Source organism: Pinus tabuliformis, chromosome 1_2 (assembly GCF_031772625.1).
Source record: "Pinus tabuliformis cultivar Carrire ecotype Pingquan chromosome 1_2, CPIR1, whole genome shotgun sequence".
Taxonomy (NCBI): Eukaryota; Viridiplantae; Streptophyta; class Pinopsida; order Pinales; family Pinaceae; genus Pinus; species Pinus tabuliformis.
This window is the reverse complement of record NC_142298.1, coordinates 133,523,604-133,595,692: the sequence shown is the minus strand read 5'-3', so window position 1 is coordinate 133,595,692 and position 72,089 is coordinate 133,523,604. Positions and strand designations below refer to the sequence as shown.

The window sequence follows — 72,089 nt, the reverse complement described above, 5'->3', positions numbered from 1 at the left end:
ATCTACAGCAAGACTAGCATCTGTCAATCATCAATCATCATAATCAATCATCATTCAGACCAGCGACCATGCTCTTCCGCATGCACCTATTCCACCTGAAATTAAAACAACTGTGAATGTAAACCAAGATCTTCTAAGATAATGCCAACAATGCATTATTAGAAGAGTATATGCTCCCCCTGAACATGTGCCAAATGGTCTCTGCCAGACCTATATCAGACTCTTTTCATCCTGAAGCTAGCCCACTGTTTTTCTTTAAATCAACATATACACGACTGTATCTTCATAAACCGGCGTATGTACGCGGATCCTCCTCATGAAACTCGCGTACAACCACTTTTCTCTGAAACAGACATGATTCAGCAGCAAGATGATGCATCAACTACGCCCAGCTTCTATCTGAGGTATTCAAATGTCTCCCTGGGCAGTGGTTTGGTGAGTATGTCAACAACTTGTTCCTTAGAGGGAACATAATCCAATTTAACCTTTTGTTCAAGCACTTGTTCCCGGAGAAAATGATACTTGATAGGTATGTGCTTGGTCTTTGAATGCATGACGGGATTCTTCGAAATACTGATTGCACTTGTATTATCACAAAAAATGGATATAGGTGGAGTACAAGAGATTTGCATGTCTTGCAATGTTTGCATCATCCAAAGGAGTTGTGTGTAGCAAGATGCAGCAGCTACATATTCTACTTCAGCTGTAGATAATGCAATTGAACTCTGTTTCTTGCTGAACCAAGACACTAATCTAGGACCCATGAAGAATGCACCACCACTAGTGCTTTTTCTGTCATCCACGCTTCCTGCCCAATCTGCATCTGTATATGCATGAAGTGTGAGATCTGTACCTCTAGGATACCATAAACCATAGTTTTGAGTTCCTTGAAGATACTTGAAAATTCTCTTAACTGCCTGAAGATGAGTTTCCTTTGGATTTGCTTGAAACCTTCCAACTATTCCCACTGCATGCATAATGTCTGGTCGGGTACCTGTTAGATAGAGCAGACTACCAATCATGGATCTATAGGTTGGTTGATGCACTGCTACTGATTCATCATTTGCGCTGAGGCTGCATCCTGTTACCATAGGGGTACATACTGGTTTCGAATCCTCCATCCCATATTTCTTCAAGATCTGCTTGAGATACTTGGTTTGTGATAGAAAAATACCATCTTTGTTTTGTTGGACTTGTAAACCAAGAAAATATGTGAGCTCACCAAGCAGGGACATTTCAAATTCTTTTTGCATCACCAAGGCAAAGTTTTGACTCATGTCTTCTTCATTGCTACCAAAGATGATATCATCAACATATACAACAAGTATTAGCAACTTATCATTGTCAATTTTTATATATAGATTGTTGTCTGTTGATCCTTTTGTAAAACCTTGTTGATGGAGGTACTTATCCAACTGATAATACCAAGCCCTTGGAGCTTGTTTAAGGCCATAGAGAGCCTTTTTGAGTCTGCATACAAGTTTAGGATCATTTCCAAGAATAAACCCATCTGGTTGCTCAATATACACTTCTTCATCCAAGTCTCCATTCAGAAAGGCAGACTTCACATCCATTTGAAATACTTTGAACTTCTGAAAGCTAGAAAGAGCAAGGAACATTCTTATGGCCTCAAGTCTAGCAACTAGAGCAAAAGTTTCTTCAAAATCTATGCCTTCTTGTTGAGCATACCCTTTACAAACAAGTCTAGCCTTGTTTCTAATAACATCTCCATTTTCATTCAGCTTGTTTTTGAATATCCATTTTGTTCCTATGACATTCTTATCTTTTGGTCTAGGAACCAACTCCCAAGTGTTATTCTTTTCAATCTGCTCAAGTTCTTCCTCCATGGCCTTGACCCAACATTCATCTTTGCATGCCTCTCTTACATTTTGTGGTTCAGTGGAGGAGAGTAATGCTAGATAGCTTGAAGCTTCTGAAATGGTTCTCCTTGTTTGTACACCTGCTTCTTTCTGTCCCAAAATTTGAGTTTCTGGATGATTCTTTTGAACGTACCTAGATGGAGTATTTTCTTCTATCCTTATCTGTTCTTCTGGTGCCTCATGGGCTTCTTCTTCATCATGAATCTGATTTGATGTTGAAGGATAGTCCTCATCATCTTCCAAGTCTTCAGATTTTATTTGTCTAGGAATGTTTCCTTCTTCATCAACCACTACATCAATGCTTTCAACAATTTTTCCAAGTCTTTTATTGTAACACTTATATGCTTTGCTGTGGGGAGAGTAACCACGGAGAATACCTTCATCTGCTCTAGGTTCAAACTTGCCAAGGTTTTCATCAGTCTTTTTGATGTAGCATTTGCTTCCAAAATTTTTGAAGTATTTTACCGTGGGAGTCTTACCATACCAAAGTTCATGAGGAGTCTGAGTGTTGTTTACCCGGACGTTTGTCTTGTTGAGAATAGTAACTGCAGCAAATGCGGCTTCACCCCAGAAGGTTGTGGGAGTTCCAGACTCATCAAGCATAGCATGAGCCATTTGTTGAATTGTTCTGTTCATCCTTTCAACTACTCCATTTTGCTGAGGAGTCCTTGCAGTAGAGAATTCCCTTCTTATTCCATGTTCTTCACAAAAATCGAAAAAATCATCCGAGGTAAATTCCCCACCTCTATCAGACCTGAGGCATTTGATTCTGCGATCTTATTCATTTTCAACCAAGGCTTTGAATGCTTTGAACTTTTCGAAAGCTTCGTCTTTATGCTTCATAAGTCCTAACCAACACATCCTGGAAAAGTCGTCAATGAACAATATAAAGTATTCTTTTCCTCGAGGTGACCTTTTCCTAGATGGACCACATACATCATTATCGAAAAGTTCAAGTGGCCTGCTAGCTGATCCTTCCTTCTCAGGGAAATTAGTTCTGGTTTGCTTACCAAACTAACATGATTTGCATATTGTATTGTCTGGAATTCTGATGTCTGGGAGATCACTAACCGCCTGATATTTACATGCTTTCCTTATATGAGAGAAGCTTAGATGCCCCAATCTTCTGTGCCATAGCCAATGTTCATCATTCTTGCTAAGATAGCATTGCTGTTGTCCTCCCTTGAGTATGTATAAATTATTTGGAGTTCTTATGCCTTTGATCACTGTTTCTCCTGTATCAAGCTCACGAACAATACATCCATTTGATCGAAATATTACCTCATTTCCTTGATCACACATTTGACTAACACTTAATAGATTATGCTTTAAGCCATCAACATACATAACATTCCCAGCTTTGACCTTTTCTTTCAAAAGCACAAAACCTTTACCTTTTATGAATGCAGGGGTGTCATTTCCAAATAAGACCTTCTTTTCCTTTTCTAAGGCGTTATATGATTGAAGTTTTTCTTTATCACCTGTCATATGTTTAGAGCATCCACTATCGATGTACCACTGATTTTCCTACCCTTCCACATATAAGGCTATGCCACATCTTTCTGGTTGCGGTTCTTTCTTCCCCCAAGTTTTGGGCTCAATGAAACTTGCTCCTTCTGAGTTGTTTGCCGAAACCTACTCTTGCATTTAGAATATTCATGACCAAAGTTGTTACAGATAGAACATTCTATTTCATTTTCAAGAGCAGAAAAGTTCTTGTAGGTTCTTTTCATGATTCCAGTCACACTCCTTTGATTTCGTGCTTCTCTGGTCATGATGGTCCTGTAGGCGACACATTGAGCTGCTTTATGTCCAAAGTTATGATAGGAAAAACATTGGCCATTGAAGAAGTTCCTGCGATCATCAAACCTTCCATTGTAATAGCCATTCATTCTTGAGGTAAATTGAGAATGATTTACCTGTGGTTGGTTGTAGCTTATGTTCATCCTTGAAGTAGATTGCCCTCGATTTACTTGGTGATTTCTGTTCATTCTTGAAGTAAATTGTCCCTAATTTACCTGGTGATCTTCATTGTGCCTTTGCTGTCGATTATCAACCTGTTCACTTCTCCTTGCAGCTTCAAGATAACTTTTGGAGGTAGATGGCTTCTGTGCTTGAGATGTTTCTTTAGTATACCCAAGACCTGTCTTGATTAGAGGAGAATGCTGCACTTTGATAATCTCATCTAAAGTTTCAGATCCTTTAGCAAATCTAAGATTAAGAGCTTTCGTTTTCTCAATGTCCTTTCTAAGTCCCACAATTTCACATTCTAACTTTTCATTGTGTTTCTCCATTTCAGCAAGTTGGAATGTCAGAGTATCTATAATCATATTTTTCTCTGTAGAAATTTTGAATAATTTAACACATATTCAACAGAGATTATCCTGATCATGTACTATTGCGGAATACATACACAATACATAAGCTCCTCTATGTTGATCATCAATATAGCAGCATCAATAACAATAAAACATCAAGAGCATTCACACATTAACACAATATGTAACCCGGGGAAAGCATCTCGCTAAAAACCCCACACTATCTGTATATTAATGATTGAGACCATGTAACATTACAAAGTACAATGCTTATCACAAGCAATCCAGTACCAGCTCCACCTGTTACACACAATACAACTCAGATCTGATCTCCAAATCTATTCCACTGCTTGCCTGCCTCTCCAGCTCAATACCTGCTCAAGAACTGATGAGAATGGTTTACCAAACTCGTATTTCACCTGCAAAGAATCACTCACACTATGTTGGACGTGAGCACAAGCTACAATTCTTGATATTGGCCAATTCATTGGCATACTCAATCCCTCTGATTGTGCAAATCATCATGCACAACTATAGTCACAACTGATAGCAATCTGATCCTCTAACACCTGTCCCTGCTGAACCGAACATGCACTAACATGCAACTGAGTTAACTGATGTATTCTATAGTTGCATTATGAGTTAATAACTTATGAATTAATTAATAACTAATTCACCCAACTCATCTCTAGTCTATTTGCCAGTTAGACTAAATACAACCAGTTTAACAAAGCTAAACTGAACACAACTCCATCAACTGCACCTCCAGTCCACTAAACTCAACTCACTTGAGTTCTAACTGAAGTCTTGCATGCAAATATTAGTCATACCATAGGTAACCACGTATTTCCTTCTGGGATCTGCATGTACCACATCCGTAGCTCATCCTGAAGTGCTCCAAGAGAATAAGATCAAGTTTATAGTCCAAATATTATTATGAGACAATAATATTTGACTTTTCTATTTTTGACAGCCAGTCTAAAAATAGACTTTGATCACACATACTGTGATCACTCATACCGTGGTCACCCACACTATGATCATCCCTGCTGGGATCAAAAATAGAACTTGCGCCATAATTTGCCTGCGGGCCCACTTAGTGAAGGCGACTCTTTTCACTAAGCTCCATCATCTTGTTGCAATCTCAACACTCCCTCTCGACAAGATATGGATTATCAGCAACCCCTATCCTGCCTCGGTGGTACTCGAATTTGCTCCTGGTGAGAGCCTTCGTTAGAATATCAGCATCCTGATCCTCCGTTGGAATGTATGAAAGCAACATGATCCTCCGCTGCACACAATCTCTGATATGATGGTACCTGATGTCAATATGCTTAGATCTATCATGAAATACAGGATTAGCTGAGAGTTTAATGCAACTCTGGTTATCACAGTAAATCGCAGTAGGATCCAAATGAGAACCGAACAAACCAACCAGGATCTTCCTCATCCATATAGCCTCGCATGCAGCCAAATTTGTTGCCATATACTCAGCCTCCGCTGAACTGAGTGCCACGGATCTCTGCTTCCTGTTGTACCAAGAAACTGCTGTCGATCCAATACTGAAGACCCCTCCTGATGTGCTCTTTCTGTCCGTTGGGCTCCCTGCCCAATCTGCATCCGTGAAGCCACATAGCTTCACCTCATCCTCCTGTCTGTACCATAAACCATATCCCGATGTGCCTCTCAAGTAGCGCAATACATGCTTGCCCGCCTTCCAGAAGTGCTTGGTAGGCTTAACCATAGCTTGTGAAAGCTGGTTAACTGCATAGCATATATCAGGTCGTGTATTGACCAAATACATCAGCGACCCCACCAACTGTCAATAAACAGTGGCATCCACTTCTTCTCTCGAAGTGGCATCCTCCTTCCTCCAACCTCCAGGAAGAGGGGTATCAACAGGCTTGCAGCCATGCATGTTGAACTTCTCCAGTATCTCCCGAGCATACTTGCCTTGAGAAACAAACAGTCCACCACTGCGCTGCCATATTTCCAATCCTAGGAAATAGTGAAGGAGGCCCAAATCCTTCATCTTAAACTCTGTAGCAAGATCCTTCTTGCATGACAGTATCAACAGATCATCACTCGTTAGAATCAAATCATCAACATACAGTACAATGATAAGCAACTTACCCTCCACCACAATCTGGTATAGGTTAGGATCCGCCTCGCTCTTGGAGAATCCAAGTCCTGTGAAATAACTGTCTATCCGTGTGTACCAAGCACGTGGTGCTTGCTTCAACCCATACAACGCTCTCTTGAGCCTGCACACATGCGACTCGCTGCTGAAGACCTCAAAGCCTTCGGGTTGCTCAATGTACACCTCCTCCTCAATGACTCCATTGAGGAACGCAGTCTTCACATCCATCTGATGAATGTGCCATCCCATCTGCGCTGAGAGAGCAAGAATCGTCCGTATGGAAGAATACCTTGCGACAGGTGCAAAGGTCTCCTCATAATCGATCCCCTCTATCTGTGAAAAGCCTCGGGCAACAAATCTTGCCTTTTACTTCTCCATACTCCCGTCAGCTGCTTGCTTAACTTTGTAGATCCATCTCGAACCCACCACTGATTTCCCTTCCGGTCTAGGAACAATCTCCCATGCACTGTTTCTGACAATAGAATCATACTCTTCCACCATGGCGTCTACCCATGCGGGATCCTCCACAGCTTCCTCGAAAGGGGATGGCTCAGTCACAACACACTTGCTCATAAGAGCCATGTATCCAGTGTATCGATCAGGTGACTGTCTCTGCCTGCGTTGGGTTGTAGGTGGTCCTACAACTTTCTCTGCATCTTGAGCCAGTCGCTCAGCTTCTGTCAAGCGCTTTCGCCCTCTGATGGTTGGTGCTGCATGAGTGGTCTCTTCCACTCCATGAACCTCATCCCGTGGCTGATCCACGTCCTGAAGCTCATCCTTAGGAACTAATAGCTCCTCATCTGCATGCAAGTGTAGCTCCCTCTCAAGCGAACACCTCATGGCTTTCTCCTCCTGAAATTTTATATCTCGTCGCACGACAGTTTTACCACTGTCTGGAAAATACACACGATAGTTGTGGGGCGTATCAGTGTACCCCACAAATATCCCAACCTTTGCGGTCGGCTCCAACTTCTTCCTGGCATCCTTCGTCACATGCATGTAAACGTTAGCACCAAAAATCCTCAAATGAGAAAGATCAGGCTTCTTACCAGAATAAGCCTCCTCGGGTGTATTCATGCCAAGTATCCTATGAGGACAACGGTTCTGCACATAAACTGTTGTATTGCATGCTTCCACCCACAAGTGAAGGGGTAGGCCCTGATCATGCAACATTTCCCGTGTAGCACCCACAATCGTTCTGTTCTTTCACTCAGCTACCCCGTTCTACTGTGGGTTATGGGGAGCTATGAGCTCTCTTCGAATCCCTTCTGCCTTGCAGAAATCCTTGAACTCGTCTAAGATGTATTCACCACCATTATCGCTCCTAAGAGCCTTCACCTTCTTCCCCGACTCCTTCTCGACCAGTGCTTTGAATTCATAGAACTTTGAATATGTCTCGCTCTTCTTCTGCATGAAGAAGATCCAGCACTTACGAGAGAAATCATCAACAAAAATCACATAATACCTGTGTTTTGTTGTCGAAGCAACTAAGAAAGGTCCACACACGTCTGTGTGAATTCTCTCAAGGATCGTCGTGGCGCGACTATCCTTCTCGTGAAAGGTGGCTTTCACAAACTTCCCCAAAGTACACCCCTTGCATTGATTTGACTGCGCAAGTGTGCCTTTAGGAAGCCCTGTAGTGATCTGTTGCAGTATCTTCAAGGCTCCATGGTGAAGGTGACCCAATCTCCTGTGCCACAACTCGCCATCATCCCGGCTCACCAATCCTTCTGCCTTGCCCGCCATTGCTGCGCATCCATCTACATGCAACTGATAAAGGTTCCTCACTCGAACCCCTATCTTCCGGGTCTCACCAGTTGTCTTGCTGCGCAGGAAAGCCTTTCCCTCACTGAAAACAACATCATACCCCTTGTCTTCTAACATCGCCACTGAGATAAGATTCTTCTTCAATCCTGGAACATGCATGACTTCATTCAACACGAAGGGTTTACCAGACTCCCTCTCAAAGGAAATGGTACCGATACCGGTCGCACTGTATCTACCATCATCGCCCATCTCGATGTGCACTCCAAGATCTTTGTCCTCCAGATCAGAGAACAAATCTCTATCTCCCGTCATGTGAACAGACGCACCACTGTCCAAGAACCACACTGATCCCATCACAGTTGAAACCAAGCATGCGATCAATGAAAAATCAAGCTCAAATTGTGAGGCTAGAGCCTCTCCTGCTGAAGAACCAGCAGCCTACTTGTTCTTCTTCTTCTGCGGACAATTAGTGGCATAGTGTCCGTGCTGGTGACAGTGAAAACACTTCACCTTGGACATATCCTGCTTCTTGCCTTTCGCACCAGACTGAGAAGCTTTCTTGCTCTTCCCTTTCTTTGCTTTGGTAGCCAAAGCACAATTCTCTTCATCAGCTCCCTTTGACGAAGATCCGTCCCTGGTACTCCCCTTGATCTCCTCCTGCACAAGATCTGACCATAGTCTTTCCCATCCTGGCAATTTCTCCCGACCATTGACAGAGTCCTAATAGGAATGCCAACTCTTCGGAAGACCAAGGAGAGCCAAGCTCACCAAGTCCTCATCATCGACAGTAAGCCCCACACTTCCCAGCTCATCTCGACACTGAGTGAACTTCGTGAGATACTTGGGAATACTGTCACCCTTCTCGCATTTGATGTTTTTGATTTTATCTTTGAGCGCCAGCTTCCTCTGATCGCTCTTGCTTTGGAATAATTCTGTTAATGATTTCCACATCAAATATGGAGTAGCCTTTCCATGGAGGCTGGACACAATGTGATCCTTCACGCCCTCCAACAGAATCCTTCGACATTTTGCGGTCTTCTTTTGCCAAACTTCCGCCTCAGCAGCATCAGTAGGCTTTGGGATATCCGTATCTATGAACTCCTTCAGCCCGTTATCATCCAATACTGCCTCCATCCTGTCCTTCCATGCAATATAGTTTGAGCTGCCCTAAGAGCATACTCCAATCGCAATCCGTTGAAAGACATTGTTGCGTTGTCACCAAGAAAACATTGCTGCAAATTCGAATTCCACCAGCAACCAACTCAACCACCTCGGATCTAAGATTCGTGAGAACACAATATTTCTCGTACAAAGATTGACTGTATGGGCATTCACCGGATATCTCACCTTCCAAAGGAAGGATGAATCCAGAGGCTACCTGGCCCGATTACAGACTCTACCTGAAGAAATAGAATGTAAACACTTCCTGAATAGTAGATCTGATGATCAACAGCTCTGATACCATGTAGAAATTTTGAATAATTTAACACATATTCAACAGAGATTATCCTGATCATGTACTATTGCGGAATACATACACAATACATAAGCTCCTCTATGTTGATCATCAATATAGCAGCATCAATAACAATAAAACATCAAGAGCATTCACACATTAACACAGTATGTAACCCGGGGAAAGCATCTCGCTAAAAACCCCACACTATATATATATTAATGATTGAGACCATGTAACATTACACAGTACAATGCTTATCACAAGAAATCCAGTACCAGCTCCACCTGTTACACACAATACAGCTCAGATCTGATCTCCAAATCTATTCCACTGCTTGCCTGCCTCTCCAGCTCAATACCTGCTCAAGAACTGATGAGAATGGTTTACCAAACTCGTATTTCACCTGCAAAGAATCACTCACACTATGTTGGACGTGAGCACATGCTACAATTCTTGATATTGGCCAATTCATTGGCATACTCAATCCCTCTGATTGTGCAAATCATCATGCACAACTATAGTCACAACTGATAGCAATTTGATCCTCTAACACCTGTCCCTGCTGAACTGAACATGCACTGACATGCAACTGAGTTAACTGATGTATTCTATAGTTGCATTATGAGTTAATAACTTGTGAATCAATTAATAACTAATTCACCCAACTCATCTCTAGTCTATTTGCCAGTTAGACTAAATACAACCAGTTTAACAAAGCTAAACTGAACACAACTCCATCAACTGCACCTCCAGTCCACTAAACTCAACTCACTTGAGTTCTAACTGAAGTCCTGCATGCAAATATTAGTCATCCCATAGGTAACCACGTATTTTCTTCTGGGATCTGCATGTACCACATCCGTATCTCATCTTGAAGTGCTCAAAGAGAATAAAATCAAGTTTATAGTCCAAATATTATTATGAGACAATAATATTTGACTTTTCTATTTTTGACAGCCAGTCTAAAAATAGACTTTGATCACTCATCTTGTGATCACTCATACCGTGGTCACCCACACTGTGATCATCCCTGCTAGGATAAAAAATAGAACTTGCGCCATAATTTGCCTGCGGGCCCACTTAGTGAAGGCGACTCTTTTCACTAAGCTCCATCATCTTGTTGCAATCTCAACATTATCTTCTAAGCAAATTCTGAGTTTAGAAATTTCTTCATAAAAACCTTCTTCATCTATAGCAGCCAAAAAATCATCATCTTCAAAAGCCATCAAAAGTCTATAATCATTACCTTGTTCATCTTCATCATTGTTTGAAAGTCCATCACTGTCTTCATGTGTGTAATAGCTCTTCTTACTTACATTCTGTTTTATGTTCCATCTAACTGGTTCCTTACCTTTGTCAAGCTTATCTTTATGAGGACATTTGGCTGCATAGTGACTGATTCTTCCACAAGAAAAACATTTGAAAGGTAGCTTACCTCTGAATCTTCCAGAACCCCGTTGAAGGTTCTTGACAAAATTTGATTCTTCCTCTTCTTCCAACATATGTCCTGAGTCATTGTAATCTCCTTTTCCTGAGGCTTTGAATGCGGCTTCTCTCTTATTTGATGGTCCCCCTTTTCTCATTTCGTAAGCGGTTAGGATTCCATGTAGCTGTGACATGGTAAGGCTTTGTAGATTCTGTTTTTCTTCTATGGCAGAAACTTTTGATTCAAACTTAGAAGACAAAGATCTTAGAACCTTTTCAACCAAAACAACTTCTTTTATTTCTTCACCCAAATTTTTCATACAATTAACAATCTCATCTATACGTAGGAAATAGTTAGCCACACTTTCATCATTGTACATTCTGAGATTTTCATATTGAATTTTGAGAGTTTGTAGTTTTGCTCGTTTTACCTGATCATCTCCTTCATAGCTCAGAACGATCTTGTCCCATATTTCTTTTGCAGTTTTGAGCTGCATAACCTTGACGAATTGACTCCCTAATAGAGTATTGACAACCTTTGCATTTGTTTCATACTGCTTCTTACCAGCCGTATCTGTAGGGGTTGCTGATGGAAATGTGTATCCTGTTTCCACGATATCCCAGACTTCTGTACCAAGAGATTGAAGATATGTTGTGATTCTTACCTTCCAATAGACAAAATTGCTCCCATCAAAAATTGGTGGCTTGATTGATGCCTCTTTCTCGTAATTGCTCATGATGATGGATCTTCCTTCAAGCGATCAAGCTTCTTCTGAAGGACCTGCTCTGATACCAATTGTTGGAAATAATACTGAGGAGGGGGGGGGGTGAATCAATATTATCAGGTCAATTATTTTTCATTTCACAATCAGATTTGTATACGCTACTTCAGTTAGTAAATACCGCGTATGTACGCAACTTCAGTTAAGGAAACAAGCGTATATGAGCAGACTTGTAATTTAAATTATTCTTCAGATGTTGATCATTAATCTGTGCATCAAACCATATGAACAGTAACCAGGAACAGTAAAACAGAATAGGCAATCACACATAAGAACACAAGATATAAGGTGGAAACCCAATGTGGGTGAAAACCACCTGTTGCAATTCGTCTCTATCTTCTTTCAATTAGAAACTTCTTTTTACAATGTTTCTGTACTGGTGCAGTCTTATACCAGTACGCAAGCTGCTACCTGCAGAAGGCTACAACCTTCTCTCGTTCTCCAGCTTCTCCTGGAAGGGAGCTACAACCCCCTTAGCTCTTGTACTAGCTGAGGTACTAGTACATAGGTGCTGACCTACAGAAGGCTACAACCTTCTCTTTTCTTCCAGGGACCATGTTTCATAAATTTTCAGACAGTAACCAAACACCAATTCTGAACCCAGAACACTGCAGCAATAAACAGAAGCAGCTAAAACATATTTCATGAGATATACGCTACTTCAATATGTGGAACCTGCGTGCATACGCTTCTATATCAAGGCCATCCTGCGTATACGTTGTTTTAAGTTAGTGAACCAGCATGTATACACGCGTCTGCTGCGCTGAACCTGCGTACAGATCTATAAAAGATAATTTATCCTTTTTACTTATTCAGACATTAGCTATACCTAGATTATCATATTTATAGATCACGTCATGCGCCAAATATAACAGATCAAAAATTACACAAAGATACTTCTCTTCAAACCGCCTTAAGATCTTGACCCATCAATAGAACTTATCATTCTCCTTGCGCTCAGGTTCCTCCTTGATTAAGATCTAGTTATGCACCATAACCCAATGACAGTATTCTAGATCTTGCTCTTCATAAGATATTCAATGCTTTAGTTGATACCTTGCCAAATGATCTCCTTCCCTTTTTATAGACTTAGGCCTTACTCAAACCATGGTCCAAAACCATAGAGATCCAATACTAGGGACTCAATAACTGGGTTCAACACTTTAGATGCAATACCAAGGACCAAAACCATAGGTTCAAATATGTCGGACTAAATACCATGGACCAACCATAAGTTTTCCCACATGTACGCGCTTTTCTTTGCATAAAAGTGCGTGCATACGTATATGCGCCTTTTGATCGGTACACCCGCATGTATACGCGATTTTGTTAAGAGGAACTTGCGTGTACCTCATTTTCTTCCATTCTGAGAGCCTGAACTGTGATCTGCCCTTTGAGTGAGTTTCCATCAAGGACAACACCTGTGCCATAGTGCCAAACTTGTGTCATAATGCCAACAGCAGGTTACAACAATGCGAGAGGCACAGGTGTGTTGCACCAGTGCAGGATGGCACAGAGAGGTGTGCAATGGTGCGAGATGTAGGGAGTTGTTGCAGCAGCAAAGAGATCAGAGTGGGAGCACTTGTTAGCGGCAGAGGGAGCTTCAGCATCAGAGGGTGTTTCTAGCCCAACAGGGAGGCCAGTTAGGAGATCAGTTATTTACTTCTCAGTAACTGAGTTGCAGTGCAGCAATGGGCAGCACGATGCACATGATGAGAGGAGGTGCAATGCAGATGTAGTGCTGGGAGATAGGCCCAGCAACAACACGGATGCAGCAGAAGGAATCAGTGTGATTGATGCAGTCAAAGATAAAAGTGACAAAGGCTAGAGCAATCAGATACTGAAGAGCACAGAGGTGCAGAGTTTTCAGTTGACAGAGGCAATAACAATCAAAGACTTTGATGACAGAGGAATCATTCTGATTCGGGTTGGATATTTTTTGTTTCTGGAGTTGCTGGAGCAACAACACTTGAGAGAAGTGTTGCATGCAAAATATTTCAAAGGTTTAGGATCGGGTTCGAGTTGAATGCCTTTCTTGTTGAGAGGGAGTGTTGAAAATGGAAACAAGAAATGCTAAAAATAACATTGCTATAAAATAACATTTCAGCATATACTCCAACTTTGTTGGAAATAGAAAAAAATAGAAATGCTAAAAATAACATTGCTATAAATAGAATTTCGGGATAGATTCCAATTTTAATTAGTCTCTAAATTAAAATTGAGAATTGAAATTCAAATTTAGTCTCAGCAGTTGTTTGAAAAATAATTAATTAATTCATCTTGAGTTAATTAGTTGGAGAAAATCAAACATGAAGTCTATGTGAAGACCTGCAACAATTATCCCTTTGATTGAGGAAATTATCCCTTAATTAAGGAGATAAGGATGAGTTGTATTTGAGTTGTAATTAGTTAGCTCAGTTAACTAAGTTAAGTCCAGTTAAATTAGTTCCAAACTGTTGGAGGAACTAATTATGAGTTCAGCCAGTTAATGCATGCATACATGCAACTAACGTTCTCCAGATAACTGAATATTCTCTCATAAATAACTCATGCATGTCAGTGCAGAGAAAGACCCAGTTGAGATTAAAGGAAGGGACATTGTACTATCAGTTGGGGGATTTTTCCTATATATAGGAAACTCATCCATGCAGAAGGAATTATCTCCTTTAGGATTGCGCAGTTATTTCAAAGGTCAGTGTTGTGTGTGAGGTGATTATCACACAGGTTGCAGCTGGAGGACCCAGGAGAAACTGCACAAGGAAATAGGAGGCTTGGAGGACTGAAGGAAGGCATATGTGTTGCCTATTCCGTCTATGAGCAACATTGTTGGATTGTAATGAGAGCATGATAGCTTGTGAGCTAATGCTTTGTGTAATCTGAACATATTTCCACTTGTATGATAATACAGGTAGCAAGGTTTTTAGCTGAGGCTTTCCCTAGAGTATCATTCTGTGTTCATGTGTGATTGCTTTCTCATTCTCGGTTATATGTGTCCTATTTGATCTTGCTCAAAAGCGATTAAGCTTCCACAAGTTTGTTGTAGAAGTGGATCTTGTATTTTGCTTTAGTATATTGCATGATCTGTTGATCTACAGTGGGAATTTCTACAACTTTGTGTCAAAGTTTCTCTTTAAATATAGGTGAGTTCTAGTCTATATATTGTGAGCCCCTCTGTAATTTTCATATTTTGTCATGCAAGCTCCTATCTTTGTCCTAATGCATCGAATCTAAGATTGTATTCTTGTAGATCATGCTCTCTCTATGTATCTAAATTCTATGATCCAGTATCATTTAGAATCCAAACTTAGGTGGAGTTTTATGATGGCTCACATGATCCCATATGTCATCGTGTCCTCTAAAGTATATGAATTTTCTTTGTGGTACCCTTGTACAAATTTTCACTATGTGATCATATCTCTTGGTGAGGCCGAGAATCATTGATGTGATCCTATCAAGCCAAGCTTCAGTAATATTGTTTTATAAAGGAGACTGAATCTAATAAATGTGTCCAAATCTTGTTAATCTCGTCTCTGTGGAAAAAGGATCAAATAGTTTGTGCCTTTTGTATATATATATATTTTTAAATGCCAAGGCATCTAAGCTTAAGAAGGTCTAAGATCATCTCTACGCAATCAAAGGTTCAAGCTCATTATTGTGTCACAAGCTCAAGGAAAATTCAGATCATGATGTGTCAGTGACTCCTTTAGAAGACTCTATTTTATGAAGAAATGATAGAAACCGAAGTCCAAACATATGTTATCTTGTGAAGAAAAGGGAAAAATCTAATATTACTATATCCCTTAAGCAAAATCTGAATTTGTATTGAAAGATTGATCTTTCGTTGATGAGTGATGTGCTCCTCTCTATACATATAAGCCCTAGTCAATATGCACTACAAAGAGATTGACCAAAAGCCGACATTTATAAGTTCCAGACTGGAGAATCTATTATATAGCCATGCTCCTCTATAATTCTTCAATTTTGTGATCAAGATTATTATAAGTTTGTCAATGATCTTACTTTTTTCGTTTCACCCTATGAGCAGTCAACAATGATGGGTGACTAAGTATCTCAAGTTGCAAGCCTACAAAAATAGCAACAAGACATTGCTTTGGATGCTACTCTTGATGATCTTCTAAAATTTTGGCATAAATATTTATTACAAATGCAATGAGATCTAAAGTATGTAGCTTTAGTCATAGGATATTAATGCAGGATATCAAGGTTATTCCTTTTACTAAGCATGGTTTCTTTCTAAGCTTGAAGACTAAGCAAAATGAATTTGAAATTCCTGGGGTTCGATGGCTGAATGTTTGTCCAATCTCTTGAAACATTTTTAGGTTTGCAATACTCTTGTAAGGGTTTGTTCAAGTGAGCCCTAGGGTGTGTAAAACCCCATGATGTTGAAGATGACGAAGTGCAATTCCCTTAAGTCTAATATATGAAGATAAGCGTTGGGGTTTGAAAACCCTAGCCATTAGGGTTTCGAGTTAAAACCCTATCAAGACAAAAGACATTGGAAATGAATGTTCAGGGACTATGGCTTAATTGCTTCCACCTTATGAAGAAACCCGAGTTCTTAAAGGATTTGACATATCAATGATGAGGCTGATTTGTAGGTTGAATACATAAAGGCCAAAGATTAAGAGGGAGTTGAAAAGATAAGTATATTGTGCTTTTGTTTTTTTCGTTATTAATGATGTTGACTTCTTGATGATGGTAATGTCCGCTAATAATAATAAAAAATAATAATAATAAATAGTATAATATAATATTAAAATATAAGTAAATAAATGATAAGCAATAAATAAAAAATAATAATGGTAAATAAATAATAAAAAAGCTTAAAGAAAATATAATAATATTAAATAAATAATAATTAATGAAGAGAATATATCAATAATAAATAAATAAAATAGTAAATAATAATACTCGAGTTTTAAATAAATATATATAAAAGTAAACTATAAAAATAGTAAAAATAAGTAAAGTTAACAAAAAGTAAAGAGAAATAAAGTAATAAATATTAAATTAAGTAACACTTAAAATAAATAAATAAAAGTTGCATGTTACATGGAATGTGTGGCCCTTTCCATTTTTTGGTCTATTTAATGGACGATGAAGAAAATGAGATTAATTATTCCTTCATCCATTTTCTTGGGAGAAAAGTGTTGTGAGACAAAGGATTCTCTGATAGTAGTACATTGATTAAGGACTTGGGGGTGACCAACGATAGAAATATTATGTGCCACTGAGCCTGCGGTTGGGTGGAGTGTTGTCCCCAAAACTTTGTTGCGGTTAACAGAATTCAAATAGCGTTCAACTCCAAAATCACAAGTAAAGAATATCATCACTACAGATAAGTTGTCTTTGCTCATATATTTTCCGAAATTCTATGCTAATTAGTTGAATAGTTATGTGTTGATTATAAATCACAAAATTGATCTAATTAGTTGCATATTTTAATTTTTGGATTGTTGCATATGGTATCAAAACAAATTTTTACAATCCTTGAGGCCTATAAATCTTAGCACACATGTTTGATTTTAATTTTAAAAAAAATCTATATGTAAAATGAATTTTTAATCTAATTAAACATATCTATGATATTATCTAATTAATTAAAAAAATAACATGATATATTGTTTTATCTGGAGAAGAACAATATTTAATAAAAGTAATTTCAATTATTTAAAAAAATTTAAGAATGTTTGTTTGTTTTGTTTTTTTTTACAATATTAAAATAAAATAATAAAGATATTAAGCAAATTTTTTCAGTAGAAATGACATAAAGAAAAATTTTTGACCGACACGTTTCGAACCAACAAATGTGGTTCACCATCAAAACCAGATAATTCATCATAGATCACAAAAACTTGAATACAGAAAATAAAAATATTATTAATAAAACAAATTAAATAAAAAATGCATCTATGTGTAATTAGGCCAATAGGCCTTCCTTTGAATGAGTTTAGTCGTCTACCTTTTGATTCTCTGATTGACATCTGGCCTCCAACTAGCATCTGGGTTAATTGACATCTGGTATATGTTCTCGAACTATTCCTCCCTCAACAAAACTGCTTTCCGATTTATGCTCTTCCTGCTTTCCGCTTTCTACTCTTCCACGACCTGTTGCAATAACTCGTCTGCTAATCTTACAGGAAATTTTGTGTTTTTTGTTTATAAAAGTGATGTGTTTTGTTGTGGTTTTTTTGTTTATAAAAGTGATGTGTTTTGTTGTGGGTTCGACCTCGGTGATTTCTTTGAGAGAGCGAACTTTGGTATCCATGAGACCTCGGATTTTTCAGTGAGTTTCAAGCATGTTCATAATGGTTTGAGGGATAGTTTAATGAGTTTTCACAGGAGAAGGGGCAACTGGGTTGAATTTGAGAAGAATTCTGCCAAACTGAATGGTGAGAAATCTAGAAGAAACATAGAAGCATGGTGTAGAAGCCAAGATTCTGTAGCTAAACGCTGCGATGTTATTGACAACAACAAGAGATTTTCAGAATGGCCCAAGAGGATTATCTGTGTCTGACAGGCACTCTAGCAGTAGCAGTAGTAACTACAATTCCCCCAATTTTAAATGCAATGTCCAGTTCCATGACAAGATTCTGTCTAAAACACTCTTACCAGTTTAGCAGTTGTGCCGTCCCATGCGCCTTCAAAATCTCCAAGGTGGATAGCATTTTTGAGTGATTTAGAATAAGAGAGGTCCAATTCTTCTCTCCACATCATTCCTGAGACATCCTTTTCTTATTTTAAAACAGAGGTTGGTTTTGATTTTTAGGTCGATAGGCTTTTTTTTGAATGAGTTTAGTCGTCTACCTTTTGATTCTCTGATTGACATTTGGCGTCCAACTGGCATCTGGTTTAATTGACATCTGGCTTATGTTCTCGAACTATTCCTCCCTCACCAAAACTGCTTTCTGATTTCTACTCCTCTTGCTGCTCTTCCACGACCTGCTGCAATAACTCGTCTGCTAATCTTACAGGAAATCTTGTGTTTTTTTGTTTATAAGAGCGATGTCTTTTGTTGTGGGCTTGACCACGGTGATTTCTTTGAGAGAGCGAACTTTGGTATCCATGAGACCTCGGATTTTCCCGTGAGTTTCAAGCATGTTCAGGATGGTTTGAGGGATAGTTTAATGAGTTTTCACAGAAGAAGGGGCAACTGGGTTGAATTTGAGAAGAATTCTGCCAAACTGAATGGTGAGAAATCTAGAAGAAACATAGAAGCATGGTGTAGAAGCCAAGATTCTGTAGCTAAACGCTGCGATGTTATTGACAACAACAAGAGATTTTCAGAATGGCCCAGGAAGATTATCTGTGTCTGACAGGCACTCTAGCAGTAGTAACTACAATTCCCACAATTTTAATTGCAATGTCCAGTTCCATGACAAGATTCTGTCTGAAAAAACTCTTACCAGTTCAGCAGTTGTGCCCTCCCATGCGCCTTCAAAATCTCCAAGGTGGATAGCATTTTGGAGTGATTTAGCATAAGAGAGGTCCAATTCTTCTCTCCACATCATTCTTGAGACATCCTTTTCTTATTTTAAAACAGAGGCTGGTTTTGATTTAGATTTAGCCAAGGAATGGGAATGCGATAATGGTCGTTGTGATTCTAATTTCCGCATGCCAAGATGGTTGATTGACTACTTGGAGGAGGAGGCAAATCTGCTCAAAAATGGACGCTGGAAGGAACAAGACATCAATGCCATGATTCAGGGATCATCCTCTCCTTCCTCGAACACTGAAGATATATATTTGGATAGGAGGACAATTTTGGAAGGCCTGCTATGGAAAGCAGATTTGATGTCAAATTCTATGAGAAAAGAAGGATGGAGTTCTCAAGATATTGCAGAGATTTTCGAAATCGATTATCCCACTCAAAATCCCACCAAGAAAATCTCGCCAGAACTGGCCGAAAGGATTGGAAACTTGCAGAGTATGTTGCTGGAACATGATTTTTTCCTTTTAACTGTGAATGCAAAAGGAGGTGAGCTTGAACAGTCAAAATTTCTTCAGCATCGTTATATCCTTTTTTAGTTAGAAAAATTGTCTACTGTTTTTCATCAACAATATAATGCGAAAAGCAAACATTTAATAACAGGATTTGCTTAATTAGAAGTTTAAGAAACTAGGCCGTGCCGTTTAGATTTGAAGCGATTTGAAGCTTGAACGCTTCAAAGACTGGAATCATTCATCCAGGAGCATGAAATCGCGAGACTCGAATAAAAAATAAGTTCATATATGAAATCCCTCAAATAGAAGGAAGGCACATTAAAGTCAAAACCAATCTGCATTAGAAAATGCCAAAAACAACAAAAACCAAAGACAAGTGAAAAGCAAGCTACAAAAACGAGAGACAAGTGAAAAGCAAGCTTTAAGCTTAGCAAAGCAAGTGATGAAGACGAAGCATATTGGAAGCTTACATCCAGAGTCTCAGCATTACAGATAATAATAACATGAAATATTTTCACAACAAAGAAAAATGCATGTACAGCTCTCACTCGACAAGATGCATTCACAATGTTGCAGTGTATGTTGTAATTGGAAAACATAATGTAGAATGCATGCTCTCACTCGACAAGATGCATTCACAATGTTGCAGTATATATGTTGTAATTAGAAAACATAAAGCAGAATGCATGCTCTCAGTCTACAAGATGCATTCACAATGTTGCAGTGTATATGTTGTAATTGGAAAAGCATAAAGCAGTTGAGTATGTTGTAATTGGAAAACATAAAAGCTAGACCTTAAGGACCCTCGAATATGTTGTAATTGGAAAACATAAAACGAGGCCATAAGGACCCTAGAATGCTCGAAAACAGTGCATCATTACATCTTATTTTAATTGGAGGATGCTTTGAACTAATTATTTCCTTTGGGAACTGCTTTTGTGCTATTTATGCTTTGAAGTGTGTACCTATCCCCTATCTATGAACATAGAAATATTTTCAAGGCAAGGAATATGCATACAGACCTTTCTTTTAACAAAATGGATGCAAAATCTTGCCACTGGAAACAACCAGAGGCCTTAAAATCATTAAAATATTTTGAAGAACTATGCATTTTACAATGAAACTTATCAGCACCCAGAACATTACATTTTTTTGAAATTCAAATGCACGGCAGAGAGCTTTGACTGATAATTTCCTTGAACTGCTAAGTTCAACATGGAACTACATTTGTATGATTTACGCCCATTCCCTGTTTCATTTAACGCCTAGAACAACAGCGAGAAAAAAGAACATGCAGCGCGTAGTAAAAGAAAAACACGGTGCTGTATAATAATTTCTCTTTAAACCACTCCATTGGAAACAATAAAATCAATGAGAATGCAGTGTCATTTGTTCAAAGATCAGAGCCTTAGGTTGAACCAAATATGGGCGGCACTCTGACCCATAAAGATGGTAAAAAGCGCTTAAAAGAATGGAACGCTAAAAAAATCCCAGATTCTGGAAAAACAGCAGGGGGCTTCCAATTATCGTTGAGTTTATCACACTGTCTCCATCAGTGTGGCAGGCTAATGAAAGATGAGGTGCAATGCGCTATTTAGGGGCACAACAATTTTAACCGGAAGAAACCCAGGGTGCTTTGTCATTGAACAATATGGACGTTGGTGGGCAACGTTTAAATGTTGAGATGACAAAAGTAGTGCCTCCAAAGATGGTAACATCTGCTTCTAATGCAAGTAGAAATACTACTCAAACAGGCTCTTTGCCGGTGATGATGCAGCAAGCAGTTGCCATGCAGCAATTGCAGTTTCAGCAAGCATTGATGATGCAACAGGCATTGGCATCACAGCAGGCTGCCAGCAGGGCAGCAACAGTAAAATCTGCTACTGAGGCAGCTGCTCTCCGAGCTGCAGAAATAAGCAAAAGGCTCAAAGGAGAATTTGTTAACAAAGAGGAGAAGGAACCTAGGAAAACGAGAAGGCAGGTTTTTACTCTTATGTTTCTTTATTTTCACTTTGGTCTGCACTTGTGCTGTTTATGCTGTTCTTCTTAAAATAATTAGTAACTTCTTTTAATTTTTATTTGGGTTTCTTCACTTTGGCTCATGTTTCATGTTTTGTTCATGTTATTATTTATAAAATATATAGTAAGTTATTTTGAATATCTGTTTTTTCAGGTCAAGGTCGCTGTTAGACATCATCAATATATTTGTCATTTTTCATTAAATTGTCATGTCTGAAGTATTGATCTTCTTCAACTGTCTTCCTCTGTAGCATTGCTGGTGAAAAACACACAAAAGCAAGTGAAATATTTAGAAGTATTCAAGTGAAATGCAACAGTCATGTTTATAAATGTTCAGTTGAAAAAGTTTCACTTGCTTTATTCCATCTTTTATGCAACAAAGAACTAGCATTTTTATAAAGTTACTAGACTTTATTTGGCTTGGGACATGTTTTGGTTCACGAGTTAAACTTGACTCAAAACTCGGCAAAGATTTGCCAATCAACCTGGAAATGACTCGGCATATAGAAAACTAGAAAAATTATAGATTTTCATGAAAAATAACTTTTTTGCTTTCAATTTAGAATTTATTAGCCCCTAGTTGAATCAAACTGGTCCAATGGGTAGGTCAAATGGGTCTTGGCCAGGTCATCCCAGTCAAACTTGGGTTTGGGTGGTTCGGAACTGACCTGACCTGGTTTGGGTGGTAGGTTGGGTAGAAGTGCCAGTTCCAAGTTGACTTGGCAGGGTCTGGTAACTATAAATCATGTATAAAGATTTATCAGATAATGTTAAAGTTTTAAATACAGCTTTAGTTACACTCTTAGAATTCAATCATTGTATAGTGCACGGAAAAAAGATTGTTTTTTCTATCTATAGTTTGCCTTAACACAACATTATTGTTTTGTTCTGGTGGCCCAATATCTACCAATTATTATGTTTACGCTTTAGTTCTTTTTATCAGTGGAGTTATAGTGTGTAGGTTTGCTAAGTGTTTGATCTTCACTTTTTGTGTTTATTGTATCCTTTATTATACCCATTCATCTCAAAACCAGTGGTTGTTGGCTTGGTATCACTTATAACTATATACTCCAAACTGCCTTGTACATTTCCAGTACATACCCTATTCAGAAGAGCTTGATGAGGCTGCCATGATGTCTGAGCGACAAGCTCTATTTGCATGCCTTTTACTCTCCAAAAAAATGCCTGGCATATGGTGATTAACTGAAAGGATTCAATTCAACTTCTTTGTTAGGTGTTTGCATGCAAAGTAAGTTGAAGTCTTCATCAACAGATCTAACTCAAGCAGATGCTCAAATGAACTCCAGGCTTTATGCCTTCTATATATTTCAAAATTATAAAACTTTATTGTGTTCAGTAGCACAGATCAAGCTTACCTTCTATGGTTGGTGTTTGCAACTTTGCATGCATTCATGTTGAATGTGACGTCTTAATAGAAAAAATTCTCTTGTGCAGTTGTCCAGTTCAACTCCTTCTGCTTGCATGCATGTGTATATTCTGACCTTAAACATGCTTAAGCTAAGGCAGTGAAAAAATACACTCCAGTGGTTAGATTGGAACTATATTTTTCTTTTCTTGCACAAGAGCATAGTATTTGCTTGCTTTATGCCTTATCTTCTTAAGTTTTTTATGAACTTCGAAAATGCAAATTGCAATGGAATCATTGCCAGCGGTTCTTTTGAACAGATTGTTTGTCTGAGGCTCCACAATAACTTTTCTCCTATTACAATACATTTATAGTGGATGTTGAAGACAACCAGTTGCTATATCTACATACTATAAATATTTTGAAGATACTTTTACATGGTAACTTCATTTTGTATGCCTTTTCTTTCTGGTCCGAGCCTTCGTTGCTTGACTTTTCTTGTTTTGAAATTAGAGTTTTTTGTTGGAAGAACAATGATTATAAATAGGTGCACTGATGAGTATAAATATACAATGAAACCAGCTATTCATATGATCAAAACATTCTGAAATGGTCTATTTGTCATTCCCAGTATAGCAACTAACAAGAAAAATGTGCTGCCTGGTTAACGTGTTAGGATAAATTATCAATGGTTAATTGAAGCATGTCTGGGTAAGTCAAGACATTTGCTTATTAATACTTAATGCTGATTTTGGTATTCAAGATCGTTTATTGATCACAGTCACATTTTGAGACGCTGAAATCTCTTAAAGCACAAATACATCTTTGAGCATTTTCCTTGGCAACTGAACGAACTGCTTGTAGGCTGCAATGTCAGTCATATATTCTACCCTCCCAAGAGTTCATCTATCTTGACCATCTTTACCAGTGGGGAGCCACTGTAAGCTACAAGCTTGTGGTATTGGCCGAGTTGGTTTAAGTAGGCAAACTACAAAGTTTCCACACAATTGAGTATATTTGTTGTTGCATATTTAGTATTTAGATTTCATGTCCCCCCTTTGAGCAGGTGGCTACCCAGGAACTCACTTCTTTCCAAAACAAAACAGTTGTATAGCTGTGTAAGTGCAAAAGCTTTTTCTGATTGGTGCTATCCCAGAAGAAGAAATTTAGAAATGCTGATGCATATGCTTTAGTCAGATAACCCAGTGTGCTTGCTTGCATACTCATAAATATTTTGTTTAAGGTGAAGTCACCATAAGCAAGTTGATGCATCAACTTGTGGCATCTTATTAGCTAATGAACTATTTATGTCAAGGCTACAAGGGTGCTAGAAAATCATCCTTATCTGTTTCTGTATGAGTGTCTCTGCCATCCTTTTTTTTATTGAACCTTGTGCAAGGTATGAGCTGATGTCAGTGACTAAACTGGTTTGTGGTTGCAAAAATTCTACATTAGTCTTTAGAAAAATATAAGTATTAGGCTATTTTTGGGATTTAAGTCTCAACAGTCTTGCCTATTTAAGGGTGCTCCTGACTGAGCAGTAAACCCCTTTTTGTTAAATAGAAGGGTCTATGCTGATGCTTCATCTCTGCAGAAACCTTGTTTGTATGGGTACACTAGTCTGGAAATTATTACAATTAGGGGTTACCTTTACTCAATGAAGGTTCAGATGTTTCACTTCTAGCTTCCTCAGGAGGCATGCATTTATGGATGGATATACATGAGTACTTTGCCAACTTTAAACGCTGGAGACTAAGCTTAAACAGATTTGAGATTATTTCTTGCAATTATCTGACACCAACATTTCATTACTTCATCATTTTTTTCTTAATTTGGTGTTCTCGCAGTAGCTGGTTGCAGTGGCTAATTTGTTCCTCTTATTATTTTTCTTGTATGCCAATTAAACAATTGTTTTATCCAATTGGCCGGTAGTGTACGTGACTCACACCTGGTCATTCAAGTGTTTTCTCCATGCAAATTGAACAACTGTTCTGTTTATTTGAGAAGGAATAGAATAGCTTTTAAATAACCTGAGCAAAAGCATTGAATAGCTTTTGAAAAATACGGTAATGTTACTGGGAAATATAACTAGTGTACCAAAACATTGAAAAGCAATCTAAGATGGAATTGCAAAAAAGTTCGCTTTCGAAAAATATCCTAATGTTACTAGGCAATATTAGTACCAAAACATTGGAAAGCAATCTAGGATGAAATTACTAGAATGGAATTACAAAGAAGTTCGCTTCAATTAGACAACAACAGAGTTTCATGGTGTGTGAACTTAGATAACAACGGAGTTTCAAGGTGTGTGAACTTTTATAATGAACAACACTTCTAAAAACAAGTGTGAATTTTTATAATTAGGCCGATAGGCCTTTCCTATTGAAACAGACTTTCGTCGTCCTTTTCAATATCAGGTTGACACCTGGCATGCATATTCGGCGGGCTTCTGTTTATTCTCAGTGCCGAGAACTTCCGGGTTTCCGTCCGTTTGGTAGCATCTGTCGTGATTTCTGTTTATTCGCGCCGAGAACTTCACCGCCTCCTCCAGCTGTTGGAGGCTTCCATTACGACAATCTCGCAGCATTTACATTCACCGCCTCCTCCAACTGTTGGAGGCTTCCATTACGATAATCTCGTAGCATTTACAAACTTTGTTGCGGCTCCTTCAACTGACAGTGGCAATGAGACCACAAATAACCAACACAGGACTCGATGTGAATTTTAATGCAGGTACAACTCTCTGTTTCCCAGGTTCTCAGAATTCCTCTGTTCTGTTTAAATTGCAGGTTAGTGCTCTCGAAAAGGGCCGTTTGGATAGATCCCGTGACAACAGTATCCCTCCTGTACTGCCAATGCGGCCGACTTCGAAAGCCAGGCCTCCTTCTACAGTCAGAACAAGAAAAATTACCGAGTCACGGTTTAATCAGAGCAATGATCAAGTCCCTAGGGACGTTCAAGCTGAGATTCCACCGGTTGATGTTCAAGGTATCTGTATGAACAAGCAGAGTGAAAATATGACAAATGTTGATCAGTTTGAAGGGGATCCATTGGCCGATGGTAGCGATAACGGAGCTGCTGAGGTTAATGCTAAGCGCAATAAGGGTTCAAAAGTGGCAAGCAAACACCTTTTCGTCGTGATGCCCAACATTGATTCGGATATGGCTGGGGGTGCTTTAAAGGATAAACAGGGCTTTAACAGAAGGAATAATCGAAGTCCGGTTGAATCACCTTACAAGAAGCCGGCGGGAACATTCTTCCACCTCTGGCCTGAAAACGACAGATTGAATAGTAAGGGCTTGTTTAGAAAGCTCATTTTCCTTCATATTCAATTCCTTATGTGATGAAAATAAAACTCGGAAATTTTCATTCAGCTCTTTAATTAGGGAAATTTTCATTCAGCTCTTTAATTCTTTCTATTAGTGTTGATAGGGTCAAAATCTGCATATTGTTTTTTATCATTTACCCAGTTGATGACTAGCTCTGAATCTCCCAGTGTCTGGATTTGAGCAGTACCTTTCTTAATTGTTAAATTTTCCAGTATCGAAAATGCACTTAACTCTGCCCAGTAGTTGGTACCTTCTGCCAATGCAGCATTGAAACAGAAACTATGGTTTTCCTTCAGAAATAACACACGTCCAGCACCACAAATCCCTGGAATTTATGGGAATTTTATGTCTCATGCATTTCATATTCATATTTGCAATTAAAATAGTAGATGAGGATAGTTCTTGACAGTAGAGGTGTTTTCTTTATAATGAACTATTTCTTTTATTCTGGGCTCTTCACATGCTTGGTGATGCATGTTAGAGTGCCAAGTATTGTGAGTTCAGTTATTTTAGTTTCATATTGTCTAGATATGGCTCTTGGGCCTTTACTCCTTGGAAATTAGAAGTGCTATCATTTTCATTTTGGAGGACAGGTTTGTTCAGTTGACATTCTTTACTGTAGATTACAGCTGCTGGCTTATAATGTGGATAAGTTTAGGTCCTGTTCATCTTTTTGAAAGGTAAATGAAATGGTGTCATTGGTTGCCATCTGAAAGTTTTTGGTGCCTGGAGAACAATTTTTTTGACTTATAGCTTTATCAGTGAGAAAGGTTTCATATCAAATTTCCTCGTGGTTTAATTGCATCAGCTGCTTCCTTAACTGTATTATTTTAATAGCTCAATGGAGACCGCATTCGTAAATGTTAATCTGAAAGCAGTCATAAGCAAAACGATTTGTTGTTCTTGTCTAATTTTGTGAAATCATATTAGGCTTGCTTACACCTGCATAAAAATTGAAAAATCTCCATTACCTGCATAAAAATTGCAAAACCTCCGTTAACTGTTGCAAAACTGAACTCTTATATATTTTGTTGCACCTATCATAGAATTCACACGAGACCTATAGACATTTGGGTTCAAGATGCTTAGAGATGGTTTTCTGTAATTACGTGATCTCACCTAAAGTATTACTATTATGGATTAACCCTTCAGAATTAGTGTTGGTACGTGGCATGTGATAGTTTTTGGTTCAGGATGATTTTGCTATGTTGCAATTGTTTCTGGTAGATATAGATTACTATGGATCATTCAAACTTTTGTGAGCCAAGTGTGTACATGTGTCATGAAACAAGAAGACTTAATTCTGTCAGAAAGTTGGGGATTACGGTGAGTGCTTTTCACAAATAAGATAGATCCCTTGTTTTCTCTACTATGGAAGATGCTCCAGACACTCACAATGGGTTGCACACTGCTATTAATCTGTATTCTATTACAAATGGGAGGCAGGAGGAATGTAACTGTGATGGCCTCTGTTGCTTTTCCTGGGATGAAAGAGCAGTATGAGACGCTGAGATTGAGCCCTGGGGCTTCTGAAAAAGATGTGAAGAGAGCCTACCGTCGCCTTGCGTTGCAAGTATGCAAGTATCCATTTGAAGCTATGTCTCTTACTTTCAAGATCAGATATTTTCAATAAATCTTCCATTTCTGAAGCAAATAGAAAAAGAGATACAGGTTTGAAATAGAAATTAAAAATGTCAGACTTCACACATTCTTGAGAATTTTTAAGAAAATTTGTCTGGCAATATCCCTGGTCATATATAATGTCAGAAAACATTAATATTGCACTCATATGTTGATATAATCTGCTTACAGTATCATCCGGATGTTTGCAAAGGAGATGTGCGTGGGGTTCAATTTCACAAGATCAATCAGGCTTATGAGGTAAATTGCCTGCCTAAGAGTAATCTTTATCTATATGCATTTTCATTCTGTAATATGGGACTCTTATGCAGGCCCACGGTTTTCTGATTGTTGTTACTTTTGTGATAATGAGCAGACGTTAATGTCCAGTTTAGCAAAGGCAAAGCAACAAAGCTATTCTGCTGATTACTCTGTCGAGGGCATGATGGGAATCAATAACGCTTATTGGGACGAGTGGGAAGAATGGATGGGATGGGAAGGAGCTGGAACCCTTGATTATTCCTCTCATATTAACATTTATGCTTGATGAAATTTTATCATAGACTGTGTAGGTGTCTATTGTCCGACCTTGCAAACAGTTATGGCCTCTCCATTACCGATCCCATGTTGACTGTTATGGGCTATCTATAAAGTTCCTGCTATTGGCAGAAAAACAACTGTTTTAGAAAGCCCATAAAGCTTCTTCATTCATCTCCTGGAAATACAATATGTTCTTCTAACTGTATAGTTGATTTTATTTATCTTCCGTTGGTTTTTTCTGAGTTGTCTCTCTTTTAGTGAGTCATTTGATTTGGTCATGGGTCCTGATTATTAGACTACCTGTACATATGTTTTGTTCATTTATACTCTCAACTACTTGCGGGATATCTCTCTGGACCATGTGATTATTATGGGGATCTGCTCTTCATTAAAGAGCTCCTAACTATTCTTCCTGCAATTTGTAATGACATTCATTTAATGGAAACCATTATTTTGATTAAGAGATCTTTGATCATTGAGATGAAATGCTGCCGTTTCATTACATAATGCAAAATTTCTACATATTTGATCCTTGAGACATAATGAAACCGTTTCATTCCATAATGAATTTTTCTATTGTATATCATCCTGAACAAGGCATTATTCTTGGCTGTAACTATAGGCAATCCCTGCCTGTATTTGCAGGATTCAAATGTTGTTAAGTTTTACCATTAATGTTAATTTTATATGTTTCATCTGGGACTGAGATATATTCAATCAATTAGTTTTGAGTATTTGCTTTCTAGATTGTTACCGTGACAAATCTAGGGTAATCCCTGACAAATTATGCTTGGGGCTATAATTGTGGAGCCATTGAGTGCAAAATTGATGCGTAGATCCTGCTAATTTTTTTGAGTCTGCTCTTTCTTCTTTTTAAACCCCTTAAAGGTGGGGTGGGGATGTAAGATATATATTTTATTTGTAGAAATTCAGACAAGTAAATAGAACATTTAAAATATTTGCGGAATAATCGAAGTCCGGTTGAATCACCTTACAAGAAGCCGACGGGAACATTCTTCCACCTCTGGCCTGAAAACGACAGATTGAATAGTAAGGGCTTGTTTAGAAAGCTCATTTTCCTTGATATTCAATTCCTTATGTGATGAAAATAAAACTCGGAAATTTTCATTCAGCTCTTTAATTAGGGAAATTTTCATTCAGCTCTTTAATTCTTTCTATTAGTGTTGATAGGGTCAAAATCTGCATATTGTTTTTTATCATTTGCCCAGTTGATGACTAGCTCTAAATCTCCCAGTATCTGGATTTGAGCAGTACCTTTCTTAATTGTTAAATTTTCCAGTATCGAAAATGCACTTAACTCTGCCAAGTAGTTGGTACCTTCTGCCAATGCAGCATTGAAACAGAAACTATGGTTTTCCTTCAGAAATAACACACGTCCAGCACCACAAATCCCTGGAATTTATGGGAATTTTATGTCTCATGCATTTCATATTCATATTTTCAATTAAAATAGTAGATGAGGATAGTTCTTGACAGTAGAGGTGTTTTCTTTATAATGAACTATTTCTTTTATTCTGGGCTCTTCACATGCTTGGTGATGCATGTTAGAGTGCCAAGTATTGTGAGTTCAGTTATTTTAGTTTCATATTGTCTAGATATGGCTCTTGGGCCTTTACTCCTTGGAAATTAGAAGTGCTATCATTTTCATTTTGGAGGACAGGTTTGTTCAGTTGACATTCTTTACTGTAGATTACAGCTGCTGGCTTATAATGTGGATAAGTTTAGGTCTTGTTCATCTTTTTGAAAGGTAAATGAAATGGTGTCATTGGTTGCCATCTGAAAGTTTTTGGTGCCTGGAGAACAATTTTTTTGACTTATAGCTTTATCAGTGAGAAAGGTTTCATATCAAATTTCCTCGTGGTTTAATTGCATCAGCTGCTTCCTTAACTGTATTATTTTAATAGCTCAATGGAGACCGCATTCGTAAATGTTAATCTGAAAGCAGTCATAAGCAAAACGATTTGTTGTTCTTGTCTAATTTTGTGAAATCATATTAGGCTTGCTTACACCTGCATAAAAATTGCAAAATCTCCATTACCTGCATAAAAATTGCAAAACCTCCGTTAACTGTTGCAAAACTGAACTCTTATATATTTTGTTGCACCTATCATAGAATTCACACGAGACCTATAGACATTTGGGTTCAAGATGCTTAGAGATGGTTTTCTGTAATTACGCGATCTCACCTAAAGTATTACTATTAGGATTAACCCTTCAGAATTAGTGTTGGTACGTGGCATGTGATAGTTTTTGGTTCAGGATGATTTTGCTATGTTGCAATTGTTTCTGGTAGATATAGATTACTATGGATCATTCAAACTTTTGTGAGCCAAGTGTGTACATGTGTCATGAAACAAGAAGACTTAATTCTGTCAGAAAGTTGGGGATTATGGTGAGTGCTTTTCACAAATAAGATAGATCCCTTGTTTTCTCTACTATGGAAGATGCTCCAGACACTCACAATGGGTTGCACACTGCTATTAATCTGTATTCTATTACAAATGGGAGGTAGGAGGAATGTAACTGTGATGGCCTCTGTTGCTTTTCCTGGGATGAAAGAGCAGTATGAGACGCTGAGATTGAGCCCTGGGGCTTCTGAAAAAGATGTGAAGAGAGCCTACCGTCGCCTTGCGTTGCAGGTATGCAAGTATCCATCTGAAGCTATGTCTCTTACTTTCAAGATCAGATATTTTCAATAAATCTTCCATTTCTGAAGCAAATAGAAAAAGAGATACAGGTTTGAAATAGAAATTAAAAATGTCAGACTTCACACATTCTTGAGAATTTTTAAGAAAATTTGTCTGGCAATATACCTGGTCATATATAATGTCAGAAAACATTAATATTGCACTCATACGTTGATATAATCTGCTTACAGTATCATCCGGATGTTTGCAAAGGAGATGTGCGTGGGGTTCAATTTCACAAGATCAATCAGGCTTATGAGGTAAATTGCCTGCCTAAGAGTAATCTTTATCTATATGCATTTTCTTTCTGTAATATGGGACTCTTATGCAGGCCCACGATTTTTTGATTGTTGTTACTTTTGTGATAATGAGCAGACGTTAATGTCCAGTTTAGCAAAGGCAAAGCAGCAAAGCTATTCTGCTGATTACTCTGTCGAGGGCATGATGGGAATCAATAACGCTTATTGGGACGAGTGGGAAGAATGGATGGGATGGGAAGGAGCTGGAACCCTTGATTATTCCTCTCATATTAACATTTATGCCTGATGAAATTTTATCATAGACTGTGTAGGTGTCTATTGTCCGGCCTTGCAAACAGTTATGGCCTCTCCATTACCGATCCCATGTTGACTGTTATGGGCTATCTATAAAGTTCCTGCTATTGGCAGAAAAACAACTGTTTTAGAAAGCCCATAAAGCTTCTTCATTCATCTCCTGGAAATACAATATGTTCTTCTAACTGTATAGTTGATTTTATTTATCTTCCGTTGGTTTCCATAACACAAAGGACTTACTGATCCAGATGAAGCAACAACTTTCTGAGTTGTCTCTGTTTTAGTGAGTCATTTGATTTGGTCATGGGTCCTGATTATTAGACTACCTGTACATATGTTCTGTTCATTTATACTCTCAACTACTTGCGGGATATCTCTCTGGACCATGTGATTATTATGGGGATCTGCTCTTCATTAAAGAGCTCCTAACTATTCTTCCTGCAATTTGTAATGACATTCATTTAATGGAAACCATTATTTTGATTAAGAGACCTTTGATCATTGAGATGAAATGCTGCCGTTTCATTACATAATGCAAAATTTCTACATATTTGATCCTTGAGACATAATGAAACCGTTTCATTCCATAATGAATTTTTCTATTGTATATCATCCTGAACAAGGCATTATTCTTGGCTGTAACTATAGGCAATCCCTGCCTGTATTTGCAGGATTCAAATGTTGTTAAGTTTTACCATTAATGTTAATTTTATATGTTTCATCTGGGACTGAGATATATTCAATCAATTAGTTTTGAGTATTTGCTTTCTAGATTGTTACCGTGACAAATCTAGGGTAATCCCTGACAAATTATGCTTGGGGCTATAATTGTGGAGCCATTGAGTTCAGAATTGATGCGTAGATCCTGCTAATTTTTTTGAGTCCGCTCTTTCTTCTTTTTAAACCCCTTAAAGGTGGGGTGGGGATGTAAGATATATATTTTATTTGTAGAAATTCAGACAAGTAAATAGAACATTTAAAATATTTGCGGAATAATCGAAGTCCGGTTGAATCACCTTACAAGAAGCCGGCGGGAACATTCTTCCACCTCTGGCCTGAAAACGACAGATTGAATAGTAAGGGCTTGTTTAGAAAGCTCATTTTCCTTCATATTCAATTCCTTATGTGATGAAAATAAAACTCGGAAATTTTCATTCAGCTCTTTAATTCTTTCTATTAGTGTTGATAGGGTCAAAATCTGCATATTGTTTTTTATCATTTACCCAGTTGATGACTAGCTCTGAATCTCCCAGTATCTGGATTTGAGCAGTACCTTTCTTAATTGTTAAATTTTCCAGTATCGGAAATGCACTTAACTTTGCCCAGTAGTTGGTACCTTCTGCCAATGCAGCATTGAAACAGAAACTATGGTTTTCCTTCAGAAATAACACACGTCCAGCACCACAAATCCCTGGAATTTATGGGAATTTTATGTCTCATGCATTTCATATTCATATTTGCAATTAAAATAGTAGATGAGGATAGTTCTTGACAGTAGAGGTGTTTTCTTTATAATGAACTATTTCTTTTATTCTGGGCTCTTCACATGCTTGGTGATGCATGTTAGAGTGCCAAGTATTGTGAGTTCAGTTATTTAGTTTCATATTGTCTAGATATGGCTCTTGGGCCTTTACTCCTTGGAAATTAGAAGTGCTATCATTTTCATTTTGGAGGACAGGTTTGTTCAGTTGACATTCTTTACTGTAGATTACAGCTGCTGGCTTATAATGTGGATAAGTTTAGGTCCTGTTCATCTTTTTGAAAGGTAAATGAAATGGTGTCATTGGTTGCCATCTGAAAGTTTTTGGTGCCTGGAGAACAATTTTTTTGACTTATAGCTTTATCAGTGAGAAAGGTTTCATATCAAATTTCCTCGTGGTTTAATTGCATCAGCTGCTTCCTTAACTGTATTATTTTAATAGCTCAATGGAGACCGCATTCGTAAATGTTAATCTGAAAGCAGTCATAAGCAAAACGATTTGTTGTTCTTGTCTAATTTTGTGAAATCATATTAGGCTTGCTTACACCTGCATAAAAATTGCAAAATCTCCATTACCTGCATAAAAATTGCAAAACCTTCGTTAACTGTTGCAAAACTGAACTCTTATATATTTTGTTGCACCTATCATAGAATTCACACGAGACCTATAGACATTTGGGTTCAAGATGCTTAGAGATGGTTTTCTGTAATTACGTGATCTCACCTAAAGTATTACTATTATGGATTAACCCTTCAGAATTAGTGTTGGTACGTGGCATGTGATAGTTTTTGGTTCAGGATGATTTTGCTATGTTGCAATTGTTTCTGGTAGATATAGATTACTATGGATCATTTAAACTTTTGTGAGCCAAGTGTGTACATGTGTCATGAAACAAGAAGACTTAATTCTGTCAGAAAGTTGGGGATTAGGGTGAGTGCTTTTCACAAATAAGATAGATCCCTTGTTTTCTCTACTATGGAAGATGCTCCAGACACTCACAATGGGTTGCACACTGCTATTAATCTGTATTCTATTACAAATGGGAGGCAGGAGGAATGTAACTGTGATGGCCTATGTTGCTTTTCCTGGGATGAAAGAGCAGTATGAGACGCTGAGATTGAGCCCTGGGGCTTCTGAAAAAGATGTGAAGAGAGCCTACCGTCGCCTTGCGTTGCAGGTATGCAAGTATCCATTTGAAGCTATGTCTCTTACTTTCAAGATCAGATATTTTCAATAAATCTTCCATTTCTGAAGCAAATAGAAAAAGAGATACAGGTTTGAAATAGAAATTAAAAATGTCACACTTCGCACATTCTTGAGAATTTTTAAGAAAATTTGTCTGGCAATATCCCTGCTCATATATAATGTCAGAAAACATTAATATTGCACTCATATGTTGATATAATCTGCTTACAGTATCATCCGGATGTTTGCAAAGGAGATGTGCGTGGGGTTCAATTTCACAAGATCAATCAGGCTTATGAGGTAAATTGCCTGCCTAAGAGTAATCTTTATCTATATGCATTTTCATTCTGTAATATGGGACTCTTATGCAGGCCCACGGTTTTCTGATTGTTGTTACTTTTGTGATAATGACCAGACGTTAATGTCCAGTTTAGCAAAGGCAAAGCAGCAAAGCTATTCTGCTGATTACTCTGTCGAGGGCATGATGGGAATCAATAACGCTTATTGGGACGAGTGGGAAGAATGGATGGGATGGGAAGGAGCTGGAACCCTTGATTATTCCTCTCATATTAACATTTATGCCTGATGAAATTTTATCATAGACTGTGTAGGTGTCTATTGTCCGGCCTTGCAAACAGTTATGGCCTCTCCATTACCGATCCCATGTTGACTGTTATGGGCTATCTATAAAGTTCCTGCTATTGGCAGAAAAACAGCTGTTTTAGAAAGCCCATAAAGCTTCTTCATTCATCTCCTGGAAATACAATATGTTCTTCTAACTGTATAGTTGATTTTATTTATCTTCCGTTGGTTTCCATAACACAAAGGACTTACTGATCCAGATGAAGCAACAGCTTTCTGAGTTGTCTCTGTTTTAGTGAGTCATTTGATTTGGTCATGGGTCCTGATTATTAGACTACCTGTACATATGTTCTGTTCATTTATACTCTCAACTACTTGCGGGATATCTCTCTGGACCATGTGATTATTATGGGGATCTGCTCTTCATTAAAGAGCTCCTAACTATTCTTCTTGCAATTTGTAATGACATTCATTTAATGGAAACCATTATTTTGATTAAGAGACCTTTGATCATTGAGATGAAATGCTGCCGTTTCATTACATAATGCAAAATTTCTACATATTTGATCCTTGAGACATAATGAAACCGTTTCATTCCATAATGAATTTTTCTATTGTATATCATCCTGAACAAGGCATTATTCTTGGCTGTAACTATAGGCAATCCCTGCCTGTATTTGCAGGATTCAAATGTTGTTAAGTTTTACCATTAATGTTAATTTTATATGTTTCATCTGGGACTGAGATATATTCAATCAATTAGTTTTGATTATTTGCTTTCTAGATTGTTACCGTGACAAATCTAGGGTAATCCCTGACAAATTATGCTTGGGGCTATAATTGTGGAGCCATTGAGTGCAGAATTGATGCGTAGATCCTGCTAATTTTTTTGAGTCCGCTCTTTCTTCTTTTTAAACCCCTTAAAGGTGGGGTGGGGATGTAAGATATATATTTTATTTGTAGAAATTCAGACAAGTAAATAGAACATTTAAAATATTTGCGGAATAATCGAAGTCCGGTTGAATCACCTTACAAGAAGCCGGCGGGAACATTCTTCCACCTCTGGCCTGAAAACGACAGATTGAATAGTAAGGGCTTGTTTAGAAAGCTCATTTTCCTTGATATTCAATTCCTTATGTGATGAAAATAAAACTCGGAAATTTTCATTCAGCTCTTTAATTCTTTCTATTAGTGTTGATAGGGTCAAAATCTGCATATTGTTTTTTATCATTTACCCAGTTGATGACTAGCTCTGAATCTCCCAGTATCTGGATTTGAGCAGTACCTTTCTTAATTGTTAAATTTTCCAGTATCGGAAATGCACTTAACTCTGCCCAGTAGTTGGTACCTTCTGCCAATGCAGCATTGAAACAGAAACTATGGTTTTCCTTCAGAATAACACACGTCCAGCACCACAAATCCCTGGAATTTATGGGAATTTTATGTCTCATGCATTTCATATTCATATTTGCAATTAAAATAGTAGATGAGGATAGTTCTTGACAGTAGAGGTGTTTTCTTTATAATGAACTATTTCTTTTATTCTGGGCTCTTCACATGCTTGGTGATGCATGTTAGAGTGCCAAGTATTGTGAGTTCAGTTATTTTAGTTTCATATTGTCTAGATATGGCTCTTGGGCCTTTACTCCTTGGAAATTAGAAGTGCTATCATTTTCATTTTGGAGGACAGGTTTGTTCAGTTGACATTCTTTACTGTAGATTACAGCTGCTGGCTTATAATGTGGATAAGTTTAGGTCCTGTTCATCTTTTTGAAAGGTAAATGAAATGGTGTCATTGGTTGCCATCTGAAAGTTTTTGGTGCCTGGAGAACAATTTTTTTGACTTATAGCTTTATCAGTGAGAAAGGTTTCATATCAAATTTCCTCGTGGTTTAATTGCATCAGCTGCTTCCTTAACTGTATTATTTTAATAGCTCAATGGAGACCGCATTCGTAAATGTTAATCTGAAAGCAGTCATAAGCAAAACGATTTGTTGTTCTTGTCTAATTTTGTGAAATCATATTAGACTTGCTTACACCTGCATAAAAATTGCAAAATCTCCATTACCTGCATAAAAATTGCAAAACCTCCGTTAACTGTTGCAAAACTGAACTCTTATATATTTTGTTGCACCTATCATAGAATTCACACGAGACCTATAGACATTTGGGTTCAAGATGCTTAGAGATGGTTTTCTGTAATTACGTGATCTCACCTAAAGTATTACTATTATGGATTAACCCTTCAGAATTAGTGTTGGTACGTGGCATGTGATAGTTTTTGGTTCAGGATGATTTTGCTATGTTGCAATTGTTTCTGGTAGATATAGATTACTATGGATCATTCAAACTTTTGTGAGCCAAGTGTGTACATGTGTCATGAAACAAGAAGACTTAATTCTGTCAGAAAGTTGGGGATTATGGTGAGTGCTTTTCACAAATAAGATAGATCCCTTGTTTTCTCTACTATGGAAGATGCTCCAGACACTCACAATGGGTTGCACACTGCTATTAATCTGTATTCTATTACAAATGGGAGGCAGGAGGAATGTAACTGTGATGGCCTCTGTTGCTTTTCCTGGGATGAAAGAGCAGTATGAGACGTTGAGATTGAGCCCTGGGGCTTCTGAAAAAGATGTGAAGAGAGCCTACCGTCGCCTTGCGTTGCAGGTATGCAAGTATCCATTTGAAGCTATGTCTCTTACTTTCAAGATCAGATATTTTCAATAAATCTTCCATTTCTGAAGCAAATAGAAAAAGAGATACAGGTTTGAAATAGAAATTAAAAATGTCAGACTTCACACATTCTTGAGAATTTTTAAGAAAATTTGTTTGGCAATATCCCTGGTCATATATAATGTCAGAAAACATTAATATTGCACTCATATGTTGATATAATCTGCTTACAGTATCATCCGGATGTTTGCAAAGGAGATGTGCGTGGGGTTCAATTTCACAAGATCAATCAGGCTTATGAGGTAAATTGCCTGCCTAAGAGTAATCTTTATCTATATGCATTTTCATTCTGTAATATGGGACTCTTATGCAGGCCCACAGTTTTCTGATTGTTGTTACTTTTGTGATAATGAGCAGACGTTAATGTCCAGTTTAGCAAAGGCAAAGCAGCAAAGCTATTCTGCTGATTACTCTGTCGAGGGCATGATGGGAATCAATAACGCTTATTGGGACGAGTGGGAAGAATGGATGGGATGGGAAGGAGCTGGAACCCTTGATTATTCCTCTCATATTAACATTTATGCCTAATGAAATTTTATCATAGACTGTGTAGTTGTCTATTGTCCGACCTTGCAAACAGTTATGGCCTCTCCATTACCGATCCCATGTTGACTGTTATGGGCTATCTATAAAGTTCCTGCTATTGGCAGAAAAACAACTGTTTTAGAAAGCCCATAAAGCTTCTTCATTCATCTCCTGGAAATACAATATGTTCTTCTAACTGTATAGTTGATTTTATTTATCTTCCGTTGGTTTCCATAACACAAAGGACTTACTGATCCAGATGAAGCAACAACTTTTTGAGTTGTCTCTGTTTTAGTGAGTCATTTGATTTGGTCATGGGTCCTGATTATTAGACTACCTGTACATATGTTCTGTTCATTTATACTCTCAACTACTTGCAGGATATCTTTCTGGACCATGTGATTATTATGGGGATCTGCTCTTCATTAAAGAGCTCCTAACTATTCTTCCTGCAATTTGTAATGACATTCATTTAATGGAAACCATTATTTTGATTAAGAGATCTTTGATCATTGAGATGAAATGTTGCCGTTTCATTACATAATGCAAAATTTCTACATATTTGATCCTTGAGACATAATGAAACCGTTTCATTCCATAATGATTTTTTCTATTGTATATCATCGTGAACAAGGCATTATTCTTGGCTGTAACTATAGGCAATCCCTGCCTGTATTTGCAGGATTCAAATGTTGTTAAGTTTTACCATTAATGTTAATTTTATATGTTTCATCTGGGACTGAGATATATTCAATCAATTAGTTTTGAGTATTTGCTTTCTAGATTGTTACCGTCACAAATCTAGGGTAATCCCTGACAAATTATGCTTGGGGCTATAATTGTGGAGCCATTGAGTGCATAATTGATGTGTAGATCCTGCTAATTTTTTTGAGTCCGCTCTTTCTTCTTTTTAAACCCCTTAAAGGTGGGGTGGGGATGTAAGATATATATTTTATTTGTAGAAATTTAGACAAGTAAATAGAACATTTAAAATATTTGCACTGTTTTGCCTCTTAAAATGCTTGAAAATGAAAGTTTGAATTGTATCTTGGACAGAGCATAGATTAATAAGTGCTAAAAGCTTGCTTTGAGGGCCAGAGAAATACATAGTGTTTTGAATGGTGGGTTTGCCAAAATGGAATCTAAAACCACTATATTTGAGGACTTAAGTATGTAAAACAAAATACTTTGAAAAATACAATACATGAATTTAAAATCGGTTTCAAAATTTTAATAATGTTAATGTTTTACTTCTACTGTCAACCAGTAATGTAAGTGATTTGTTTTAACATTTGCAAATCACAAATTTATCCACTTTTCATTTACCATGTACAACGTTGTAATTTACTTTTTATTTAGAAAAAAACCGTGCTGCCAATAATCTATTGAACCTATTGAGCTTTAAGTATGAACGCGTTCTACACTTACTACATTAATATGAATGGTTTGGTTTTGGTTTTGTTCTTCTAATATCAAATGTACTGGTACAGGATGGTCAACGTGGTTATTGCCTTCGTCACTACATACCTTTATATATGCTTGACAATCTATAAAACTTTCTTCCTTTCACTAATCCTATCGGCCTCTCTTTGTACCTTTTGGGACAATTGCTAGTGAATAGCATTTCTAAACACAACGACTGCAATCTCTATAATATAAGAGTTTTTAAAGTTTTAAAATTTTTTTTTTTTTTTTTTTTATAGTAATTATGATATATATAATTGAAAATATGCATTAATTTTAAAACAAGTGTGAACTTTTATAATGAATAGCATTTCTAAAAACAGCCACTGCAATATCTATAATATAAGAGTTTTTAAAGTTTTAAAATGTTTGTTTGTTTGTTTTTTTTTTTTCAGTAATTATGATATATATAATTGAAAATAAGTAAGCAGTGATTTTAATTATATCAATAATGATGATATATTATAATTTTGTGATGGAGGAGTTTGATGAGGACAATCTGCAATCAAGACATACATTTAAAAATAATTGTAAATATATTTTAATTAATTAAAAAATATTAATTAATAATATAATAATACAATTGAATCATTTTAATTAAATTTAAATAGTGATTTAATATTAAAATGATTTAAATGGTGGTTTCTAACCTTTTCTATTTTTAATATTTTGTTATAAGTATATAAATTAGTATTTTTTAGTTTTATCTATATATATAAACTTATTACATATAATAAACATTCATAAAACTAAAATATCATTTTTTACAATATCTATATAAAATTTAAATTTGCCAATACTTTAAAAAATCTATCGATCTCTCTTTCCACTTTTTGAGGCAATTACTAATTTATATATGTCAAAATAATTACTCAAAGTTGAAATTTACGCATCATAATCGAATGCATTGGGTTATGCTTATGCATACTCTCCTTTAATTAAATCCAAATACAAATACCACCAATTAAATCCCTTCATAACAATTAAAAGAAATAATTAAAAATATTTTCCCCTTCATAAAATAAATAAGCTTTCCTTTAATTTCTCATCACTAGAGGACTACAAGCTTGTGGAGTTGGGATTTCACTTTAAGTGGCATTGGCACATGAAAATCACAATACGGAGTGTGTGGATATTCACTAAAACGACTAATTTCACCATATTTAGAGGACATATAATGGATGACTAAAAATGGTTAGTTTTAACTCGGATGTATATAAGTTAGCTTATTAAAGGTGGTCCTTTGGTTTTTTTTTTTTTTGGGTAATATTTAAGTTTAATGCACCCAACTTATCGAATTCATTTGGCAAGGTTAATTTAGCCAAAATTTGGACAGTTTTCTATGTTTATGGTTTTTTTTTGCATTAAAATTTTGCTGCAATTTAATGGTTATGTTTTTTTGCCCTGAAAGTTATGGAAATTTCGGTCATATTTTAAAAAAAAATTGTTAGTACTGAATCCATTTCCACCATAAAAAATATGATTTAAACATTGCCTCTACAAAAAATTTTGAATTTTATTTGCCCCGAATTCCAACCACTTTTAATCGTCCAAACAATTCTTCCACCTCTATAAACTACTCTTAAAACTTTCCTTAAACTTTTCTATCCCACTGCAACAACTCAGTGTATTTGCAATTTGTCAACCTAAAATTTGCCCTTTTCTCGAGTTAATTGTTTTCATTTCAGTTTCAATTATTTTACGCTACTATTACTGAAATGAGAGCGAATTATTTTTTAAATTTATTGGGTCTTGACTACGAACAAAGCCTTAGTGTAATTAGAAACATGTTTTTCCCACATGGAAACTACAATCACATTGTCTAGAAAAAAAAACTAGGTATGGGTCGTTATAAGCTCAATGATTCTTACAGCGTTTGCAATGGTTAAACAATGCAATTTTTGTGACATAGAATTATCGTATCAGTTGCCACGATTTCGAAAAGTCATTATAGTTTTTTTTTCCTAGGAAAAAATCGTAATCTTTCATTATATGTTGAAAAATTACATATAGTATATGCTTGTTAGCATATGCGTTCATGTCAGTTTGTAATATGTCCAGAATATCTACAATTCCATTCCTATGAATGGTTGTATCAAGAATAAAAAAATCATCACGCAGGATGATGCTATAAGGAGTTTCAAAACATATATACACCTCGCAGGGTGATGTGCATAAATAAAACAAAAAAACTAGATATTTACATCATCATATATAGCCGGTGATCTACAAAATAATTTAGGTGCCATCCACTTGATGATAAGTCCGATCTATATAAGGTTTGTGATAGTACTGGTACTGTGAAGTACCCCTCTGTTCATGGATTATCCACTGTCCTCTTGGCAGGTGCGTGGCCTCCTTGGATAGGCCGTCGGCACGATTGTTATGCTCCTTGTAAATATGATGAACAAGTATGGAATTAAATAGAGATTTTAAATGCATCACTTCGTCCAGAATGTTGATAAGTGTGTGTGTGTGGCATCTAGAGATATTGTTGATCCAATTTATAATGATATTTGAGTCACCAAAGATCTGAATATCTTTGCATTCATGATTTAAAGCAAAATGTAAAAGATGTCAAAGAGTGATTAATTTTGTAAAATTGTTCGTTCCTCCACCCAAACCCATTTTGACTCTGTAGTAATGTTGATCAGAAAGGTATAAAAGGAAGCCCCCCCCTCCCCCATCCTTGTTATTGGGCTGCCCCATCAAAAAAATCCCATGGTGTGGAGTGGTCAACTCGTTTGGGAACAATTGGTTTGCGAGGTCAAGGCAGAGAGTATTTAGGTAGCTCAAAGAAGGCTGCTACAATTTTGGCAGTTATGCTCTGCCATCTGATGACGCTGTCCTCGAAGGTCAATTTATTTCTGGCCAACCATATAGCCCAACAAATATCAGGGGGAGGCATGGCAGATTTGTCCCAGAGTATGCACTGTTCCAGGCTTCCCATGCAGTTGTTACACTGTCTCCTTTGCATTCTCCCGTGAATCGGATCTCAGCAGCAACAAATCTCCATATCTGTTTTGTGGTATTGTAGGTGAGGAACAAGTGCTCGGTCGTTTCAGAGCTCTATTTACAAAGGATGCACCAATGAGGACCATACATAGATCTGTGAGAGAGTGTGTCCCCTGTTGGTACTTTGTTTCGAAGGATGCACTAGAAGAAAAGTTTGGTGAGGGGAGGAGATTTTAACTTCCATATGTTCTGCCACCAAGATTGTATGTTATCAGGTTGTTTATCTTGTAGCAGACACAGGTAGCCTTCATTTGGAGTGTAGATTCCAGATTCTGCCATGCACCATATGAGCTCATTCAACCCCTCTTTGATACGGATGTGTGACTCACTCAGAGCATTTGTGTACTCATTCCAGATATGGTGCCATTGAGGAGGTAGATTTAGCTGAGTGGTATATTTCCATGCTTGAGTATAAACAGAGGTATTCTCTTGATCCGCAACATGAGCAATTACCTTGATGTCTTGTTGATTTAGAAGAAGGGTGAGCTCTCTTCGGAGGAGACATCGACCCCCTCCCCCAGTCCAAGGGTCCAGACCAATGCGAGCACTTGTACCTGCATTTATCCTCTAGGCCAGGTGGCTTCGAATAAGAGGGAGCGAGAATAGAAGGGCTTTCCAAACCGAGGATATGCCTGTCTTATTCCAACGTGGCATCCTTATCCAGTCCATAATTTGGAGAGGCCAGATATGTTTATGGTATGAGATGGATAGGTTATGCTTGGTGAGGAGAGTCCATCCCATTTTTGCAGCCAGAGCTTGTGCAAATGAGGTTAGATCTTTGAGGCCCCATCCACCCCAATTTTTGGGCAACGCAATCTTGTTCCAACTTATCCAAGCAAAGACTCTTTTGTCCTGGCTTCCATTCCATAGATATTTGCAACAAATCTGTTTGAGCCGGGCCAGGATACTTCTAGGAATCCATGCTAATGCCATCCAGAAGACCGGAGTGGCTTCTAAAACAGATTTGATCAGCACCAACCTGCCTGCTCTGGATAGGAAACGATGGCACCAGTGAGAGATTCTTTTCTCTAATTTGATGACCAACCAAGTCCAATCAGCTATCTTTTGACTCATGGGCTTGATCCAGAACCCTAAGTATTTGAAACCCTGATCAAGAGGTCGAGGGCAATAAGGAAAGTGCAGCAAGGCAAAGGTGGATTCTTGAGCAGAAGTATGGGCCATCGTGATGGTGGATTTAGTGTGATTTGCCTGCATACCAGTGGTTCGGGAGAAAATGTCAAGGATCTTGTCAAGGGCGATCGAATCATGAATGTTGCCATCCAGGAAAATAAGGACATCGTCTATGAACAGGAGATGAGTGAGGTAGCACTAATCATTGATTTTCAATCCAAATAATCTGCCGCTTTGCTTTTCATGGTAGATTAGCCTACTTAGACATTCCATGACAATCAGGAAGAGGAGAAGGGAAAGTGGCATCCTTACCTGAGTCCTCTTTCAGCATGGAAGAAAGGAGAGGCATAACCATTGATGAGGAGACGGAAAGTGGGCGTGGTAATGCAGGCCATGATCCATGTGGTAAAGAGATGCGGAAAGCCCAAGTGGATAAGCATCATTTTAATGTAAAGCTAGCTTACCCAGTCAAAAGCTTTAGCTAGATCTATCTTGAGGATGAACCCCTTGAGTCTTCTGGATCGAATAGAATGAATGGCTTCTTGTGCAGTACCGATGGCTTCATGGATCTATTGATCTTCCAGGAAGGCAAACTGTTCAGGGAGGATACGCTGAGACAGGATGGGCCTAATACGATTTGTAATGATTTTGGATATGATATTGTAGAGACAGTTGCAAAGGGAGATAGGCTGGAAATCATTGAAGGATGTTGGGGAATCGGATTTGGGAATGAGGGTGATAAAAGTAGTATTGATAGCACTGTACATTTTTCCAGAAGACCGACATTCCTCCACAACTTGGAGAAGGTCCTGGGCCAGAAGATCATAGAAGGCCAAGTAAAACTCAATCGTCCACCTGTATGGACCCGAAATTTTGTCTTTTCTGAACCATTTTAAGGTCCCTTCAAGTTTCTCCAGAGTGATCGGGGCATTGAGTTCAATTGCTGCCTCCCCCCCCCACATATCTAGGAAAATGGCCTGCCACTTGTATGATATCAGCCAGATTGGCTTCTTGAGGGGATCTGAACAGATTCTGAAAGTGAGTGGTACCCAACATAGATATTTTTTTGAAAGTATCAGCCATCACTCCATTTGGAAGGGGCATTTTCCAAATGGTATTGGCTATCTTCCTTCCTTTTGCATAGTTCTGATAGAACTTTGTGTTTTCATCTCTTACCTGTAACCATATTGCCCTACTCTTCAGTCTCCATGTTTCTTCTCTTTCCTTAAGTATCTTGTCTCTATTTTTTTCGAGCTCAATCATCTTTGCTTTCTCTTCAGCTGAGGCAAAACCTTTGTTTCTGTCATTTAATAGATTGTTCAACTCAGCTTGAATAGTTGTAATGGTCTGATCATCCTTTGTTTTTTTCTCCTTTGCCCATTCTATGGATAAATGTTTAAGCTGAGCGTTGAGCTAATTTGTGTACCTAAATTAACACAATTATTTCTTATCAATTCGGGTTGTTTATGCTTTGAGGCAAGTTCACTATATGTGAAGATCAGATGTAATCAAACCTTGAAAGATAAGTTATTCAAAAGATTAAAGTAATACATCCTACAACTCTAATTCAATTAGTTTAAAAGAGGAAAAACATTGAAATGGTTCTTGACTCAAGAAGTCCACTTTTGCCTCAATTACCACTTAATGAATCAGAGATTAAAACCAAGAACTTAAGATGGATAAATTATTAATGAAATAAGCTCTTAACTTAAGAGACACATAAGGTATTCCATCATAATTCATTCATCTCAATATCAAAATCTCAATAAGAAACTACTTGCATGCAAACAAAAGAAACTAGTTTTAATTCATCATTTTAGTAGAAGGGATGCTCAACTTGAACACTTGTTTTTCCAACTTAATAAAATGATGAATAAGCTAAGAACTAATGAAATCAATCACTATGCATGAACCATAAAGCAATCTGAAATAAAGCTTTGAAAAACTAATTCTACAATAACCAGATTACAAGAAATAAAACTAGTTAACAAGGAAGTGTACTTAGCTTGGAATGGGGGCCCTCCACCCTTGCCTTGCACACTTGAGAGGTGATATCAGAAGCTTAAATTCAGTCACACATCCATAGCATTGAACAGCAAAATAATAATAACACATGTCTTCAAATTAACTCTTCAATCCAAAGGTGTCACAGCATAAAAGTATAAGAAGTCAATACATAAGCCATCAAAGTTTTGGCTTTTAAATAAGAAGTCTCATGAAACAAACTGATCTATATTCACTCAAACAAACCCATCTACTCTCATCCACCTATCTAAGTCAAATTCATTACTCCCATCCCAAGAAATATGACCAATCCTATAGAATCTCAAAACTGCCATATTTCTATGGGATTTCTGAATGACTAGTCATGATTGACTAGCACCAAATGGGCCTAATAAAGCTTGTTCTGTTCGAACTAAGCATAGATGGCTTAGTCCTAGTTCCAAGCTGTCCATCTATGCATTCAATTCGTGCCCAAGTGTCCTGCAACCATATCAACCATAGAGCTATTATGGGAATTTCTGATCTGCCAATTTTGCACTAAAAACCAAACTTTCATAAAAACTTTAGAAATTGAGAAATTAAAATTAAATACCTGAATGGATATCAAATATACATCAAAATGGGATGAATGAAGGGAAAATGGATGGCAAATAGATGGATTAGTAAGTTTCTTAGAGCAAAAATAAGACCAAAACTAAGGCCCAACATCTCTCCCTTGCTTATCATCAAGCATGTCCCCATGCTTGCTTACTCCTCTTTGATCTTCTTCTCTCTGTAGTAGATGCTGTACCTGTAGATGCTTCCTGTTGTGCTGCCCTGACCAAATAATCCAAACCTGTGTCATGTCTTTCCCTGAACAAAGCTGCTTTTACTTTCTGTTTTTCATACTTTGCCTGCCACATATTCTTTTCCTTTAGCCATTTAAATGCTTGCTTAGAAAGTAGATCATTTTTCCGTTTCAGTCTCCCCAACTCTTCATTTAGTTTTTCATTTGCCTTGACCAACTTAGCATTATCTTTCTTATTTGCCTTGTTTTCCTCTTTTAACTGTTTTCTAAGATTTTGCTAATTTCCAATTGGTCAGTTAAGTCCCCGATTCTTCCCAAATTGATTTCTTTTTCAAAATCTTGTGTTGTTTTCATTAATGATGCTACTGCTGTATCATCATATGAAGAATCCCTCTCAAATACTTCTTGTGCAATGTCATTATCTTCTTGTTGTCTTGGGGAATATGTTTCTACTTCCTTGTCTAAGTCAATGGGACTTTTATTCCTAAATCTTCTAGGAATAGACATAATAGATGTTTCATTCTCCTGCATGGCCATGTTATTTTGTTGTTTAGCTCTTGTTCTGGTATACAAGGGTGAATTCATCAATCCTCTGTTTTCCTGCTCTATTTTATCCTGTACTTCATTAATCTGTTCAATGAACTGATTTTTAGACATGAACTCTCTCCATACTATGCCTTGTGACCTCACCTGATACTCAACTAGGATTTTGATCATTCCTTGGTGGTAAATCTGTCCTGCTTTAGGCTTGTGTTCATGTTTCACTGTTTCCATCATTCTCAAGAGGCTCCTATATAGGAAATATGGCAAGTTAATCCTATCCTCTCCCTTAATATGTTGTAGAAGCCTGACATGATACAAGTGGGCAACGCTATATCCTCTATCACAAGTCAAAAACTTCTGGATGACCAAAACCAACTCACCCCATGGTTCATTGAACCATTCCCTTGGTATCCCTTTTGTTCTATCAAAAGTCCCTTTCCGGTTCTTCTCAAGAAAGAAAGTCCATGCTTTCTCCTTGAAGTGCAGGCCTTTGTAATATTTCTCACCTATCATGGGTAGATCTAAAGCTTGGGAAAGATATTCCTGAGTTACAGGAATAATAACATCTCCTACCCGTGTCTGGTCCTGACTGAAATTATTTATAAAGTCCCTGGTTATCTGTTCAGAGTGGCCATCAAATTTTTGTAAAAAGCCTATCATCCCCGCTTGGTAAAGTTTTTCTATAGTTTCTTTCCCCCAGCTCTCTATCTGAAATTTTGGCTCTACTCTGGCTGACATTGTTTCTGAAAACCAGTGAATGTATGCTTCTGCTGTTACTAATTTCATCTTGACAATAAAAATTTATAACTATTGTTCTTTTTCAAAATGAAATTTTGAAAGCAAAGAAGCTTACCTTCCTCCTCACAACAATTTAACTCTGATTTCTTTAGCCTCTGTTTACTCTTTCTCTGCAGCAGCACTGTTTTAACTCCCTGTTCAAACACCTGTATATCCCTGTCAATTTGCTAATCTCTGTTCTTGTAAACAAAATACATATGAAAACAATTTTTCATACTGTTCCATGTATGCTCATTACCCTACACTGTGTATACTGTCACCAAAATCAAGCCATATTTTCACTGTGTATGTACAATCATTAAAAACAAGCAGTGTTTTGACTAGCAGAGCATGCACATGGCTCTCGGCCTCATCATAAAATTTTTTAAAATTGCCAAAATGCTCTCGGCCTCATCATAAAATTTTTGAAAATTGCCAAAATGCTCTCGGCCTCATCATAAAAAATTTTGAAAATTGCCAAAATGCTCTCGGCCTCAAAACAAAAATAAAAAAATAGCGCATTTAAAATGAGTTTTAAATGGCTCGGCCCTACTCCCTTTGGCAATCAAAGCTCGGTCTTAAACACATTACACAGCAACTAAATCGCACAGCTGTTTTAAGCATGACATGGCTCGTTCGGCCCACATAAACTTCAATTCATTGTTTTGGTCAAAACAAAAACGCGCAGCAGCAAGGGTTCATAACAGAGACACATGCCTTAAGTTTTTTTACCATTCGGCCATTTCCATGCATATGATATATCAGGGATATGAATGAGGACAACGCGCAATAAAACAAAATGTGTAATCAAAACAATGCGCAGTCAAACAATGGTGCACATTTCAACCAACAGCGCGCATTCAACCAACAGTGCCATGCAACAAATAGTGCCATTCAACCAACAGTGCCATGCAACACAAACACGCCACAAAAATCACATTTTGGTGCCTCCTCTGTTCATAGATTTCGTTGTGATTTACAACACTGCACGCCGTTAAAACTTCACATATGATTCCATACCCTAACGTGTTATCCATGCAATGAGTTTACATTTAAATGCTGCGCGATTCACTAGTATTTTATGCCATAATTTACGCAGTGAATCAACCGACTTATTGCTGTGGTTTCGGCGTTACCTGGTTGTCAACGAGCGCTGAGGAATATTAACCGACGCTCCAAATCCCTGTTCAATCGTTCAACTGACTGGTGGCAAGGGCAGAATAATTTAACCATTAATAACAGACAGTTCACAACTATACTCCACAGTTGCCGAGTTCAAACAAACTATTGCATTACCTGAATGAATCCCGAAAATCAGTGATCACTTGTCATTAAAGCCGGGATAATTTTCCTTCTTAAATCCGCCTAAACCCGTTTCACTCTCCTTTTCACTAGTTTGCAGCTCCAAGCACCATCGTTCTGAGCTATTCAACAATGAGGAATGAGGTTAAACAGTGCAAGAACCATCAGTCGGTTCATGACCGTTTCATGGGTGTACTGTGCGCTTCATGTTTATTGGTGTTATAGTGCATGGTTGGTATGGGTGTCCTATTTGACCAGTCGCCCGACTGTGTCATGAGGATGGCCGAATCATCGTTCTAATTTGAAAGGCATGCGCATAACTCTTGTACAGTGCACTGTCCAATGACAAACAGTCGCCATGCGACGGTGTTTACCCCATACCTGTGTGCTGGCCGGTATTTGTTGTTTTGGTGATGTTGTTTCATTCAGCGCTTAACCTTTCGCTACATAAAATATAATTGCCACCATCGTGTATTCATTCCCGTGCACCTCATGCGTTCTCATATGCAATGATATTCAATCATGCGTTTGTATTGCAATGAGTTTGATATGCAATTATCATTTAAACAATACCCCGCCGCAATACTCCTAACTTATATGCGCAGTCATGCCATATGGTTTGCGCGCGGCCTTCCCTTTATACACCATACCTTGTATTATATGCGCCCTTCCTTTCATGCCCTAAGTTTATACCACATATATATATATATATATATATATGCTTTGATTTATATCATATATATATGTGCTTTGGGTTATGATATATGTATGATTATAGCGCATGCAAACCATTTGGACTATGGCATATATTTTCATATGGCATATATTTGCTTTGATTTTCATATAGCGCATGATTTATGTTTGTTTTGATTATATAACACATCTTTATAATTTTAAAATGACCATCTTGGGTCATATTTAAAATTATCACCATCACTAATTCTTGAGTTGTATGTGCAAGTTGAAAAGTTGTCCCAGTTTGGTTTTTTTTAAGCTTCTAAAGAAAAATACTTAGGGGTTAATGATCATGAAATAAATAGGGAATATGTATGGAGATGAAGTGGAATATGATGTATAAGGGTTATAGGGTGTATATAGGGAATATAGGATATGAAATGATAATGAATATCCTCAGGTACTAATTTCAACTTAACAAAGACTAAAAATTTCTAAGAAAAATTTGAATTTTCAAGCATAAAATGACTATACATATACTCCCCTGGATGATGTCTGTACAAGTGGGATGAAATCAATTGATCAAATGTTGTAGATGGATTAAAAAGTAAACTTTATTGTTGCTCCTTGTTCTTCATGCTTTGGTTCTTGAATTGTTGTTCAGGTCTCTCTGTAATGATTTCTTGTTTCAGGTCCCTCTGCAATGCTTATGGAATATGTACATGTTGTTTTGACATTGGCAGGTCTTTCAGGTCCCTTTGCAATGATTTCTTATTTCAGGTCCCTCTGTTGACAATACAATTCCTTCTATACTTCAGCTTTCCAGCTAAAGCTCTGATGCAATTCTCCCCCTTGTTTAGGATGTGACTTGTCCTCAAGTCAGTTGTCTGTGGAGAGTTCCTGCATTGAAATTATGTGAGAACAGTAGAACAAGAATAAGGAATTCATAGAGTCCAAGTTGCCCTGGTTTTCCCCTATGAATTCGTGTTTGCTAAGTGCCAGTTTCCTGGTTTTCACTAGCAAACGAATTATTTGTTTTATATATATATATATATATATATATATATATTCAACTACAAGACTGGAAGATGGCTGAGCTTGGTGTGCCATGATTTCCAGTTCTGTATCTTCTATCAGTTGTTTCATAAATGCTTCTTGACTGATAGGCCTATTATAAACTTTGAGCCTATGTCCATTCACCATAAATGAGGTGGAGTCCTGGTCGATTGTCCTGATCTTTACTGCTCCATTGTCAAAGATTTCGTCAATTTCATATGGCCCTAGCCAGTGTGTTGTGAACTTTTATTTGAAGTCTTTGAATTTGGAGTCAAAAAGTAATGCCCAGTCTCCCTTGTGAAATGTCTTTGTTTTGATATATCTGTCGCGCCACTTCATTCTTTGTTGTTGCACCAATGTAGTATGTTCTATGGCTTGTTGACGATGTTCATCCAATTGATTCAGTTCCATGATCCGATGCTGTTGTGCTTCAGTCAGGTCTAGTCCTAGTTCAGCTACTAGTCTGTATGTTTGTATCTGAAACTCTATAGGCAATAAGGCCTCTTTTTCATATACTAACTGGTATGGACTAAAACCAGTTGTATTCTTCCATGTGATTCTGTAGGCCCATAGTGCATCTTTTAATTTTTCAGACCAATCTCTTATGTTCAGCTGTACTGTTTTTGTCATGATATTTTCTAGGACTTTATTTGTTGATTCAACCTGCCCATTTGCTTGAGGATGATATGGTGTAGATTTCCTGTGTTTTATCTTGTATTTCTCTGTTAGATCTCGTACCAGCTTTGATGTAAATTGTGCTCCTTGATCTGTTACAATTTGTCTAGGTACTCCATATCTGACAAAGATTTCTTCAAAAAGAAAGGTGACCACTGTATCTTCTGTTGCTCTGTTCACTGCTTTAGCCTCTGCCCATTTGGTTACATAATCTGTACATACTAGGATGTATCTCTTTCCATTTGATGGTGGATTGATAGGTTCAATAAAGTCAAGTGCCCATTGCTCAAATGGTTCTATGAGGACCTGTGGCTTCAGCGGCATCTCATCTGATGTGATTGGTCTCCCTGTTCTCTGGCAACTGTCACATTGCTTGACATATGCCTTAGAGTCTCTGAAGATGGATGGCCAGTAATAGCCCAGTTGCAGCACCTTATATGTTGTTCGTTTGTCTGCAAAATGACCACCACATGGTTCATCATGACATGCTCTCAGAATGTCTAATATTTCATCTTCTCGCACACATTTTCTAATCATCAGATCTGAACCAGTATAAAATAAATCACCATTTACCCAACTATACCTAGAACTTTCTCTAACAATTTTTCGTTTTTGCTTTTTAGAGAATTGAGTTGGAAATTTTCCAGAAGATAAATAGTTTGCAATGTCTGCAAACCATGGTTTTTTTACTGTTATGGCAAACAGGTGTTCGTCTGGAAAGTTATCTACAACCGTATTTGGATCGTTGGGTGAATGTATGCGGGACAGAAAGTTAGCCACTTGATTTTCCTTGCCTGGCTGGTCTTGTATTGTGATATTAAATTCTTGCAATAACAGTAACCATCTTGTTATTCTTCCATTGGTGATGGGTTTATTCATCAAGTATTTGATTGTTGAATGATCTGTATGAATGAAAACTTGATATCCTGTTATATAGTGTCTGAATTTGTTTACTGCATGTATAACGGCTAACATTTCTTTCTCTGTGACTGTGTAGTTCAATTCTGCAGGTGTTAGATTCTTGCTTATAAAGTATATTGCATAATTGAACAAGTTCTCTTTCTACCCAAGAGAGGCACCTATCGCGGTATCAGATGCATCAGTTGATATATGAAATGGCAAAGACCAGTTTGGCCCACGGAGAATGGGTGCAACTGATAATTTTTCTTTCAGAATTTGAAATGCATTTTGACAGTCATTTGTCCAGTGAAATTCAATATCTTTTGCTAATAGTTTGAACAGAGGTTGGGCTATTTTACTGAAGTTTTCAATGAATCGTCTATAATAGCCTGCATAGCCTAAGAAACTTCTTACCTCTTTCTGTGTTGTAGGAGGCATTAAGTTAACTAGGACTTGGATTTTTGCTGGATCCACCTTAATTCCTGAAGCGGAAATATGGTGTCCCATAACTATTCCTTCTGTCAACATAATATAGCATTTCTCATTGCTTAATGAAAAATTTGTTTCAATGCATCGTTTCAGAACTTTCTCAAGGTTATTTAGGCAATCATTATATGTGTTTCCATAAACTGTGAAGTCATCCATATAAACCTCTACACATTCATGAATTAGATCAGCAAATATTGCAAGCACTGCTCGTTGAAAAGTTGCAGGTGCATTGCATAAACCAAATGGCAAAACATTATATGCATAGGTTCCCCATGGGCAAGTGAATGTTGTCTTGTCTTGGTCTTCTGTTGCTATTCTTATCTGGTTGTATCCGCTAAACCCATCCAAGAAGGAGAAAAATTTCTTTCCAGCTAATGTGTCTAACACTTGATCAATGAATGGTAGAGGAAAATGATCTTTTAGTGTAGCTTTGTTTAGTTCCCGATAGTCCACACATACCCTCCACTTTCCGTTTTTCTTTGGTACAATAACCAGTGGAGAAACCCATTGACTATCTGAAATAGGATAGATGAATCCAACATTTAACAATTTTTGCAGTTCCTCTTTCACTATTTCTTTCATCATGGGATTCATTCGTCTTTGAGGTTGCCTTACAGGTTTGAGTTGATCATCTGTATAGATGTGGTGGATACATGTGCTAGGATGGATTCCTTGCATGTCAGTATAATCCCAGGCAAAAGCTTTTGAATATTTCTGTAATAATGCAATTACCTCTTGCTCCTGTGCTGATTGCAACTGGTTTCCAATGTTTAAATGTTTTCCAGGATATACCTCAATTGTTTTTATTGTTGGATTGGAGATTGTGTTTACAGGAAAGATGTCTATAAAAGATTTCCGCAAAGTTTGAACAATACAAGTTTCTTGAAAGATTGATTCAAAAGGTTACTTGCAGCTTCATATTGGACTTCTCTAAGCTGCTCTGAAATACTTGGTTCTGAAATGAAAAGATCCATTAAGTCTTCATTCTCTTCTTCTTCTCTAAAATCAAAGAATTGATTTATACTTAAAACTGATTTAGTTTGTTGTTTTTCTTGAGTTTCAAGCACTGATTCTAAAGAAGTTGATTGTGCAGGTGAATAAAGAGCAATGTGTTTCCTTTCATCTCCATGTGAAATAATCATGCTTCCTGATCTGCATCCTATGAAGGCATCAGTGGTAGCTAACCATGGTTTGCCTAAGATTAGAGGATGTCCTCCCAAATTTGTTTTTGGTTGCAAGATAAGGAAGTCAACAGGATACTCCCATGAATCCAAAGAGACTATGATATCTTCTAATATTCCTTCAGGAACAACTTTAGATCTGTCTGCTAGTTCTAAAATTGTAGAAGTTGATCTAATGTTGTTTAAATGCAAAGTTTTCATTGTCTCCATTGTCATTACATTTATAGCTGCTCCCAAGTCTATTAATGTGTTTGGTACTGAGAAATTATTTATTGATATAGTAACCATAGGGATACCAGGATCAATATATTTCTCTACTATGGTTTGTGTAGACATGAGGCTTGCTAGTTTACCAATGACTTGGATTGTAGTAGGATCCTTCTTCTTTTTCCCTGATTTCTTAATGCACAATTCCTTTATTGTTTTAGCATATATTGGTATTTCTTTAATTGCCTTCAACAAAGGAATTTTTACATAAGCATTTTTTAACTCATCTAAAATATCAAATTCAGGAAGGGTTATTTCTTTTTGTTGTTCCACTAACCTTTCAGGATAAGGTGGTGTTTGTGTTATAATGTTTTTTCCTTTCTGAATTTGTATCTCAGTTTGTGATGTTTCAGGTGATTCTCCTTGTTCAGTTGGTTCTTCTATGATTGGAGGAGAATCCTTTTTAAGCACTTTTCCAGACCTTAGATGGACATCATTAAGAGGAAGAATCGAATATGTGGGAAAACATGCTGCTTCCTCTACAGTGTATGCAGATTTGTCCACCTTATTATTCGGATTTGCCATTGGTTGGGCTGGTAATTGAGTTGGCCTGGGTTGATTTGTGGGTAGTTGTAACTGTTGTGGTTGGGTCAACAATGGTGGTGGATTCTGCTGTGGAAATGGCATGGATTGTGGATATGCAGAATGTTGTTGTTGAAATGGTATGGATTGTGAATATTGTGGAAATGCAAATGGCTGTTGGTATTGTTGTTGATACTGTTGAGGTGGCTGGTTTCCATAACCATATCCTCTCCAACCTTGTGCAGGTTGTTGTGAATATTGTTATGGAGGCCAAGCTTGCCATGGCATTGGAGGGGTCCAAGGATTTTGAGGTGGATAGAGGTAATTTTGTTGATGGAATTGTTGTTGATTTTGTTGAGGCATCCTAGGTTGCCATGGCCTTCGTGGTGCTACATAATAAAAACCTTCTATTCCTGGCACTTCTTCCATTGAGTTCATTTGTAATTCTTTCAATCTTAGACAATTTTCTGTGGAATGATTTTCTGTACAAAGACCACAAACCTGAACACTATCCAAAGGACATTCTCTCAATGGATGTTTCTTTCTACATTTGGAACAAAAGATTGCTAGAGCTTGTTCTTGTTCTTCTTTCTTCTTGTTTGCCTCTAGCACATCTACTTGTGTCCTTAATGTACTCAAGAGGTCTGTTTTGAAGTTTTCCAATAAGCTTCCTATTTCAGCTCTTGTTATCCCTCCTGCAGCTGACTTTGCTGCTTTTGAACTTGCTTCTCTTTTTCCTATTTTTGATCTTCCTCTAGAATATTTTTGACATAACTCAACAATTTCTTCGAATGGTAGGTTTGAAATGTCTCCTTTACCCATCACATTCAAAATGTCAAGGTATTCATCTCTTACACCCTTGAGAAAGATTGTTCGAATGGTTTCTTGATTTAGAGAGTGTTGTTTAGATTTTTGTAGATTATATGCAAATCTTTCCAAATATTCTTCTAAACTTTCATCTTCTTGTTGTGTCATTCTGAAAACATCTTCCTTTGAATCTCTAGATCTACAATAAGCTTGATATTTTTTAAGGAAAACTGATCTCATATCATCCCAAGAAGCTATTTTTTGTTCTCCTAAACCCATAAACCATTTTAAAGCTGCTGCTTTTAATGTTGCAAGGAAAAGACGAAGTTTATGAATGTCATCAGTGCATCCATATGTTCTACATAAAATATCAAATTCAAACATAAATGCATCAGGATCTTCCATGGACATTCCATAAAAATTTGGCAATACAGAAGGTGGAATATTTTTCATATTCACTTCTTCTCCTAATATTGCACTTGTGTCTACTATTGGAAAGCCAAAGGTAGCCTCTTGATCATTACCATCTTCTTGTCTTTTCCGATCGTTTTCTATCTTTCTATCATTTTCTTGTTTTGCCTCTTCCTCTCTCTTTCTTCTCCATTCTCTTTGTTGTCTTTCATATTCAGCTCGTTGTTCAGGAGTGTAAATAACAGATCCATGTCCCTCTTCTGCCATTGGTTGATTTATTTCAATTTTGAGTGGAGATTCAGGTTGTTGAAAGATAGGAGGATTTATGGATGGAAAGACAGGTTGTTTTCCTTTGATAATTTCTTTTTGTTTTCCAGAAATTGAAGATTGTTTTTGCTTTGCTTCCCAAGCTAACAAAGTTTGCCTCTCAATCAAAGTTAATCTTTGTCCAGTCCTTTGTTTTTCTGCCAATTCCTCAATTATTGGATTACCAGTAACTGGGGTGTTTGATAATCCTATCTCTATTTGTGGGGGGTTTTTAATAACTCTACCTTGAGGATCTCTATATCTAGGCATAAAGAAACATAACTAAAAAGGGATGTAACTAATGTTTTTGTTGTTTTGAAATTTATCTTTCTATTGACTATGCCGATATTTGCCTCCCCGGCAACGGCGCCAAAATGTTGAGCTAATTTGTGTACCTAAATTAACACAATTATTTCTTATCAATCCGGGTTGTTTATGCTTTGAGGCAAGTTCACTATATGTGAAGATCAGATGTAATCAAACCTTGAAAGATAAGTTATTCAAAAGCTTAAAGTAATACATCCTACAACTCTAATTCAATTAGTTTAAAAGAGGAAAAACATTGAAATGGTTCTTGACTCAAGAAGTCCACTTTTGCCTCAATTACCACTTAATGAATCAGAGATTAAAACCAAGAACTTAAGATGGATAAATTATTAATGAAAGAAGCTCTTAACTTAAGAGACACATAAGGTATTCCATCATAATTCATTCATCTCAATATCAAAATCTCAACAAGAAACTACTTGCATGCAAACGAAGGAAACTAGTTTTAATTCATCATTTTAGTAGAAGGGATGCTCAACTTGAACACTTATTTTTCCAACTTAATAAAGTGATGAATAAGCTAAGAACTAATGAAATCAATCACTACGCATGAACCATAAAGCAATCTGAAATAAAGCTTTGAAAAACAAGTTCTACAATAACCAGATTACAAGAAATAAAACTAGTTAACAAGGAAGTGTACTTAGCTTGGAATGGGGGCCCTCCACCCTTGCCTTGCACACTTGAGAGGTGATATCAGAAGCTTAAATTCAGTCACACATCCATAGCATTGAACAACAAAATAATAATAACACAAGTCTTCAAATTAACTCTTCAATCCAAAGGTGTCACAACATAAAAGTATAAGAAGTCAATACATAAGCCATCAAATTTTGGCTTTTAAATAAAAAGTCTCTTGAAACAAACTAATCTATATTCACTCAAACAAACCCATCTACTCTCATCCACCTATCTAAGTCGAATTCATTACTCCCATCCCAATAAATATGACCAATCCTATAGAATCTCAAAACTGCCCTATTTCTATGGGATTTCTGAATGACTAGTCATGATTGACTAGCACCAAATGGACCTAATAAAGCTTGTTCTGTTCGAACTAAGCATAGCTGGCTTAGTCCTAGTTCCCAAGCTGTCCATCCATGCATTCAATTCGTGCCCAGGTGTCCTGCAACCATATCAACCATAGAGCTATTACGGGAATTTTTGAATCTGCCAATTTTGCACTAAAAACCAAACTTTCATAAAAACTTTAAAAATTGAGAAATTAAAATTAAATACCTGAATGGATATCAAATATACATCAAAATGGGATGAATGAAGGGAAAATGGATGGCAAATAGATGGATTAGTAAGTTTCTTAAAGCAAAAATAAGACCAAAACTAAGGCCCAACACTGAGATAGGTTGTGACAAAAACCTTCAGCCGTGGATCTGTGACCAGAGATGGGGTGAGATGTCCAATAGTCTTTGACCAGCTTTGTATATCCCTCATCTTGGAGCCAGACATGGTTAAATTTGAAAGGGGCCTTTGGCTTGGCATCAGGTCCAAGAATTTCCAAGTAGATGGGTGAGTGGTCAGATATGCCCCCAGACCCAACCCACTGTCTATATCTAGAAAAATGCTGAAGCAAAGGAAATTTAATCAGAAAACGATCAAGTCTTCTAGCCAGAGCTGCCTCCCCAACTCTTCTGTTTCTCCAAGTGGGCAAAGGCTTGATCATGGGGACATCAGTGAGATCATGCTGTTCCAGGATATCCTTGAAGAAATCAGTCAAGGGGTTTGTTATCACTCAGGTTGTTCCCAAAAGTTGTAAGAAAGGGAATACGGCCGAGGTAACCATAGACCAATATTTTAGATACAGATTCTAGCCAATCTGCATTCAGAGAGGGCTCTCTCTTTATGATTTAGTTTAGTTTTGTAAGATATTAGGCTAGTTATGAAGTACGAGGGCTTTGTTTTGAGTTTGGGTGGTGAGATTCAATAGAACAGTGAGGCAAAACTGAAGAGTTCAGTCCATTGGGCATGATGGAGTCAAAAGAGACAGGCTTCCTGGATTCGGTTTCTAGCAGAGGATGGCATCACAGAGCAAGGTACTCAAACAATGGAACAATTTAAAGGTTGGAATTAGATGGAATGGGCTCAAATGGGTGAAGGGAAGTTAAGAATCCTTCATCATATTGAAAGAGGGAAAGTGAGAGCTTACCGACAAAGAGCAATGAAGAATTCTTTATCAAATAATCAACATGAGAGAATCAGGGGAAACAGGAGCAATTAAGAATTCACTTTTTATTCTAATTCTGAAGAAAACACAGAGAATAGTAAAGATTGAAAACAAAGTGCAGCTAAGTAGATTTTGGATTAATCTTTTTCTCTACTATTCAGATCATGAAACACAGATGATATAACAGACATGAAACTATAAAACACAAGTTAGAAAGTAGTCATTGATCCATGGGTTGATTCAAGAATTCTATGATAGGTCTTCTGCATCAATTCTTCTTCCAGTAAACCAGACAACAGTTTGATCCCAACAGCTTTTTTATTCCAAAGTTCAGAGTTACAGCAAAGTTTAGAGAAATCTACACATACCCAACCTCTTCAAAACTCTGATGAAGAGGGTATTTATACAACAAAAATATGTACAACAGGATGTCTCATCAAAGCTATGAGATAATATCTAAGTTTAACCTAAAGTATTTTACAAGCAAAGTAGATAGAAACGGCTCGGAAAAGATATCTGATGCTGTGCTGGAGGCTGGCTCTTTAGGGTTCGGCCTGCAGCTGTCTGAAGTAGCTGCGTGTCGACTGCTTGTGTTAATTGCTGCATTAATTTTCTGATCTGCTTCTCTTAGTCGGCTCCTGATACTCTTTAATGCGGATTTGATTTGTCTTTATTTCTGCATTGATACTCTTTAAAGCTTGATCTGATACTCTTTGACTTGTTTGGATCCTTTTTAATGCTCCTCTGCTACTCTTTATCACTGATCTGACTCTTGCTCACTGCTGTCTGGCAATTCATGTCTTGGACGGTTTCCACTGGCTGGGGCAGCATGTATCCATGTTTATCTCTGTTTCTTCCACTGCGAGCTTAGGAATCCCTCTGCTTTGTTTCGAACTGTATAAAGAGGAAGAAAACTGTAAAATGGAGGGTCGGCAGTCGGCGAGCTCGTTGTTGGAGCTTTCGTGGTCGGGAGGCGGTTAAAACATTGGAAATGCGACCTCGAACGACATTAAAACCCAGAGCGCTATCAACAGCAAAATTATAACAAAAAATTACCTTTTTAACATATATTGAGCAAAAATGATTTTGGCGGGAAAATTTGATTTTTCGGACGAGTGACGTCAGCGAGGGTACGGAATAAACGATGTGGCAGGTGACGTGGCATGGCAGTGTGATGTCAGCAGGGGACAACTGACATCAACGGATGATGTCAGCGAGGGGTCAGCGGGAGGGCGGTAAATGGTTTTGCCCGCACCGCTTTTGGGCTTGGGCGGTTTCGAGCGGGGAGGGAGCGATCAACGCGGGAGCACGACGCGTGTCCAAGTGTCACACGGAATCAGTCAAGAGTGCGGACACAACCGACCTTCCTAGAAGTCTAAGACATTCTAATGACAAACAAAACAAACTGGAGCTATCCTTCTCTAAACATGCATTATGATATGAGAAATCAAGTGTTTCGTTCTTACCTTTGTCCAAACGCTGTTGTAGAAGTCCAAGCTTTGTTGATCTGGATGAGCTTCTCCTTTTCTCCAAAACCTGCAATCACCAACAGTCAAACAATTAAATAGCACCTGATTATAACATAAAACAAAGCATATTCAACATATAGACCAAGGAGTACATGAAATAACCCATAAACAACAAGTTATTGAGAAGAATGGACCAATTTGCATTAAAGGTAATCAAAAGGAACCATTACAACCTGAGCCTTGGTGTTGTGCAAGCTCCTTCCAGGGTCCACAAGAGTCTTCCTCTACTTTGACAAAGCTCACCCACTTCCAAATAGAACAAGCAAAGATGACAATCTCTCCTCACAAGCTTCTAAATGGGAGTCCTAATTCCTGCAGCATTTACCCTTAGAAAATGTATAGCTTCAACCTCCCCTCCTTCTGGCCCAATGCCTATATTTATAGTTCTCAAGAGGAGGTTAATCAGGTCCACCATCAATGGGATAATCCCCTCTTTGGGTGGGATAGCTCCCTTATTGATGGGATAAGTTCCTCTTTGATAGGAGTGCATGAACCATTTGGAGGCGCCCAATACACGTCGAACAACCTTCTAGAATGCTCTAGAAATGACCACAAGTAACTTTTTAAAGATGAAACTTGCGCATTCTAACCTTTACAGGGGGACGCACCTGTCCCTTTACATACAGAGCGTCTTTGGACGCAGCTTTTGTGAACATTGGGAGCGTCCCCGCAGGTAAGGTTGAGAGAACCTGCGTCCCCAGAGATAAATACATTTATACAAGACTTTCTCTCTTTTTTGGAGTTTGACATGGAGAGCAGAGGCATAAGACTTGCCTAAGAGGGTAGCATGACTGTTGATTGAGCCATACTAACTGTAAATAGTCATGGTGACATTTTTTAGTGTAACAGATTGCCCCCTAAAGTGCGAAGCCTGGAATAGATTAGGGTTTGTAATATCTAGGAAGGGTGAAGCGCTTTATCATTTCAAGGATTATCCCGTGGAGAGCCTGGTCAGAACCTGCAATTTTCAACACAAAATACATGTATAAGATTATATCATCACTGAGGTAGGCATTCCCATACTCAGATCAAAACTTTAACTAACAGACTAACTACTCTGATACAGGAATGATCTTGCAGTACATCACAATCATAGACTTTTGTAGACACAGTATGGACACAGCCATCTGTTTATGATTAGTCTACTTAGATAATGAATACAAAACTCCTCGCAGCCTGGATGGTGGAAACTAGATCCAGGGTCTTCATTTCTACTTCCCGAATTGGTACGATTCTAGCCATGCGAATAAATGAGTTGATGTCGAACATGTTAGAAACCACTTGATTACCAGTCGATGATGTAAACTGTTAACAAGCGTGAGAGAGACCACCAGTAATGTCAATGGTTCTCAAAGTACCCAGTACAATCCATGAGATGTGAATGAATGAGCTGATGTCGAACATTTCACGGAATCCTTCGATCGAAAGTCAATGATGTAAACTGTCGTCAAAGGCGAGAAACCTGCCATTGATGCATGCAGACTTCAAGGTACTGACGATTTCTAAGTCATCTCTCTAGATAATGTGCTGATGTCGATAGAAAGCGACCCGTTGCAGGCAAGCCCACAACACGAAATCATTTGTTCAAGTTGAAGAAATGTTGCTGTAAGGACTGACTCAGGGATGGTCAAATGGATGACAAGTATTTTGCAGATGAAAGTTTTGCTTGCAGACCTCTTGAACACGTAACGACACAACAGATGGCTTGGTGATAAACGACTCAAAGTTAACCCCCGGAACCCGGCTGAAGACTTTCAATGTGGTTTGATCAACTGTGAGGTAAAGGATTTCCCAACCCAGGTGAATGAAAAGTGTCGTGTCCAAGAGTGGTAATAAAGTTTCTTCTGAGACAAAAGATAACAAATAGGCTCATTCTTCTCTCTTTTCCCCCACCATTTCTGGCAAGTACCTCTTTATTTTTAACAAGCTTGAGGAGGATAACATGTGCTTGATTATAAGCTCATCCTTCGGATGAGTCCAACCTAGTTTTGATTCGAACCCTAGGAAGGAGTGGTTCGTTCCTGTTTGTAATTGAACAGGTCCTTTACTGTGAAATGTTTAACGAGCCCAGTATAGGAGAAACTCGGTGTTTTTCAATTTTAGAGAGTCTGAAAAACTTAAGAAGACTCCAAGTTGAACTTTTTCGTAGATTTGTGTCCCTCAAGCCCGAAAAAGTATAAAATAATACCTGGGGGAACCGCTTGATCTTGCGACCAAGGAGTACTTTCATAATTAGTGCCACTGACCTGAAAAGTAAAAAGCGATCAAGGACACGTCGTTTTATTTCCGTATCGAGTTTGAAACGACAAAAACCCGGCAATCTTTTCCTGATTTTACGGTCAGAAAAGAGCTATAAGGGGACCGTCTTTTAATTCCGTTTTAACGAGTGTAAAAGAAACGCTCGGCAATCTTTTCATATTTTAGGAGTCAGAAAAGGGCTTAAAAGATGACTCTGATATTTTGTTTGTGAAAAAATGACAATTTTCCCTCTAAGTCCCTTTGTCCTGCACAAAAGCGACACATTACTCATACCTGTTTAAGATAGGCAAAAATACATCGAAAAATATCTTTCCATGGTGAAAAATGAACAAATTCATCCAAAAAACCTATAAAAAGACTTTTTACCATGTCATTTTTACCGTTTGACTGTTGAGGTTGAAAAAGGAGCTTTTGACAAGAAACTTCCCGTGGTCGCTGCGGAAAATCCGACCGTCAGAATCGAACGCCGTCTCTTCCAGGTATTTTACAACATCTTACTCTTCATTTCTATCCGATTAAAATTGTTTTTTTAGGTTTTAGTTTTGTTTTTTGGGAGGGTTTAGGTTTCAAAATGCGCTCCTCGGTGGACGCAGGTGCCCTTCGGGTGACCTGCGTCCCCCGACTTTTTCCTATACAGGAAAATGGTCGGGGGACGCAGCCCACCTTCAGGCCAGCTGCGTCCCGACGCCCTGTGTTCCAAACGCGGGGTGCGTCCTCCGTGGAACGCGGAAATTGAAACCCCAATCCTCACAAATAACCATTCAAAATTCCCCAAATTAATTCTAATCATCATTTCTTGGTGTGTAGGGTACTCACCATGTTGGATTGGAGAGAAAGAGAGCACGAAGAGGTTGATGAAGCTGCAATAGAACACCAACCTTCCCTGGATGCCCTAAAAGCATGCGGGTTATACAAATACTGGGCCATACCGGGCATGAGGGCTCAGGTAAGATTCTTAGAATGGTTGGTTGAGAGATGGAACGTTCAAGAGCAATGCTTTTACATAGGAGGGCACCAGCTCGAGATAGAGCCCTCGGATGTATACTTTCTCACTGGCTTGCCAAACAGAGGCGAGCAACTCAATCTAGCCGGGACTAGGCCGGGTGGCCAATCCCTTGTTAGTCTCCGGGAAGATTGGTGCACACCTGGGGCACACCATTCGAAAGGCGTGGAGATCAAACACATCTCTCTGCGTGAACTCAAAGTTATTGCTTTCACGGTTACCAGAATTTGCGGCGCGGCCGCTTTGCACATTGCTTCTGGGTCCCAAATGCGGATGGCAATTGACTGTTACCAAGGCACCATTTTCAACTGGTGTGATGCTGTGTCGGCTAATATGAAGAGCCAACTGACTAAGGCAAAGAACGGACGACTGAAAACTTTTGGATATGGGCCTTTAGTCGTGAGCTTTGCCTTAGAGAGAGTTCCGATGCTGATCCCTCAGCAACTCACTGTTGATATCTTGGGTCCTCGGGAGCCAAAGCTGGTACGATGGGTTGCGGTGATGGCCCGGCATCCTGACGAGGGCGCGGCAGTTGTTCGATTTTCTGATAGTTACTTTCACTGGTTGGAGGACCAGGTTTTCTCGATCCAGGACTTTCCGTACGCCGGAGTAGATTTTCGACATGATCCGGACATGGTTCTTCCACAGGGAGAACAATGGGATGACAGAGGTACTTTATTTTTCACAAGTTTTCAAATTATGTATTTTTTTTGTTTTTTATATATATCGTCTCAAAACTGACAGTAAAATTTTCAAAATGCAGATGTTGGTCCACAGCGTCCAGCCAACCTCCGGCCTTTTGAGAGGAGACATCCAGCTGCACCAGTACCGGCCCCACAGGACGCGGTTGCAGAAGTACTAGCTGAGTTGGAGCATGATCTAGAGCGTCTGACGGCAGATATGCCTGAGACTACTATGGATGACATTCCTATCAGGCTTCAGCGCTTTGTAGTCGCAGTCCCTGGACCGTTTAGGAGATTTTTGCGTAAGGTAGCCCGTGCAGTGGTGTCGTATAGGGAGCACCACCAGTGATTGGCTAGTCACTTTGTAGACACATGTGACATTTTTGACTTTTTGTACTCTATCATTTTTGCCGATCATAAGGTGTTTTTCAACCTATGATCGAAGACGATGTATATTTTTTGACACACTCCTATCTATATATATATCACTATTACCGGCTTATCTTGTTTAACATGTATGATGAAATGTTTTTTTTTTAAATTTACTTGCATGATTATCGTAAATGTCTGTCCAACATTCGAGAAGCAATTGCATCTGCTAATGTATTTAAAGACCTTGGAATATGCTGATATTCAATGTAATCAAATTCACGTTCCAAGAGACGCACTCTCAAAAACAACCTTAATAACACAGGATTTCTAATGGCATAAACTCTATTAAGCTGTAATACAACAAGTTCAGAATCTAACCTCACTATCAAACGTCGAATTCCAAATGAAATAGATTCGGATAATAATTCAACCACTGCACTGTATTCTGCAATGTTGTTCGTTGTTTGACCGAGGCTTACCCCATGCATGGAAACTAACTCGTCAGAGGGTGAATAGATAACCCAAGCTGCGGAAGAGATATTCCGTGTACTACGACAAGCACCATCAGCAAATCCAATGTATGTTTGGAGAGGCGTCGACATCTGTAATATCAAGAGTAAAACCAAGATAAGCCAGAATAACGACGAAAAACACACTCACTAAGCTAAGCACACTGACTAACTAACAATCATACTAGCTAGAAAGAAAACCTAACCTAACTAAAAAATTCTCCATACCCACCATTTAAGCATAATACCTCTTTAGGTAAAGTCCATTTCTGGGTTTACCCAAAGAGTCCCCATCAAAATCTACCAGCTCATAAGCCCCTTTTGCTAGCTTTCGCTTTACAATATAGGGTCCATGCCACATAGGAACGAATTTTCCAGCACCTAGCTTATCGTTAGCTTGATCATATAAAAGCACTAGGTCTCCCTCCGAAAAACTTCGAGGGGTCACATTTCTATCATACTGAGCTTTCATTCGCTTTGCGTGAGTCTCGATTGCAAATGCAGCGTCACGTCGAGTCTCATCTAATTTAGCTAAGTACAATAAACGTTTCTCCTCTTCGGAAGTAGCTGGGAGTAATTCGACAGCCATTCGAAGTGATGGGATTTCACATTCAATGGGTAACACTGCTTCCAAGCCATAAACTAGCTGGAAAGGAGTGAACCCTGTTGAGGTTTTCACTGAGGTTCGGTATGCCCATAGCGCCGAAAATAACATGTTGTGCCAATTCGACCGATGAATACCAATGGTTCGTCGGATCATGATAACCAGAACTTTGTTGATAGACTCAACCAAACCGTTGGCTTGCGGATAATAAGGAGTAGAGCTGTCGTGGCGCAAACCAAGCTGGCTTGTAAGTTCAGTCATCATGGTGTTTCGAAAATGGCTCCCATGGTCAGTAATGATTGCTTGTGGGACACCAAACCTAGTTATTATATGATTGAATATGAAAACTGCAGCTGTTTTGCCGCTTGCGTCGAATGTAGGCATCGCCTCGGCCCATTTAGTGAAATAATCAACCGCGAGGATGATATACGCATGCCCCCCGGCCGAGTGAGGGTTACAAGTAATAAAGTCGATACCCCATTTGGCGAATGGACCAACGGCAATTATAGGGTGGAGAGGAGCAGGTGGTGCGCGCATCTTTCGATCAAACACTTGGCAGTTGTGGCATTTCCGGACTGCAATGATACAATCTTTAAACATAGATGGCCAGAAGTAACCAGCGCGCAACACCTTCTGAGCTGTGGCATACCCAGACATATGACCGCCACATGCTCCAGAGTGACAGTCATTCAAAACTCTCTCAGCCTCTTCGTGAGTTAGACAACGTCGAAAAACTAAGTCTGCCCCCCGGCGATAAAGTGTATCTCCAATAATTTTGTATGGCTGGGATTGAAACCGAATTTTTCGACGTTCCGCCTTTGAAGCTTCAGGCCGAAAGGTTTGGGTTTGGAGATAGATGATTATATCCCCGTACCACGGATCTACAGTACTGATAAGAAACAAAGATTCGTCCGCAATGGACTCTTCTGCCACAATCTCTGTGTCAGTACTCGGGAAATCACACATCAATTCCGCAAAAACTAAGGATTTCTTAGACTTGGACTTCTCGAACTCCAAGTCGAACTCTTGCAGGATGACGATCCATTTAGAGTACTTGCCCCCTAGCAGTTGTTTTGTCAAAATATAAATCATAGGGTTGCAATCCGAAATAACTGTAGTTTTACGGAGAAGAATGTAGTGACGAAAACGCTGGACAGCTTGAACGGCTGCCAGGGCCAATTTTTCCACATGCGAATATTTTAGCTCAGTGGGATTTAAGGGCCTACTAAGATAATATATCACATGCTCCGCTCCGAATTCATCTTCTTGAACTAACACCATTCCAATGGTGGAATGCGAAGCTGCGAGGTATAAGAAGTAGTCCTGGTTGTAGTTGGGAGGATGCAACAACGGTGCATGGGTCAACGCGTGTTTAAGTGCATCAAAAGATTGTTGAGCAATCTCGTCCCAAAAGAATTGTGCATTCTGTTTCAACAACCGTGTAAAACCTTTAGTGACCTCGGCGTAGTTTGGGATGAATCGGCGTAAAAAGTTCGCTTTCCCTTGCAAACTTTGGAGTTGGCGCAAACTCGAAGGAGGAGGCAATTTGATGATAGCCTCGACTTTCGAGGGATCGACGCGAATGTCGGCTTTTGAAACAACAAATCCCAGCAATTGACCTGTTTCTATACAGAAAACACACTTGTGGGGATTCAAACGAATTCGATAATGCCTACACCTCATAAAGATTGCTCGTAGGTGGACAAGGTGATCAGCTCGATGTAAAGAATGAGCAGGCAAATCATCGAGATACGGTTGCAATCATAATGCCGTTTTTGGTTGGTCGGCAGGTAGAATATTGATTTGATTATAGCCCGAAAAACCATCCATAAAGGAAAACATTTCACTTCCGGCACAATCATCAATAATTTGATCGATATAAGGCGTAGGATAGTTGTCTTTTGGACAAGCTCGATTTATATCCCTATAGTCGATACAGATTCTTATTGTTCCTTGTTTCTTGTTGACCGGAACAATATTCGATACCCAATCCGTTAACGGGATCGGATAAATGAAACCTGCTTTCAACAGCTTTTCGACTTCTGCTTTAATCGCAGCCGCTTTTCGAGGGTGAATCTGACGCAACCGTTGCCGGACGGATTTAGCATCCGGGTAGGTCTTTATTTCATGAACAACAATGGCAGGATCGATTCCCGGCATTTCCTCGTAAGACCAGGCAAACACATCGCGGAATTCTTGGAATAGGGCCTTGTAAGTTTGGATTTCTTCTTCTGTACATGCGGCACCTATATGAATGTTCTCCTCAATTCCGGGCTTCACTGAAATATCAATGGGAATAGTACGAGAAATATTCCCTAAATTCAACTCTGAATCAGAATGTTTCGTTGGATCCTGAGCGTCTTTGACATATTCAGCGGTAAAGATAGATGAAAAATCATTTTCAAATGCATCATCCTTAGGTAAAAACGAAGATCTGTGATGGAGATCCTCCCATGGTAGATCGTCTACACTTAGGATTTCGCGAAGTTGTTCGTCAGATGACACGACTTCGGGAAACGCTATCCGTTCTAAGGGTGAGGTGAAAAGTGACTCTTCACCGACCACATTCATTTGGTCGACCTCGGTCGAATGAAAGTCGGTAAAAGACATGAGAGCTTCATAAGCAATTTCATATGGACTCAAGGGCATAGCATTACCGAATGAGTCTATCTCAGAGTCAGATGGGACAAACCAAGGATCATCATAAATAATGTTTTCTGATGTAGTCATATGAATTGTTGCAAACGAAGGTTCTACGCTGAGTGGAGGGAGAGGAAAAGTTCCCAGTAAACCGGAATCCTTAACTAAACCTACACCAACGTCCCTATAAGGGATTGTCATCTTACCGACATGTTGGATACTCTCTGAAGAGGCTGGGTCGGATGAAAAGTATGTCAGCTGATCAATAGTCACGATCTTACCGTTATGTGGAAATTTAATTACTCTGAAGACCGATGAAACGACCGCTGTCATAGCATATGACCAACTTCGACCCAAAAGAAGGTTGTAGTCTAGAGGGGCATCAACCACTTCCACATCCAGACTAACGGTTTTACCTTCGACCCCTATAGGCAATTCCTGTAGAATACCAAACGGACGGAACCCACGGCCATCAAAGGCCTTAAGGATGGTGGGGGATTGGTTCAATGAAGGAGAACCAAGGGATCTCCAACATTGAATCGACATAATACACGTAGAAGCTCCCTCATCAATCACAGTCCTATGAATAGGCCTGTTTTTGACTATCACTGGAATTTGGAAAGCCATTTGATGGGGGAGACGCGGCGTACTATTTTCTAGATCGAAGATCATTAGATTCGGATCCTGAACATCAACAGCTCCTATAGCCGACAAAAGCAATTTTCGTTGTGCTGGACATGATTGCAGCACTTCTAACGCCGACATTGCTGAGGGTGAAACAGCTAAGTCCTCAACAATGTTGTAATTCTGGGCTGCTCTCGCATGTGGATTGAAAGCAGACCTTCGAAGTACACCCTTGGCGGGCGGTTTAATTACTAAGTCTGGGTTAGGTTTCTCGATCTGTAGTGGATCGGAACCAGGAGCTGAGGTTGATGGATTAGAATGAGAAGATTCTGCTTCCTTACCATCAACAGGATTCTTACTACCATAATCTTGCGACCGAGTCGCAATCCTCACATGAGACATCATCAAAATGGGTTCTTCACTGGCATTCGAAGAAGAACCTATCATCTTATTCTCCTGCTCCGGAAATGGATTTTTTAACACAGCAGGAGTGGGAGAACCTTTGACTATTTTCACAACCTCGGCCCGATGAGGGCAATCTCTCGTAAAATGATCCTCTTCACAAATAAGACAAGGATATCGAGGTTTGCGCTTTTCGTCAGTGGTTTCCGACTTTTCAGTTTTCTCCTTTGGAGCCTTGTCTGCTTTAGCCTTCTTCTTTCCTTTCTTCTTTCCACCGTTTTTTGATTTGGCCGTAGATGACTCTACAGCGTGAATATCGGCGGTAAGTTCAGGAGAAGACTCTCTTGTCGGAGAATCAGGCAAAGTGATAATTGGAGTAGTTGAAGCCTTGGAAGACTTCTTCTTGCTCTTTGTATTCACGATACCAATCATACCATCAGCGGCATGAGATCCCGAAGGAGCAGTAGCGATTTGATTCGACTTTGGAAGATCTGGAATCTTCTCGTGTAACGTACCCGACTGAGTGTAAACTAAGTCAAGGTATTGTGCCTGAGCAATGACTTGCTCCTCAGTAACTACTCCGGCCTTAGCTACATCTTCAGTAATCCTTGGTAATAATGATTTGACAAACCATTCAGCTAAGATTTGGTCCGGGATAAAAACTTTCACTAGCCTTCTTCGACGTCTCCACTCATGAATGTGATCAAAAATATACGTGGAGGTTGATTGTTTTAGTGAAGTTAATAACTCCGTACCGTTATCGTATCTAACCGGTAACTGAAAGTGAGTTAAGAACGAGGTAGCTAACTGGCTAAAATTGTAAAAAGAGGCCCGTGGTAACTCAATGTACCACTTGGCCGCGAGACCAATGAGTGTACGCTGGAAAAGACGTAAGCGGATCGAATCATCCGAGATAGAATTTGAAGCACACCAGAGGTGGTAAGTCATCACGTGATTGGATGGATCCTCTCCAGACTTACCTTCGAACTTGGGTATATCGCTGGGCAACTTATTTGGCATTGGCGGCCAGAACGGAAGATATTGAATTGGATCGTTCGTTAGGCGCGTCAAGTCTGGTAAATCCAAAGTTGCGATAAACGGTAACTGCCGGTTAGGATCTCTAAAACTCTGGGTCACAATACCGGCCCCAGGAGGAGGATATCCAGGATAACTAGGAACAGGAGTTGCATTTGGGATATTATATCCTCCTGGAAAACCAGGATTAACCGGACCGTACTGGGGTTGCTGAGGTTGTTGATAAGTGTACCCAGGATACGGTTGATACTGGTAAACCGGTTGTTGGACAGCTTGCCCAGGTTGATACTGTCCCTGGTACGGAGGTTGAACAAATTGAGGTTGAGTAGTGACAACCGTACTTATACCAGGCTGACCTACAGGCATCTGGACCGTGGTTTGAATCGTAGATCCGGACAACGGTACAGATGTCTGAGGAGTGGTTACAGAGACAGTAGAAACCGGAGCCGTCGATACTCCAGAAGTAAGTATGGTAGATGTGGCGGTAGTTGCAGCAGCCGTTTGAGATGGAGTACTAGGTGCAATTGGCGGCTGAGTAACTACCGAAGTTACAGAGGTTTGAACACTTGACTGGACAGGTTGCGGTTGCTGGGGTTGACCAGAAACTACAGGTTGTCCGGCTTGAGGTACCGACTGCATACTTGGCTGCAACATCTGTTGACCCTGTGAAGGATCCCACACTAACATTCCAGGGTATTGACCCATAACAGGTTGAGGATACTGAGATCCATAGCCGAATTGAGGATAGGATTGATAATTGTAAGGTGCAGTTCCCATACCTTGACCATACGATTGACCTTGAGGTGGTTGATAACCTTGATTTGAGTATTGACCTTAAGGTTGATAACCTTGAGGTAAATACGGATACTGGGGTTGCCCTTGACCTTGAGGTTGGTACCCTTGAGGTTGATACCCTTGGGGTTGATACCCTTGGGGTTGCCATCCTTGAGGTTGCCATCCTTGAGGTTGATATTGATACTGAGGTTGACCTTGGGGTACATATTGAGGCTGGGGTTGACCTTGAGGTATGTATTGCCCCATAGGAGCGTACTGACCTTGAGGTTGCCCCCCAGACACGAATGAAGTACCTTGAGGTTGCCCCCCAGGCATTAACGGAGGCTTCCCCCCAGGCGGTAATTGGCCACCTTGAGGTTGGGAAACGGGAACTGAACCTGACATCATGTAAATGTCTCCTACACCCAATGGTATATTATCACTGTTTCCAAC

The 72,089-nt window shown here is 38.5% G+C and overlaps 4 protein-coding genes across 4 annotated transcripts; all 4 read left to right on the top strand.

The window, feature by feature from the left end:
• Positions 1 to 27,407: 27,407 nt before the first annotated feature.
• Positions 27,408 to 28,916, top strand: LOC149204877 (chaperone protein dnaJ 8, chloroplastic-like). The gene is made up of 3 exons (XM_089393381.1): positions 27,408 to 28,023; positions 28,263 to 28,331; positions 28,447 to 28,916. Exons 1-3 carry the CDS (start codon positions 27,829 to 27,831, stop codon positions 28,615 to 28,617), a joined length of 435 nt encoding a protein of 144 aa, XP_089249507.1. The 5' UTR covers positions 27,408 to 27,828; the 3' UTR covers positions 28,618 to 28,916.
• Positions 28,917 to 30,842: 1,926 nt separating this feature from the next.
• Positions 30,843 to 31,881, top strand: LOC149204876 (chaperone protein dnaJ 8, chloroplastic-like). The gene is made up of 3 exons (XM_089393380.1): positions 30,843 to 31,270; positions 31,510 to 31,578; positions 31,694 to 31,881. The coding sequence occupies exons 1-3, from the start codon at positions 31,076 to 31,078 to the stop codon at positions 31,862 to 31,864; spliced, it is 435 nt and encodes a 144-aa protein (XP_089249506.1). The 5' UTR covers positions 30,843 to 31,075; the 3' UTR covers positions 31,865 to 31,881.
• Positions 31,882 to 34,312: 2,431 nt separating this feature from the next.
• LOC149204875 (chaperone protein dnaJ 8, chloroplastic-like) lies at positions 34,313 to 35,247 on the top strand. Its single transcript, XM_089393379.1, has 3 exons — positions 34,313 to 34,530; positions 34,770 to 34,838; positions 34,954 to 35,247. The coding sequence occupies exons 1-3, from the start codon at positions 34,336 to 34,338 to the stop codon at positions 35,122 to 35,124; spliced, it is 435 nt and encodes a 144-aa protein (XP_089249505.1). The 5' UTR covers positions 34,313 to 34,335; the 3' UTR covers positions 35,125 to 35,247.
• A 1,912-nt stretch (positions 35,248 to 37,159) lies between these two features.
• On the top strand, positions 37,160 to 38,644 carry LOC149204874 (chaperone protein dnaJ 8, chloroplastic-like). Its single transcript, XM_089393378.1, has 3 exons — positions 37,160 to 37,790; positions 38,030 to 38,098; positions 38,214 to 38,644. Exons 1-3 carry the CDS (start codon positions 37,596 to 37,598, stop codon positions 38,382 to 38,384), a joined length of 435 nt encoding a protein of 144 aa, XP_089249504.1. The 5' UTR covers positions 37,160 to 37,595; the 3' UTR covers positions 38,385 to 38,644.
• The last annotated feature ends 33,445 nt before the right edge of the window (positions 38,645 to 72,089 follow it).

Bases quoted from the DNA above. Each gene is read 5' to 3' on its own strand.
- LOC149204876 (XM_089393380.1), top strand. From the start codon at position 31,076: ATGCTCCAGACACTCACAATGGGTTGCACACTGCTATTAATCTGTATT. The intron at 31,271-31,509 runs GTATGCAAGTAT...ATCTGCTTACAG, and splicing joins ACCGTCGCCTTGCGTTGCAG to TATCATCCGGATGTTTGCAA. The intron at 31,579-31,693 runs GTAAATTGCCTG...GATAATGAGCAG, and splicing joins AGATCAATCAGGCTTATGAG to ACGTTAATGTCCAGTTTAGC.
- LOC149204875 (XM_089393379.1), top strand. From the start codon at position 34,336: ATGCTCCAGACACTCACAATGGGTTGCACACTGCTATTAATCTGTATT. The intron at 34,531-34,769 runs GTATGCAAGTAT...ATCTGCTTACAG, and splicing joins ACCGTCGCCTTGCGTTGCAG to TATCATCCGGATGTTTGCAA. The intron at 34,839-34,953 runs GTAAATTGCCTG...GATAATGACCAG, and splicing joins AGATCAATCAGGCTTATGAG to ACGTTAATGTCCAGTTTAGC.
- LOC149204877 (XM_089393381.1), top strand. From the start codon at position 27,829: ATGCTCCAGACACTCACAATGGGTTGCACACTGCTATTAATCTGTATT. The intron at 28,024-28,262 runs GTATGCAAGTAT...ATCTGCTTACAG, and splicing joins ACCGTCGCCTTGCGTTGCAA to TATCATCCGGATGTTTGCAA. The intron at 28,332-28,446 runs GTAAATTGCCTG...GATAATGAGCAG, and splicing joins AGATCAATCAGGCTTATGAG to ACGTTAATGTCCAGTTTAGC.
- LOC149204874 (XM_089393378.1), top strand. From the start codon at position 37,596: ATGCTCCAGACACTCACAATGGGTTGCACACTGCTATTAATCTGTATT. The intron at 37,791-38,029 runs GTATGCAAGTAT...ATCTGCTTACAG, and splicing joins ACCGTCGCCTTGCGTTGCAG to TATCATCCGGATGTTTGCAA. The intron at 38,099-38,213 runs GTAAATTGCCTG...GATAATGAGCAG, and splicing joins AGATCAATCAGGCTTATGAG to ACGTTAATGTCCAGTTTAGC.